Source organism: Pinus tabuliformis, chromosome 6 (genome assembly GCF_031772625.1).
Source record: "Pinus tabuliformis cultivar Carrire ecotype Pingquan chromosome 6, CPIR1, whole genome shotgun sequence".
Taxonomy (NCBI): Eukaryota; Viridiplantae; Streptophyta; class Pinopsida; order Pinales; family Pinaceae; genus Pinus; species Pinus tabuliformis.
This window is the reverse complement of record NC_142292.1, coordinates 5,180,493-5,252,581: the sequence shown is the minus strand read 5'-3', so window position 1 is coordinate 5,252,581 and position 72,089 is coordinate 5,180,493.

Here is a 72,089-nt window from a genome sequence, read left to right as displayed (position 1 = left end):
GCATCAACATATCCATGTAGAGCAATGTTTGAACCACCAAAGCATACTTCTTGATATGTGGTACCTCTCAAATACCCGAGAATCCACTTCACTACCATCTAATGTTCTTTTACTGGATTGTTCACGTATCTTCTTACAACTCCCATTGCATGTGCAATATGAGGTCTTGTGTTGACCATTGCATACATTAAGCTTCCAACTACTGATGTGTATGGAAATTTAGACATATAATCCATCTCTTCCTGAGTCTTGGGACACGTCTCCTTACTTAGTTTGAAATGTGGTACAATGCACAAATAATTAAAAACACCATATACTTTATTAAGAACCAAATCACTTCCAAAACATGGGAATTACAAACAATTACATGGCTATTTATTTAGATGAGAGAAGCCTCTCGTATCTCTTCTAGAGAAAATTCCTCTTAGATATTTGGAGGAAATTGAGAGCTAGCCTCTCAACTTTAGGATTTTATCCTAACTTCCCTATCTCCTAATTAATTCTACAGTGATTCACTAATTCTAGAAAACACTAGATTGTTTAATTAAATAATTACATAAAAATTAAACATGAGATGCTCCTGCACCATACTATCGGGGAAGAAAAAAAATACAATTCTATGTTTTGTTTCTGGAATTCCTCAATACTTGTACCATATTTTTAAATCTCTGTTGTTGTCATCCAAGTAGCATCTTCAACTAGTTTAGTTCTCCATTTAACCAAGTATTGAAAATACTCTTTCTTTCTGGTCCTTTTAGCTACTCTTTGATCGATGAAGGATTCAATCTACTTTGTTGGTGATGAAGGTAGATGCTTCTCCCACTGAACTTTGTCATGAACAAGTGCATTTGTAAAGTCATCCATTGGTTCCTTAAAGATGTGTATATATGAAAGATTAAATATTTGTGAAATACCAAAGTCTTTACATGGTCCAATCTTTTTCAGTTTTAATTTATTTCATTACCCTTTAGGAAATACTTCTTTCTGAAGGTGTGCCATAACTATATCTCCAACATTAAATTCCAGATGTCTTCTTTTGGAATCCGCCCTTTGTTTATACTTGTTGTTGCTTTCTTGTAGTTGATGCTTGACTCTGTCCTATATTTCCTACATATTGGTTGCAAAATATTCACCATCTGCGCTTTTGAATTGTTGTTTTCTAGATTCCTCAATTCATAAATCCCTCTTGGATGCATTCCATAAATAATATGGAATGGGCTTAATCCTGTGCTTTTGTTAGGTGAATCATTATATGCAAATTCTTCCTGAGCAAGTACTTGATCCCATTGTTTTGGATGTTCACTTACCAAATACCTTAAGATATTTCCAAGACTTCTATTTACCACCTCTGTCTGACCATCAGTCTGGGGATGATATGTTGAGCTAAAATTGAGATTGGTTCCCAATGTTTTCCATAGAGTTCTCCAAAAATGACCCACAAACTTGGTGTCTTTGTCAGAAACAATACTTGTAGGCAATCCATGCAATCTAACTATCTCTTTGAAGAATAAGTTTGATATGTTAGTTGCATCATTTGTTTTTTTACAAGCTATAAAATATTCAATCTTTGAGAATCTATCAACCACAACAAATATTGAATCATTTCCTTTTTGTGTTTTGGGTAGGCCTAATACAAAATCCATGTTGATGGAGTCCCATGGTCGATTTGGTATTGGTAGAGGTTGATATAATCCAGTGTTTTGACTTCTTCCTTTTGCATATTAACATATCCTACATCTTTCCACAAATTTTCTTACATATATTGACATGTGAGGCCAATAATAGAATGCTTGTAATTGTGCTAAAGTTTTATCTTGCCCAAAATGACCTCCTAATCCTTCGATATGTTTTTCTTTCAACAAATTTTCTCTCATGGAGCATCTATGAGTGCACAATTGCTTTCCTTTAAATAGAAGTCCATCCTGTATCATATAATCTAGCCATGGAGTTTTGTCTCTACTGACAGGATTTTGAAAAACTGCATAAGATTCCTTAAAATATGGATCATCTTGATACATATCTTTCAATTCATCAAGTCCCAAGACATTTACTTGAAATTCTTGCAAAATTAAATTGATCTTGCTTAATCCATCTGCCACTTTGTTTGATTTCCCACTTTTACGCTTGTTGACAAATGTGAAATTTTGTAAGAATTTGATCCATTTAACATGTCTTTGATTTAATTTAGTTTGATTTTTGATATACTGTAAAGCATGATTACCTGTGTATAGGATGAACTCTTTTGGCATAGGGTAGTGTCTCCATTTCATTAAAGTCTATATGATGGCATAAAATTATTTATCATAAGAATAATATTTTTTCTTGGCCTCATTAAGTTTTTCACTGAATAAGGCAACTCATTTTCCTTCTTGATTTAAGATAGCTCCTATTGCAGTTCCACTGGCATCAGTCTCAACCTCAAACAACTTATTAAAATAGGGAAGTGCTAAAATAGGTTGTTATGTGATATTTTTCTTTAATAATTGGAAACTTTTATCAGTTTCTTCAAGCCAATGGAATGGTTGATTTTTCTCTTTAATAGTTTCTACAATTGGAGCACATATTCCAGTGAAATTTTTGATCAATTTCGTGTAAAAACTTTCCAATCCATGAAAACTTCTTACTTTTGAAATGCTTCTTGGAGGTGGCCAATTGATTATAGCCTTCACTTTCTCCTAGTCCATCATTAGGCCTTCCGTTGAAATCACAAAGCCTAAGTACAATAGTTTTTTCTTCATGAAACTACACTTCTTTAGATTGATTAACAATTTCTCCTATTGTAGCTGCCTTAAAACCATCTTAAGATGTCTTAGATGCTCTTCTTTTGATTGATTGTAGTTTAAGATATCATCAAGGTAAACTATAACAAATTTTCCAATGAATTCTTTTAAGACTTCATTCATTAGCCTCATAAAAGTACTGGGAGCATTGGTAAGTATGAAGGGAATTACCAACCATTCATATAAACCATTATTAGTCTTAAATGTTGTTTTCCATTCATCACCTTTTGTGGTTCTGATTTGATGATATCCACTTTTTAAATCTATTTTAAAAAAATATGCAACACTACTTAGACAATCTATAATATCATCAATACGGGCTAATGGAAAACTGTACCTAATTGTGATTTTTTTGCTTGCTGAAGAATCTGTGCACATTTTCCATCCACCATCCTTCTTTGGAGTTAACACTATTGGAACAACACAGAGGCTTAGACTTTCTCTTATGAGTCCTTTATCCAACAAATCTTGCACTTTATTTTTAATCTCTTCATTCTCTTTTGGAGTTATTCTGTAAGTTTCTTCGTTCTGAAGGTTAGCATTGATTAAGGCAAAATTTATCTCCTCATGCTTGATTTCTTGAAGAAATTATTTCCCACCAAGTAACATTATCTTGGATTGGTCTTCTTCTGATGCTTTTTCATTCTTCAAAGGAAAAATTACATGCTTTTCACCATTCTTTTCAAAAGTGTAGGTGTTTCTCTTTCCATTGTGTATTACTTTCTTGTCATATTTCCATGGCCTTCTAAGCAAGATATGACATACATCCATAGGCATAACATCACAAAGAAATTTATCCTTATAACATCCTATTTGAAACTCCACTTCACATTGTTCATTAACTAGTATCTGATGTCCTTTTTGTAACCATGAAACTTTGTAGGGAGTAGGATGTTTAGTTTTCCTTAAATTTAACTTTTCTACCATTTCAGTAGATACTAAATTATCAGTATTCCCACTATCAATGATAATTTTACAACATTTTCCTCCTGACTTAGAGATAGTTCTGAACAATGTTTTTCTTTGTATAGGTTCCTTTACTTCTTCAACAGACTCTAATAAAGTTATTTTCATCATCAAATATTCACCAGTTTTAGGTGCATTTTCATGTGTGGAGGATTGTACACTTTTTGTATCAGTTTGTGTTATATGTGTACTTCCTCGATTGGAAAATATTTCTGGACACTCATTAGCTTTATGACCAACTTTCTTACATATATAACATCTTACCAAAAAATATTTGCCTCTACCTCTTTGATAAAGGCCAATCTAAGGTGTTGATCTAATTCTAGGGTTTCACTACTCCAAACAGGTCATCATGGCATTTTCGCTATAACTATTTTTCTGCGACATTTCCGAATCTACAAAAAATGAACAAAACATCTTAAGCAAGCTATTTATGAGAAGGAAATATTGGCAATACTACATGCACTTAAGAAATGGTGACCTTACCTAATGGGAAGACACTTCAACATAAAAATGGATCATGATAGTCTTAAATACTTTTTAGAACAAATATTATCTTTAGAAGAACATAAAAAATGGGTCACAAATATGTTGGGTTATGTTTGAAATCATCTACAAAAAGAGGAAGAAAAATGTTGTTGCATATGCACTCTCAAGAAAGGATGAGGAAATGGAAGCATTGTTTTGTGCTATTTCTATTATCCAACCAGATTGGATAAACGAAGCAAGGGATGAATGGAAGAAGGATGAAGAAGTGTGGCCACTCATTCAAAAGTTGTAGAAGATCCCAGTTCAAACAATATTGCTAGAACTTGACGAGGAAGAAAAAATCATATTGGAACCTGGAGCAGTCACAGGAACAAGAACCTGACAGCTACGAAATCGATCAATTTCAGAGTATCTCATCAAATGGAAGAACTTACCCACTGAAGATTCCACATGGGAGGACAAGAATTTTATACAGAAGCATCAAGAAATACTCAAGCGTTGAGGACAACACTTTTTCAAGGAGAGGGGCATGTTAGGTCCCTATACTACTAGTGTAACCTCTTATTTTTATTAGTACAAACCCCTTATTATATTGTTGTGCCCATGTAGTCCCCATATTGTTATTATTGTGCCCCATAGAAGCCCACTATTGTTATTATTATGCACTTACATTATTATTGTTATGTCGGCTCTGATTATATTATGACCCCTTAGACTCCTATATATAGAAATGAGGTCTTGTCATTTGTATCATCCAAGAATTGTTCATTTGTGTAAGGTAAAGGACGTTTCCCCCTCAAAGAGGCTTATTTCTAAGGTGTTGATCTATCTTTTTTGTCTTTTTGTGAGCTAGTTTCGTAATAGATATGGCCTTCATCCTCTGTAATCTCCTCTTAATGATTATTCTTGGTGTAGATAGATGATGGGCGTTGCAAGGCTAGACCAGTGACTAAGCTCTCATATGACCCCTTGTGTGGAAAGAAAATAACAAGTGGGAGAATGTTGTGTGTGTTTCATATTCTTTCCACAACTAGCCCCACATGTGATGTCACACAGTTAAAGGGGGCCCGGGGGGCAACCAACCCCCACTTCATTGCGCCAGGCATAGCAGGGAAGATGGTGGTCACCCTCTACGAGGTTTAGGGCAACACCTCGAGATATTTTTTTCTTTAGACCCTATATTAGGTGGGTAAACCTACCTATTGTATGTGCATGGGTTTTGCACATGGTTTTGGGCATGATGGTTTTCTACCCATGGTATCTTGTAGATATGGTATAGGGAACTATGATTATGTTCTAATCTAGGGTTCATGTATTGGGGTTTATGTATTCTTCAGCATGTATATATATGTATTGTAACATTGAAATGAATATAATGAAAAATCAATCTAGTAGTCCCAGTTTTGGGATCCAGGAGAAAATCCCTGTGTATTTTTGTTTTATGTTTTATGCTCTTGCCATTGTTTATTTTCTGTTTTACAATTTGGATGCAGGTAATTTTTGTACAAGGTTAAAAACTACAATTCTTTGCTATAAGGATTAGGTAGTAATATCCCTAACCTCCCCCTCAAAACTTGCATCTTGGAAAAGATATACTCCTCTCCGGTTGCAGGACAACTCAAGATTTTAGAAGAGTTATGCATAAGCATGTCGCTATTTATTTTGGACCAACATGAAGAACTACATTCTTAATTTTGTAGCTAAATGTTGTGTATGCCAGTACAACAAAGGGGAAATGATCAAGCTACTAGGAACCTTACAACCCTTACCACTCCCTGCTTCTATTTGCAAAAATTTCTCCATGCATTTCATTATAGGTTTCCCAAAGTCAGACAACAAATCATTCATCATGGTGGTTGTTCACAAAATTTCAAATATGCTCATTTTTTCTCTCTACCACACCCGTCCACCCAAAAATTTGTGGCTAAAGTTTTCATGGATAAAATATTCAAACTACATGGCATGCCGAATTCCATTGTGTCTAATAGAGACCCCACTTTCACCAGCAAATTTTGGCATGAAATTTTCAAGCTACAGGGCACTTAACTCCAACTGAGTATGTCTTATCATCCCCAAACTGATGGTCAAACATAAGTAGTGAACAAATTTTTGGAGAGTTATTTCTAGTGCTTCACTTCAAATAATCAACATCAATGGGTACAATGGTTTCCTTTAGTTAAATGGTGTCATAGTACCAACTATCATGAAGCCACCATGATGATGCCATATGAGGCAATGTATGGTCAACTCCCACCTTCACCAGCTTCTAATATTCTCAAATCTTCCAAAGTACATGCAATTGATTAGCTCCTGAAAAACCATGCCGCCATGATTTCTCATCTCAAAGATAATCTACATCAAGCTCAAAATAGAATGAAGAAACAAGTCGACCAACACCATTCAGAGACATCATTTTATGTAGGTGTACAGGCGTTTCTACAACTCCAACCTTATAAATATACTTATCTTAAAGCAAAGGGATGCGTGAAACTAGAACTAAAATTCTACGGGTCTTATAAGTTACTTCAACATATTGAAGCAGTTGCTTACAAATTCACTCTACTGACTACTTCAAAAATCCACCCAATATTACGTGTATCCTGCCTTAATAAAGTTTTTGGGATCAATTACAAGGTTCAAACAAGTCTACTAGAATTATATGAGGAAGGTTCACTTTGGATCCATCCCAAACAAGTCCTCACTACTTGTGAAATACATTTCCACGACTGCATGATCAAGGAATTCCTCATCAAATGGAAAGAAACCTCTGAAGAATATGTGACATGGGAACTAGCCACTATTCTAAGGATGTTTCCATAGATTCAGCCTTGAGGACAAGGATGATTTTTCTAGGGGAGGGTGTGTCAGGGTCCAACCATAACCCCTTTATTTATGTAATAAGCCTAAGGGACCTAGTTAGAGTCATAGTTAGTTAGTTGAATCAATAAATCCCGTAAGTAGTTATCCACATTAATAATAAATGTAAGTGGTTGACCTGCATTATAGAAAGGGACCATAGTTAGTTATAAATGGGCCATAGTTAATAAATAAAGTGGTTAATCCATATTATTCAAGGAACCACTAGTATTTAGGGTTTTGGATGTCATAAAGCTACAAATAGTCTTAGATAGCAAGGGAAAAATCATCCAGTGTAATTGTAACCGATCTCTTCTCTATTGCAAGTTGCCCCCTTGAAGAGGCAAGTGAAAATTTATGCTTATGAATAATAAAATACCTTTGGAGCTTGTGTCAATTCGTGTGATATTTCTATGTTTAATATATATTGTTTTTTACTTTTTGGTTGTAGAAATTATGCTATAGATTTTCAACTGCTCATGAAGTTTTAACCAAAATCACAAGACACAAACCTACTCTACTACTCTACAGATATTATTTCATAATTTAGAACAAAAGTTCTAGACATGCAATAAGAAATCACACATATGCAACAAATATTTTTATCTGGGGAAAGAATTTTGTTAAAAATATCAATGCTTCTTACGTTAACTGAAGAATAGAGATGTAATATAATTTCCTTGCTCAACTGAGCTCACCTTGCAAGCACACAACCTATATCTCTTCTCACTGAAGGCCTCTGACCCAAACTTAGTCAATTCCTGCCTTGGCTTGAGCTCATATTTCCTTGCGGTATTCCTAGAGGAATTAGCCCCTATTTTTAAGGAAATTCCCTCAATTAAATTGCGTAATTACTCTAGGTCTTTCCTCTGACTACATGAAACACCTGTACACTCAGAACTAGTCTACAACTGATGTTACACTACCTTGGAATCTCCATCTCAACTGGGTAAATCGAATTATCTGCATGACTAGTTATTTTTGGATGATTGATTAGTTAAATAGATGATCACTGAGTTTGACTGAAGTAAGTTAACTTGTGACACAGGTAAGTTCCCTCTGCGGACAAAGGCAACCCCTCTAGTTCTAGAGTGGGTCTAGTCACTACATAGACAATACCAAAGAAAGTTTCCTTAGAAAGTTGGTGTTATGAAGACGTACCTTCAATCTGATGTTCGATGAAGTCCTCGTCGTGTTGCTCCAACTCTTGTTCTTCTAATCACTCATACCTGAAAACAACATGTAGAGAAACACCACAAACACAATAGAAAACGACCAAACAATCTACTTGAAGAGTCAAGGAACCTCAAGCTATCGACATACAATTTAACGCATGATATAGGAAACAAGCTATTGATTTGTATTAATATAAATCAAAGTAAAACTTACAACCGAGCCTTGACATCGTAAGCCTCCTTGAAGGGTCCTGTCGGTATGTCTCTGTAAGCATTTACTTGTGAATCGTCTCCCAAGGGAACATATGACTCTCTCTTCTGTCCAAAAGGGTTGATACTAGAAAGCTCTCAAGCCAACTCTACTCAAACATCTCTCAAATCAAAATACAAATGAGGCTACTTCCACACTCCAATAACACTCTCTACCTCTACTCCTCTCTTAGAAACTTGAAACTATCAAATTACATCTAGCTATCATCCAGTTACATCCAAGCTAGCTGATGTTATTCATGGAGGAGATATTTATAGGAGGGAGAGGTCCCATAAGAGAAGGAAGGAAGAGCTTATCTCTTAGGGAGGTTGCACAAAAGGTGGAACAACTATCCCAGAGGAGAGAGGCAAGCTCAACTGACCCAACAACTAGCCCTAGGACTGCCCATGAAGCAATTTCATCTCGAAGTTTTGATGAGTTGTTGAAAAACTTTCCAAATCTGGCTCGTCGCAGGTGCAACATAGGGACAGAGCGAAGACTTCGCTAGGGTTAGTGTTAACTTGACCATCTTCACGAGGGGGATAAATTCTGACTCGGGATGACCCAAAAACTTGTGTAAAAGGGGGTCTTTTTCAGGGATAATGAATTGAGACACTCTTCCTGAGATTGCAAGGAAGGTACTGACACATAATTGGCAACATGACACAGCAAAGATGTCAGTAACATGGACCAGCAGTATCCAAGATCAGGGAATGCAGAGTCGGTGACAAATTACTGTGTAACAAATGCCCCCTAAAGCATGAAGGTCAGGAGAGTGCGAGGGGTGAAATTCTTTACGAAACCATAACTGAAACAGAACGTCCTCGTGGAGAACCTGCAAACGCAAGTACAACTGATATCTTTGATAGATGAATACATAGTGAAAGGAAATACATGTGCATAAGGCATGGGCACAACCATCTAGAAGATAAAAATAAATGGTTTGTGGTATGGATGCAACCATCCAATCAAAAAGACCATAAAAAAGACTCAGGTGTGGTCACAACCATCCAATCAAAAGAGTCATGTATGAATCAATCCATGCAACCTAGACTTGTGTAATCTGAACCGAGGGTCTTGAATCCCAACCTATCCGTTGTACAGTTTCTAATATGTGAATAGATGTGTTGAAGTCGAGCACACTAGAAAATCACTTGATTACCGGCCAATGATGTGAACCGTTAACAAGTGTGAGAGAGACCACCAGTAATGTCAATGGTTCTCAAGGTACTGCTAGTACAATCCACAAAGTGTGAAAAATGATCTGGAGTCGAACACTTGTGAAATCACTCGATCGAAGACCAATGATGCAAGCTTGTCGTTGAATGCGAAGAACTTTCCATTGAGGCATGCAAGCTCCAAGGTACCAGAAAGGAGTCTCTAGGTCAACTTCTCGGATAATGAGCTGAAGTCGACAGGAAGTGACCGGTCGAAGGAGGGCCATAATGTTTCCCACATCATCGATGCAAGACAAAGGAACAAGATGATTGTGAATGAGATAGAGAATCTGAGGAAGGTGTGTAAGGCTACAAACTATAGAAGGATTAAGCTCTTGAACATATCGGTGACACGACTCCGAAATTTGGCAGCATTTTGGTACCAAGGGATCAAAGGTCATGACGATGCAGCAGGGATTAGATGGGATGAGGCAAAATGAATAACCCAAAACCTGGAAGGCCAATGATAGAATGAGGATATCCCAACCTGACATGAAGCAGAAAGAGTGTCGATGTCCAAGAGCGACAAGTTGCCGTAATAACTAATATGATCAACATAATGTTTCCAAATTTTCCCCCACCATTTCTGGCAAGTACCCCAATTATTTTTGAAACACAAGCTTGAAGGGGATAACGTATGTTTGTAATGTAAGTTCATCCTTCGGACAAATCCGACCTAGTGATTTTTAACGAGCCTTAGGAAGGAGAAGCTCGATCTCATCATGATGACAAGTCCAATGTCATCAAGGTTTAACGAGTCTGATATAGGTAAGACTCAGAGTCTTTTTCATGTTTAGAGAGTTTGAAAAAGACACAGAAAAGAAAGTTCCAAAGGTCCCTTTTCATAAATTTGTCCCTTGAACCTGAAAAGGTAGAAAATAATATCCAAGGGAACTTATTAACCATGAAAGATCAACGCATACCTTTTTCGTAAATAATTTATCCCAGCTCGAAAAAGGGGTAAATGTATACTGGGTAGATGATGCTTCTTAGGAGTCGTGGAAGACTTTCGTGAAGATTGAGCAACGAAATCAATAACACCATCGACGGGAAGTGTCAATGGGGATTTATAACTTCTACGTCATGCAGCATCAGGTAAGACATCACAAAGCGTGCCAGATTGGGAATAAACCAAATCAACATACTCAACACACACAATAGCTTGCTCTTCAGTAACACATGCCCCCATAGAAATATCTCGGGCTATCGGACTGACAAAAGAGGTAGTAAACCAGTCAGTCAGAAGCTGATCAGGGATCCATAACTTAATCAAATGGCATTGCCTTCTCCATTCATGAATATGATCGGAGATGTGGGTAGTCGTGTCCTGTTTCAGAGAAGTAAGGATATGTGTTCCCATTTCATAATGAATTGGTAACTGAAAATAGGTAAGAAATGCCATCGCAAGAAAATTGAAGTCTTGGAAAGTTCCACAAGTGATTTCAATACACCATTTCATAGCGGAACCAGTAGGAGTCCTTTGAAAATGATGGAGGTGGATATAATCGTCAAGCCATGAGTTAGATGAGCACTAAAGGTGATAAGTCATAACATGCACTTGGGGATCCTCTCCAGTTTTACTGTTAAATTTAGGACAATCACCAGGAATCTTGGTTGGAACTGGTGGCCAATATGGATTATGAAGGCTAGGGTCATTCGTCAGCTTGGACACATCGAGTAGTTCCAAAGTCGCAAGTAAAGGTAATTGAGGGTTAAAGGACATCATGGGCCTTTGATAAGGGCTATAATTTGGGTTCCAACCGGAGCCTTGTTGCCCCCATGGATTTTTTCCATAAGGGTTATAGTTGGGCAGATTAATGCCATAACCTGGTTGTTGACCCAGATTTTGATCGCTAGCAAACCATTGGTTACCAGCTTGACCAACAGGGGAAACATATGGTTGCTAAAAATTCTAATAAGGATTAACCTGAGGTTGCTGATAGTTCTGATACAGAGCACCCTGAGGTTGCCCTTGGGGTTGTTGAGGTACTTGGAGACCGTATTGTGGTTGAGGTCCAAACTATACCTGGGGCCTAGGTTGCATTTGATAAATAGGTTGGGCTTGGAATACAACTTGAGTTTGGGGACTGGGTTGATGTTGGGTCCCTATAATACTAGTGATTACCCCATTAATATTGTAGTTATACCCCTTATTTTTATTGTTGTGCCCCTATTACCCCCATATTGTTATTTCTATGCCCCATAGAATCCCTCTATTGTTATTTTTGTGGCTTTATATTATTATTGTTAGGTCGGCTGGATTATATTGTGACTTCATAGACTCCTATATATAGAAAGGAGGTTTTGTCATTTGAATCATCCAAGAATTTTTCATTTATGTAATGTAAAGGAGTTTGCCCCCTCGAAGAGGCTGAATTCTAAGGTGTTGATCTATCTTTTCTATCTTTTCTTGAGCTGGTTTCATAACATTTGGTATCAGAGCTTTGGATTCTAGGGTTTCGCTGCTCCAAACAGGTCATCGTGGCATTTTCGCTATAACTTTTTTTCTGTGACGTTTCAGAAGTCACAAAAAAAAACCCATTTGAGAAGAAATTGCGCTGAACCCTGGGTCTAAATTTTAGAGCTTTTCGCACGATATTTGTGGAGATATGATCTGAGGAAGTTGGTCTCTTTGCAGACTCCTGAATTACATTCAAAACATGTGACCTAGGGAAAATCGTCATAACTTTCTCTCTGGGGATCGGATTGAAATTTCGTAAGAAGCTACAGAAAGAGGACGGACTGTAGTTTCTTGTATGTGTGTTTCAGATCTAAAGGTTGAAACAGTGACTCGTAGCATGTCGTACAAGTTCGCTATACTGAACTAGTCTAAAAGCGAGTCACTGTGGGAGATTTCACATAACTCTTCCTTGGAGAATCCAATTTGGGTCAGACTTGTGGCATTGGAAAGAGGACACAGAGGGCTACTACAGCTCACAAATTCAGAACTAGATGATTGGAAAGTACAGAGATACATCAGAGGAAATATCGAGCTCCTACAAAGTGAAAAAAGGTGTGTAGATTTTCTTAAATTTTTGCTTAAGCTTGGTTTGAAAATTTATTTTGAAGGAATTCAAAGGGCATAGTAGAGAATTATTATCGGTAACTGATGCCCCGAGGAAAGAAAATGCAAACACATAGTAAGGAACCTGAAAGCTCTAGCATGACTCATGAAGAAGAGGAAGAAATGCAACACGATATATCAAAATTACAAGACCAAGTGCAACAACTGTCCCTTGCACAAAAAGGAACAGAATCTAAGATGGATGGTTTAAAGAAAGATGTAGAAGCTAAGATGGATGGTTTAAAGAAAGGTGTAGAAGCTAAGATGGACTATTTAAAGAAAGGCGTAGAAGCCAAGATGATTGACGTGGAAGCTAAGATGGATGATTTGAAGATAGATTTGAAGACAGACATGGACGAATTGAAGATAAATATGAATAAGTTTCTACAAGAAATGGTCCCTAAGGGTGAAAGGGTACTAAAGGAAACTCATGATGAGAACAAAAGAAATGTTAATCATGATTCCATAGACACTAATGTTGGATTGAAGAATCACCATATTCCAAAAATTGATATGAGGAAGTTTGATGGCAAGGATCCCGCCACATGGATATTACAGATGGAGCAATTCTTCGATCTCAATAATGTGCAAAACGCACAAAAGGTACGTATGGAAACTGTATAATTGGAACCAAATCAGTTTGTATGGTATCAATGGCTTTGTTCTCGTAAACAATTTATCACTTGGGCAATTTTTACGAAAGAATTGATAGCACATTATGAGGATACAAAAAGCAACACTTTTTTTAGCCAATTGATAAGTCTCAAACAAAAGGGTTCAATAATGGAGCACATTGAGGAGTTCCAAAAATTGAACATAAGGGTAAAAGATATTCCAGAGGAGCATAGGATTGAGAAGGGTTTAAATACTGCTAACTAAATAACTTAATTACATGAATTTCGGATACGGTTCAAAATGACCGCCCTTTATCTAAGTAAACTTATTTCTAAAAATTGAATCTAATTTCTAACTCTTTCTTCATTTGCTCCTTAGTGCTGTGAGTATGCAACATTTGCCTGGGAAGAGTCGGCTAGTCGTCTTCTGCTTTTGTTTGAGCTACGAAAATAGAAATGACAAGCGCTGGCACCTCTTTTTAGTAAATTGGAAGATATCTTTTAGAATTATCTCCTGGCTGAGCGAATTTACTGTGTGTATGCTTGGTAACAAACCAGATTCCTCTTAGCTGCCTCTGCTTTTGCTATTTAGGCTTTCCGGACTCGTGGATGACTAAGCAAGTTAGGGACTTTGCTTTCTGAACAATTTTCTTAGCGATGCGCGATTAGCGCTAGGTGCTAATCGCGCATCAAAAACTACCTCCGTTCTTTGATCCGAGCTTTTCTGGTGCGTTTTCCGACTTTAGCGCTTTTTCCTTTACCGGGCATGAGCTTCATAATTTTGTAAACATGATGCTTTTGTGAGTTTCTTGACCTTGAGTGTCGAATCACCTATTAATATCAGTATCTGTTCAGTAACACTCTAAAATCTGCATTTCTGTTGTATGCGGCATCCGTGTATGAGAGCATCTCTTCTCTGTTCTCTGAGCATTGGCGCTTTCCCCTTTTTCCTTAGATTTTTCCTGCAGTTCACGCAAAGGAAAAAGTATTGATAATAAATTTTGACATGAAAGCTTCAAGTTCTACGAATGTGTAAAATTATGACACCCACAGTGAACTGACTCTTTGAAAAACACAAAACTGTCCTCCATGAATACCTTGGCATACATTCATTAATTTTCTTTAAGCCGTGCGCTCAATTTTTGGTTTAGGGACAGCTTTTCTTAGGTGCTAAGCCGAGGAAATTTTCAATGGGTGATTTCTGCGACTCGCAGATCGCATTGATCGCAGATCACATTGATCGCATTGATCGCAGTTATCGCAGTGTCGTGGCATCGCAGATTGCAGATCGCAGATTGCTGCAATTTGTCAAGTTATTCGTGTGCTGCTTATGCGACGCTGCGATATGTGATATCGCATATCGGCCATCAGAGATTTTCTTAAGATTAGTCATTTATGGGTGCTTCTCAATGTATGCGATGTGATGAATTTCATGCCGCTTTTTCGCAGTTGCTTTAATGTGCTCATCAAGGAATGCTTGACTCTTCTCCGTGTGATGTATCTTTGAGGAGTATAATACAAAAAAAAATTATAAAATCTTTTTTGGATTTTTTATTACTAAGGGTCCCCACTTCTTTAGCGTTATTGCTAATACTGAAAAGAAGTAGGGGGGTTGTTGGTGGCCACAACAGTTTCAAAATAGAACATCATTACTTCTGAATCCAACAATCGCAAAGAACACAACTTTCAGATGAATTCCATAACATGAATGTACGACACAAAAGCTCTGTAACAAAATAGTAACAATATTCGGTCAAGACTAATAACATTCAATCAACTCTGAAAGGATCAGTAATATAATACAAAGTCAATACAACAGTTATGTCTGTAAAAACCTTAATGAATTAATCTTAACAGAGCATGTGATGTAAACTTATAAAGCATATCAGATTACCAAATAGCGATGAGAAACAAATCACGCAGAAATCAAATCGTAGTAATACAGAAGCAAGTGTTCTCCGGGGCCGGGCCCTTATCCTCCAAGGGTACACCACTTTAGGTTAATCCAGATGCAGAGATAAGATAATCACCAAGTTTGTATTAATGCATGAAACAAAAGTACAATGAACTAGTTCTTATCGAGACTTGATGATCAAAGTTTTGATCTTAACAGAAATTACATAAAAGCATAATCCCCCCAAGGCTAACAGTGTTGTCCCTTTATCTAAGGGTGACGGCGGAGATGTCTAAGTAACGAGATAGATAAAGCATCGATCTCTCAGGATCAAGGATCCTGAGGGATTCGCCAAACCGTTAATTCTTAATCATCTCTTTTCTCCTGCGCCGAGTTGGTGTCTTCTCCTCCTTTTCAGGGACGATTTTCTTTGATCTGCTTAGCCTTGTTTGCACTCGGTCTCCCGTCAAAGGGATAGCAGTTACCTTGTCCTTGTCTTTTTCTTTTGAACAACAACTCCTCGTTTTCACTCTTTCCTGCATGGGAGAATGACAATTATTAGCAGTTAAGTCTTGCATATTAATCTCACATGTTTTTTTATAATTCTTTATTGTTTTCCAAGTTCATGATGCAAAAAGGTTTACAAGTTCTACTGAAAAGCCACTGAAATGATCATAAAAAACATACCTTTTTAGTACTCCACATCAAGCTTCCCATGACATGGGAAGACCTCCAACTAATGCGATAAATAAAGTTGATACAAATGATATCGCCTTAATTGGAGGAAGATCGAGATCTCATACTCCCCCATTTCTCCTTACTTATGAAATTTTTAATAAAAACGTGCATAATTGCTTAGTGGATTCTGGAGCTTCATCGAATATTTTACCAAGATCAATATGTGCAAAATTGAACGTTCAACCACAGAAATCTACTGTGCGCATAGTCCAATTAGATCGATCGCAAGTCGAAGTGATTGGCGAATTAAATCAGGTTACCATAAGGATATCATCCAACCCAAAGGTATGCCAAGTTATTGACATTTTAGTTGCTGATATTCCGAAATTTTATGGCTTAATTCTTAGCAGAGATTGGTCAGAAAAACTTCATGGATACTTTGCAACTGACTGGTCCCACATGTGGCTCCCTTACAATGGTAAACCAAATCAGATAAAAGTTGAGCGGGAAAGACATCAGAAATACATAGTAACAGAGCTAGAGGGAGAAAATGAACCAGTAGCGTATAATTCTAACATCATTGGCAACTATTCAGTAGATTCTTTCCTAGAAAATTTTAATGCTCATACTTCACCTTACTTAGAACATTTTGTTTTATCTCAAGTAGACAATTTCTCTCAAACAGATAGTTCTAAATGTATTAATTTTATAGATAGTCCTGTAAATAAATGTTTGTTTTGGAAACTAATTTTTGATGGTTCTAAGTCTAACGAAGGAGCAGGAGCAGGATGCGTGTTAGTAAGTCTAGAGGGAGATAAAACTATGCTAACTTGCAGACTCGAATTTGATTGCACCAACAATACCGCAGAATACAAGGCTTTAATCGAAGGACTATACAAAGCAATTAGATTAGACGTCAAATACATTCAAGTTTTCAGAGATTTTGAAATTGTAATCAGACAGGTACGTAATACTATACACTGTTTATCAGGTCATTTAAAGCATTACCAATGTTTAGTTCAAGATCTAACTGAACACTTTATAGCATTTAATACTTCATCAATTCCCAGACTCGAGAATGCTAGCACAGACCTCTTAGCCAACGTAGCTTCCAAGCTCATTCCTTCAGAAGATTTTAGCCCTAACCAATTTTCAATTGAGTTAATTTTTAGACCATCTATTCCTGATAACATTACCAATTGGAGGATTTTCAATGATGATCCTGATATCGTGAGTTTTCTCACATCTGAAGGATCCTACACCAATCAAATAATTGACGAAGACCAACATGACCAACAATTGCAACAGGAGAGTACTAACAATGCTATACCTAAATCAGTAGTTAAATTAGAAGACCTTTATGATTTGAAAGATTAATTCAAAAGATCTACCAATTCAAAACTCCAAATCTCAACTTTGAATTATGAATTAGTAAATCTAGGAACTAATGCCAAACCATAGAATATCAACCTAGGTCTTGGCCTAGCTCCTGAAGATAATTAGCGTATATTTGTCTCTTAAGACGATACAAAAGTGTTTTTTCTTGGAATTATGACGAACTCAAAACATACGACACCTCCATCATCCAACATACTATCCAAATGATCGATAATGAAAAACCTATCCAACAAAAGTTGAGAAAAATCCATCCCAATTTAGAAAACCAGATCAAAACTGAACTCAATAAGTTATTGAAAGCCAAAATAATTTTTCTCGTTAGAAATTCTAAATGGGTCTCCAATATGGTACCTGTTAGAAATAAAAACGGATATATTAGAATCTGCATTGACTTTTGAAACCTTAAAAAGGCCTGCCAAAAGGATCATTTTCCTTTGCCCCCTATGGAACAAATACTACAGGCAGTCGCAGGCTCAAAATTAATGTCATTCTTGGATGGATTCTCAGGATACAATCAAGTGTTGGTACATCCCGATGATCAATTAAAAACTACATTTAGAACTAAATGGGGCACATACGCATATCAAAAGATGCCATTTGGATTGATTAACGCAGGTGCCACATTTCAGAGAGCCATGGACATTGCATTCAAGGGGTTAGTTAATAAATCAGTGGTAATCTATTTGGATGATATAACTATTTATTCCAAGAAACGAAACAACCATATCAGATATTTAAAACAAATCTTCCAACATTGTTTAAGGTATGGGATTTCACATAACCCAAAAAAAATCCTTTTTCGCATTAAGTGAAGGAAAACTCCTCGGATTCATAGTGTCAAAATCTAGAATTCACATTGATCCTGACAAAATCAAGGAAATTTCCGCAGTACCCCTACCTCACAACAAGAAAGCCATGCAATATTTCCTTGGCTAGATTAACTTTGTAAAGAGATTTGTTTCAGACTTTTTAAGAATCGTGTCTCCTTTACAAGCCATGATTAAAAATAACACAAACTTTAAATGGGGCCAAGATGAACATGAGGCATTCAATCTGATCAAACAAGCAATTATTAATGCTCCATCTTTAGCAACTCCAAATTTCTCCGATCCTTTTATTTTGTATACATTTGTGTCCAATAGATCATATGCTACAATAATCACTCAAGCAAATCAAGAAAAGGCGGAAGCCCCAATTTCTTTTCTCAGTTCTAATTTACAAGGAGCTGAGTCGAATTATTCAAATGTGGAGAAACAAGCTTATGCTGTTTTTAAAGCAATTAAATATTTCAGACCTTTTTTACTCAAAACACATACCAAAATCATAGTACCATTTCTAGTGGTAAGAAATCTTCTAGTACAAAAGGATGTGGGTGAGAAAAGGGCCAATTGGGTTACTTCCTTACAGGAATATGATGTAGAAATCAAACCAGCAAGTATTGTAAAAGGTCAAGGTTTTTGCAAAATGCTGGCAGGAGCATCGCTAATGTCTGAAAATCCACCTGCAGAGGTACAAGTGTACGACGTAAGCCTAAACGATGTTGAGTCATTATACACTGATATTATTTATTATCTAAAGAATGGATATGCTCCTTCAAACCTCGATCATATCAAGAAAAGAGCTCTAAGGTTAAAAGCCAAACAATATCAGCTCGTGAATGATGTTCTTTTTAGAATAAATTATGATTATGTTCTCCTTAGATGTATTGAGAAATCTGAAGCTGAAAAAGTCTTGCAGGAACTCCACGATGGGCCAGCAGGCGGACACTATGCGAGAGATGTAACTGCTCACAAAATTTTATGCGCAGGATATTACTGGCCCACATTATTCGAAGATGCACATAACTACATAAGGAAATGTCAAGTCTGTCAAACTGCTGCTGGGAGGCAAAAGAAACCATCCTTGCCACTGCAAACAGTTACCATTGAACAACCTTTCGATTAGTGGGGATTGGACGTAATAGGTGAGATCGTTCCTCACTCTTCTAAACATCATAGATATATCCTTAAAGCAACATATTACTTTACTAAATGGGTAGAAGCAGTTCCACTCAAGACGGCTAACGCTGAAAATATCATCGAGTTCATAGATCAGTTCATAATCACCAGGTTTGGGTTGCCTTCCGCTTTAATGTTTGATAATGCATCATATTTTTCTGGTAATGCAATGAATGAATTTGCACTCAAAATGGGTTTCAAGATTAAATACTCTGCCAATTATTACCCACAAGGGAACGGGTTAGCTGAGTCTACAAATAAGAATTTAATCAGAATCGTTAAGCGAACCATTGACCAAAATCATAAAAATTGGCATAAGTCTTTAATATACGCTTTATGGGCAGATCGAATAACGCAGAAAGCCTCTATCGACACTTCTCCCTTTAATTTAGTTTATGGGAAAGAAGTGGTTCTTCCAACACATCTGGCAATTCCCTCTTTAGCCTTGGTTCAATATATTGATGAAGCACCAACTTCTTCCTTACAACTAAGGCAGTTGGAATTAATTAAGTTAGAAGAACAACGAGAATGGGCTAAGATAACTCATGCTCATCATCAAGCATTAGTGAAAGCCTCTTTTGATTCCAATATGATATCCAGAAAATATTTTCAAATGGGAGATCTAGTTTTAAAATGGGATAAGGCTCATGAGGGAAAAGGGAAACATACAAAATTTCAAAGAATGTGGCTGGGTCCTTTTCAAATCATAGAAGTCATAGGTCCATCTACCTTCATGTTACAAGATTTAACAGGGAAAAGAGAATCTTTACCTGTTAATGGTCAGATCCTCAGAAAATATTTTCCATAGAAGATCATTCTTCTATTTTTGTAGAAGTAGTTGTTTTTCTTTTCATAATAAAACCGGTTGTAAAGGGTTACATTTGAGATTCACGAAAAAGAAACAAATTCTCTTTTAGATTTTGTTTTTTCACTTTTATAAATAGAATTCTTTCTAAAAGATTGATCATTACTATTGAAAGATACAGTTAAAGACTTTAGACCTAGAATGATATTAGTTTCGACTTCGTAAATTTTGATGAAAAGCCACCTTTAGTTAGAAATTGTTTTATTTCAATCAAATGAAAGATATCAATAACAAAAATGAAGGTTCTCTGTAGAAAAGCTCTTTCCAAAAAACTCTATCATTGTCGTCCAGAGCTGTCTTAAGGAAATAATGACTTCCTCCCCACCTAGGAAACTAAAACATTTGGAGAATGATCCAAAGATACAATTCAACTTAAAGAGTAAAAGGTCTCATCACGAGCCGACTTATCATGATCATAGATATTATAGCTTGCTGACTTTGCCAATACTGCATACCACAACAGGGAAATGACTCAAGATTGTTATAATCAAAAGACAAGGGGTCTCATCACGAGCCAGCTTGTTCATCAAAGTTAATAAATCAGTGAATGACTGTGTCATGAATTGGCTACCAAAACAAGACATTGTTCTTTAAGGATAAAAAAGAAAATGAAAGCAAAAGTGTGGAAATGAATTTTTCTTTCAAAATTGTAAATTTCTCTAAGTAGGATATAGGATCATTGCTGGGTAACAGGTAGCCTTGTTGAAGCTATAAACGCTTGCTGGAAGCAGAGGCTCTACCTACGACAAATGAGAATATTTAAAACTGATCTACAGAGAAGATTTTGTTTTTATCTTTATAAACCAACTAATGACTGATGTAGATACAAGGACTAGCTTGAGGGAGTAAATAATCAAAGTTGAGAAAAGAAGAAACGAAATATCATTGATAGGTAAAAGCATAATGTACTTAATCTTTCTATAGTAAAGTTTAATTTTCTGGAAAAAATTTCTGTTTTGGAAGTTTTGAAAATTCAAAAGAATAGCAGAGATAACTGGTTCTTCCAAGTGAATCACCAATTGTTGTGGCCAGCAACAACCCCCCTTCTTATTTAGTATTATTCCTAATGCTAAATAAGTGGGGACCCTTAGTTAAAAAATTCAAAAATCAATTAGTGCTTAAATTTCCTTTTCGAATAAAACTTACCATCATAAACTTAGGAAATCCCCTTGAAAAATCTAAAAATCTAAGTTTTATGATAAGGTAAGACATAATCTTTCCTTAGGAAATATCGCATCGCAAAAGGATGACAGGATACCACCTTACAAACCCAAGTTCTATCATTGCGAGATCGCGATACGCGATAATAAAATATCGCATCACATACATTAAGCACAACTTATATTGAAACATCTTAAACTGCCGATATGCGATGATGCATATCGCAAATTGCATTTCGCAGAAAATAGGTTAACGAATATTTTCATATATTACATTCCTGCAATAATGCGATATGGCGATATTATAGTATTGCGATAATGCAATAATGTGATTTCACGATAAAGCGGCAATGCGATAGCGCGATTATGCGATAATGCGATATTGAAAGTCTGCGATATAGCAAGCAAGCAATGTCATGATTCTGCGATGTTGCGATCTGCGATATTGCGAAGCGAATCACAAAATCGCTTCATCACAGATATTTCGGGCGTGTGGTTGAAAAAATTATTTTCCATAAACTGACACCTATTTATGCGCTTTAATGCTAATAAATGAGTTAGTTGCTAGTTATTAATGGAATATGGTTTCGTGCTTATCAAAAAATCATCTCACATAAGGTGGTATATTTGATGCATCCTCAACATTTAAAACTTTCCCATCACCTTCCTTATCATTATTCTCACTTCACTTGTAAATTGCAGGAACGAAGAACGGAGATCGATACAAAGTAATACGCAGGATAAAATGGGAAAGAAAAGCAAAGCTCTGAGCTCTGAAGAGAAAGAAATGGTGCCCTTGTATACAGACACAGCTTGTAACAGAGACATTGGTATTGCTACGTGGGAAGGCATGTATAATCTGCTTGAGGAGGAGAATCCCATAGTAATGGAAGTTACTTCTACTGTGCGCTCACATAGTTATCCTGAAGCATCGATCACAGAGCTAGCCTGCTCATTCTTTCACCAGATAGCAGCAAGGCCCAAAATTCCCCCATACATGGACATGGTTAAGTGGATACTGGACAATACTGATATCAAAAATAGATAGTTTAAAAATCAGGGTCAAGAGCTTACGAAATCATTATTTTCACAAAATTTGAACTTTATATCACCTAAAAGGAAAAAGCACAAAAGGCGAAAAACGCATCAAGGAAACCCGGATCAAGAAACGGAGGCAGTTTCAGCCTAGCGCTAATCGCACATCGCTGAAAAAATTTTCTCGAAAAGGAAAGCTTCTAATTGCTCAGTCACCTGCAAACCCCGAAAATTGCAAGAAAGAAACGATAGAGACAGACTGGAAACAGAAGGCTCAAGAAAGGGCAGAAGCAATCCAAAGGTTAACCAGGTTGAACTACGATTATTACTGGGCATACATGGTAAAGCCACATAGCTAGTGGATGACTCTCAAGTGTATCATCAATTCAGTCGAAAAGATGGCGCCAGCTCTTGCCAATTCTGTTTTCTCAGCTCAACTAAGATTGGAAGTCGGTCAGCTGACTCTTCTCAAACAGATGCTGAATGCATGCGATTTCAAGGAGAAGATACAGAAGTAGTTTTAATTTAAGATTTAATTTTAGTTTTAATTTTGTTTTATTTTGCTTGAAATGAAGACGGTCATTTAAACCACATCCTACATTTTTGTAATAAGTTATTTTTAGATTTAGTTAGTAGTATTTAAACCCTTCTCATGCATTTAGAGAAGGGTTCTGAAATTTGTCAAAAACTTATCCCAAGAACATGCACTTCTGTACCCTCTGAGGAGGTTTCGATGAATGAATGGAACAGGATTTATTGATATTTTCATTTGATATCTACTATTGATGTTGCACTTTTGTACTCTTAGTGGATGTTAGATCAAGAAGAGATAAATCATTATCGCTTGAAGCTCATGAGTAGGACTAGTTATAAATGGTACTTCTATCTCTTAACTATTTATGCCTTTGTGTTAAAGTGATATTCATGTTCAGTTATTTATATATTGTTGCATGAATGCCTAAGTTATCATTTGGCACTTTTGTACGATGATAGCTATTTATTTATGCTTGATGTATGAGTAGCTTATTATGCAATATGTTTTTCACAACTGTTTCGTCTAACTTTTTATATGAAGTAGTTCATCTTTATTGAATTCTTTTCTCATAACAGCTGAATGATCTTTATTACTAGTTGTTATTTGAAATCATTTTAGATCGCATAAAAGAAAGATTACACCCCAGGTTAGTGTAGACTTAGATATTTCTGCTTATTAGAATACAATTTCTATATTATTAGATTAGAGTTAGAGTAAAAGTATTCCATTTAGAAACTGTTAGAAAGAGAAATATCAGTCTGTCACACACACATACACAAATTGGGAAACTAGTCCCATATCCCCAGTCGGACCCACTATACCAAACGGAAAAAGAGTTGCTAACCAAGGTCTGGACCGGGTGGGTATCCCCCTTGTTGTAGACCCGATTTTCGAGGCTTCAATAGGATCACAACACGTGGCATTATGGCAGTTTCAGAAACTGCCCTTCATCGAAAGTTAAAGTTCGGTCATGTAAGGCAGCACCAAATGGCTCCTAGTCATTGGATCCGGCATATCAAATGGATGGTTGGGATCGTTTGCACTGTTTAGTGGGGCCCGATGGTCCATTTCCCCATTCCCTGATGGGGCGTCTTGTCCTTTTCTGTCCTTTGGGTTCTTTGGGTGTTTGGGGGAGACCGTGGTCATTGTTCGGCCATGGGGGTATGGTTTGTCTAGTTTGGCCTTTTGGTAAGGTTTCTTGCAACCCTTCAGGGGTTTTCCCATGGGTTTTGGGTTTTCTAGTGTGAGATGGAGGGTCTTAGACTTGGATAGGATTTTCTGTTTTCCTGTGCTTGTACAAACGAAGAGGTTTCTGTATACTATGTAACTTATCTTTTGATTTAATGAAATAGAAGGTTCGGCTCTTGCTTCAGCAAAAAAAGAATGTACAGACTTGTTCACACAGTCGATTGTCACACTCACGACCCTTCAAGAGAACCCAACCCTTCAGCACTTGGAAACCAAAGCTCGGGAGCTTCAGGAAGCTTATGATAAGATCAAGGGAATTGTGTCGACTGTCATTATCATGCAGCGCCTGGCTAAGATACGAGAGGCCTAGGACCTAAAGATCCAAGTTGACGCGGCACGGCAGAAGGAAGCCGTGATTAAATCTCGTTTCCAGCCATGGTTAGACGAGGCATTTGCAGTTTCAACCACCATCGAGCGCAAGGTAGCTCAGATGCAAACCAAGTATGCCACCATTGAGACATCACCGCCTGAGACTGAGTTGATGACCACCCACATGGAAATGATGCAATGGATGACAGAAGAATTTGCTGCTGGAACAAGTGAGGCACAAAGGATGCTAACCGCCCTATGCAAAAAGATTACTGCGCCAGCCCAGTGACTCGGGATGAGTCACGATGATTGTGTTGGGGGACTGTTGGGTAGTAGAAGCCCCGCGCAATGGTTAGGAGGCGCGAAGCCGGACATTTTGGGTAAAGTCAGGATAAAGACTCCGCTAAAAGCATGGAGCGCGAAGTATAATAGGTTGAATCAAAGGGTAGTCCGCCTGAAAATAATGTAAAGAAATGTAAATAAGGTTGGCCCACGTAGGGGGCGCGGGCCAAGGAAGGGTATAAATAGAGCGAGGCTCTATGGGTAGAAGGGAGGAGAGTTTTTGACAAGGAATCTGAAATATGAAATGTAATGGGTACTTGAAGAAGATAGATTGAAAGCATCTGTAAGTTCAAGTCGAGGGATAAGGGTAGTAGGTAGAGGCTCTGCAGCTGTGTGCACAGAGGCCTGGAAAGTCCACAGCTGTGTGCGTGGACCCCTACAGCTAAGTGTGTAGGGCAGATCTGGATGTATTAAAGATAAAGTGGAAATAAAGATAAGTTTCTTCTGAAATTCTGTGTTTCTTCTGAGCTGTCATAATATCTGTTTAATTTAATCTACTTATGGTTTAAATGAATGTAAATCTGGGTTCATTTTAATGCGCAAATCAGTTGTGTTGGTTAAATGTTTGCTTAAAGACCTTGGTAATTGGTAACTACTTCATCTAATAGAAAAACACACTAATAAGAAAGATATAATCAAGATGGATCTGTGTGAAGACCGAGCAACGTGGAGCTGTAAAACAGTGCGTGAAACCTCTAGACCACACTAAGACATCCCTAGGGTGTGGAACCCTGGTTCCAGCACCCTCCCTTGCCACCTTGGGTGAGACCTCAGTCCGCGCTCCATGGGTTGTTGCCGAAAGGGCATGTAGCTGCGGGATTTGTTTGGCTAAATAACTCTTCCGACCCTGGGTCAGGCCCATATAAACCAACATTAACTAAATACAACTAGAAATAACTGAAGTGGTTTGCTACAAATGAGCAATCGTACATGCTTAACTGAACTCCAAGCCCTCTAGCTCGAATCTACTAAGATAAGTGACAAGAGCCATGTCACCTCGGCTAACTGCCTCCGAGTTTATTGCTAATATGGAAATTTCGAATTTTCTCATTTTCACCAAGGCTAAATTCAAATTGAGACTTTCTTGCTACACTTCTCAACAGGAACCTTTAAAGAGTTCCACCCCTGCGTCCAATCAATGAAATTCTTAGAGTCTCTTGAAATCCTGATGGAATATATTGCAAGCCAAACATTGCTCTGAAATAATCCCCACAGAGCCACGATCTTCACCTAACAATGTGTTCCACCACCACCATGCCAATAGAAGTGAAATTCTTGAGTCAGACAAAGCTTTATTAGTGCTCCATAGCCATAGAGGCCATTGGTAGAGGCTCCATCGAAGAAAACAAAAGGAAAGAAGTCCCCCAGATCTTGGAAGCGGACATCACACTAGGGAGACCTAGGATACTAGTGACCAATTTCAAGAAAATAGCCAACAATTTTAATGCTAGTGGAAGAGAAGTGTGGGATCATGTTCTCAAAGATAGTGGAATTTATGGAACACCAAATCCCCAATATTTGATTGATTGACCAATACATGAGGTATTCGAAGATAGTAGACCATTCCTTTTCAATCTTGATTTTCCACAAATTGCCACATAGTCCCAAATAGCTTTGGCAAAAAGGAAATATAAGAACAAGTGAACAATGTCTTCGAAAGTAGATCAACATAATTGGAATCTACCAAGACCCTAAAACCCCATTTTCATTAAGTTTTCCCACATAACAATGTGGTTGAAAAGGGCTAGTTAGGTTGTTATGCTCTTAACCTATAAGATGATACTAGAATACCAAATATGCGAAGAAATATACCTAGAACATAGAACAGTGAGAAATAACAGAAAGTATTTTATTATTCAAAAAGTAATGTTCACTTGCCTCTTCGAGGGGGCAACATTCAATAGAGCAGAGCTTGATTACAAAATAAGACACGATGCTCCTCGCTGGGAGTCTCTATCCTTTATATAGGATTCATACATGCAATACCATGGGGCAATACCATGGTTCTTATTAATACCATCTATCTAATACCATGGCCCATTTGCAACTAACTGTGGTCCCATAATTAAACGCGGGTTAACCACTTACAATTATTAATATGGGCTTTATTGGCTCTTTACTAACTATAACTATGACTCGATCCTGTTACATAAATAAGGGGGTTAGGGTGGGACCCTAACATGCCGTCCCCCATAAGAATAGCCTTGTCCTCAAGGCTGAAGCTGCGGAAATTGCTGAAGAATAGTGGTTGGTTCCCAGGTTGCATCTTCCGGAGAGGTGTCTTTCCACTTGAAGAGGACTTCCTTGATCATGTGGCCATGCAGATGCCATTCTCGTGTGTCCAAGACCTGTTTAGGTTGGAGCCAGATTGACCCTTCTTCATCCAGTTCAAGTAGACTGGTTTGAATTCTGCAATTATTCCCAATCACTTTCTTGAGGCATGAGACATGGAAAACTGGATGGATTTTTGCAGTGGGTGGCAAAGCTAGCTTGTAGGCCACTTCTCCAATGCGCTGAAGTACTTGATACAATCCGTAGAAATTTGGAGAGAGTTTTTGACAACCCTTGTCTTTGAGTGATGTTTGCTTATATGGTTGTAGCCTCAAAAATACCTGATCCCCTTCTCGAAATTGGCGTTTTGAGTGATGTTGATCTACCTGTTGCTTCATGCGGTTTTGAGCTTGATGAAGATTCTCTCTAAGATGGGCCAGCATGGTTGTGCAGTTCTGTAGGAGTTGATCCACTGCTTGTACCTTCAAGCACCCCTTGATATAAGAAGTAGGGGAAGGAGGGAGTTGACCATAAACTACTTCATATGGAGTTATTTTGGTGGTGGCATGATAGTTGGTGTTATACCACCATTCAGCTAGAGGTAACCACTTTACCCAAAGATGTTGCTTTTCTGAAGTGAAACACCTAAGGTAGGTTTCTAGACATTTGTTGATTGTTTTAGTTTGACCATCAGTTTATGGATGATAGGAAGTACTGAGTTGTATTTGGGTACCTTGTAGCCGGAATATTTCCTGCCAAAAGTTACTAGTGAAGACCAGGTCACGATCAAACACAATGGAAGTGGGCATGCCATGCAATTTGAAGATCTGATCCAGGAAAGATTTAGCGACCAAAGTCGGTGTAAAAGGGTGGGGTAGGGCACAAAAATGAGCATACTTAGAAAGTATGTCCACAACCACCATGGTGACTGACTTATTTCCTGACTTTGGAAGCCCTGTAATGAAATCCATAGAAACCTCCATCCATATTGATGCTGGGATGGGAAATGGTTGTAATGTGCCTACTGCTTTGACTGTTTCTCCTTTGTGGCACTGAGAGACGTCACATTCAGCTACAAAAGTAAGAATGTCCATTTTCATGCCTGTCTGAAAAAATGATCTTCGAGTGCGAGCATACGTCTTTTGAAAGCCTGAATGTCCTACAGTGGGAGATGAGTGCAACTCCACCAAAATGCGGCTTTTGAGGGTGGATGTTGGTGATATTATGACTCTGTCCTTGTAGTGAAGAATCTCATCCTGCCACGAGTAGCCCTCTGTGGAATTCGGATCCGCCTGCAATTGAGTAATGAGTTGGGAGAGCCAAGGATGTGAAAGCCATTCCTTGTGAGCCTCTTCAATCCATTCTGGAATGGGAAGGGAAATTGAGAGAAGGGTACTTTCCTCCTCAAATTGGCGAGATAATGCATCTGCTACAATATTTTCATGCCCTTTCCTGTAAATTATCTCATAATCATATCCCAGCATTTTGGCGAGCCATTTATTTTGTTGTGGTGAGGATATGCGTTGCTCCAAAAAATATTTAAGGCTTTCATGGTCTGTGTAGATTTGGAAGCGTTGTCCCAATAAGTATGGTCGCCAGGTATCTACTGCATGTAAGATGGCCATCATCTCATTCTCATAGGTAGATTGTCCCAGAGTCTTCCCACTGAGTTGTTGGCTTGTGAAGGCTAAGGGTTGACCTTCCCACATTAAGACCGCCCCAATACCTGTACCTGAAGCATCACATTCAATGACAAAAGATTTTGTGAAGTCGAGTAGTGCTAAGACTGGAGTGGAACACATGGCATTTTTGAGAGTTGTAAAGGTCTGTTGTGCTTCATCATTCCTGAGGAATGAATTTTTCTTGACGAGTTGAGTGAGGGGCCTCGCAATGCGACCATAATTGCGGACAAATTTGCGATAGTAGCCCATGAGACCCAAAAATCCTCTCAGGCTCTTCAAGGTCTTAGGTTGAGGCCAATCCTGCATTGCCTGGATCTTTTTAGGGTCCACCCTGACACCTTCATGCCCCACAATGTGGCACAAATACTCAACTTCTTCCATGCCAAAAGAACACTTGGACATCTTAACAAATAATTTATGCTCACAGAGCAGTTGCAAGAGCATATCTACATGCTGAAGATGTGCAGCCCAAGTGCGACTGAAAAGTGTATGGGGCATTACAAAGTCCGAATGGCATGACCAGGAACTCATAATGGCCTTCATGAGTTCGGAAAGCAATCTTTGGAATGTCGACTTCTTTCATGCGAATTTGGTGGTAGCCTGAGCGAAGATCAAGCTTAGTGAACAATTGAACCCCATTTAGTTCATCTAGCAAATCATCAACAACTGGGATGGGAAATTTGTCTTTGACTGTCAACTTATTAAGGGCTCTAAATTCTAGACACATACGCCATTCCCCATATTTCTTGAGCACCATGACCACCGATGATGAATAAGGACTAATGCTGGAACGAATGACGCCTGCTTCCAAAAGTTCCTTGATTATTTTTTCTATTTCATTCTTTTGGGCGAACGGATATCTATACGGGTTCACATTTGGTGGTTGGGCCCTTGGGACCAAAGTGATGCTATGATCATGTTCCCCTCTCGAGGGTGGAAGCTCATGAGGCTTGTCAAAGACTGGCAGATGGTTATTTAAGATCTATTGCATCTCAGGATGAATCTGAAGAGAATTGGGTTCGAAGGCTTGGATGGCATTAAATTGAGCTATAACTCCATGATGGCCCTTTTTTAACAATTTTTCCATCCGATGTGAGCTGATGATAGAGGGAGCTCCCGCCTGGAGTCCGCGGAGGGTATGTGTGTGGTTGTTCTGCTTAAAGCTCATATATAATTCCTGGAAATCCATTGTGATTGGGCCAAGTGTGCGAAGCCATTTAGCACCTAGGACAATGTCGCACCCGCCCATGTGTATGGCAAACATGTGGGTCTTTAACTGATAATCCCCCATTTGAAGTTTGACATTTTCACAATGGCCTTCATATTTCATTGTTCCCCCATCAACAATTTGGACTTGGAAGTTAGAAACTGCTCGTACAAAACAATGCACTGCTTCCATGACTCTTTGATGGATAAAATTATGTGTACTTCCACTATCAATCAAGACTACTATGGGGCGATGCTTAATAAAACCTCTGATTTTGAGAGTTTGAGGCGAAGAAATCCCTGCCAAGGCATGCAGCAAAATAACTGGTTCTTCAGGTACATTGTCCTTCTGGTTGTCCTCTTCTTCCTCCTTTGGTTCCTCAAGTGGTGGGGCTTCCTCCAATGAACTGTGATCAGTAGCATCAATCTGAAAGAATTTGGGCTCCTTGAATTTATGCCCTGGGGAGTATTTTTCATCACAGTAGTAACATAATCCTTTCTTTCTTATTTCTGCCATTTCTGCAGGTGACACCTTTTGGACCTTGACTGTTTGGGTAGTGTTGTGAGCCTGTGGGGGCCGACCCTTGGAAGTGAAATTTAGGTGATTGAACTGGGCTGCTAATGCATGTTCTACTTCACGAGCTATCCTGCAACCCTCCAGCCATGAGGGAGGGTGGTGTAGTCGGTCGTGGGCTTGTATGGCTTCTTTAAGACCATTGATAAAAAATTTCGTGTAGAACTCATCTTGTAGACCTCCAGTGCGGAAAGCTAAGGCTTCAAAGGCTATAATATATTCATCCACTGTTCCTGTTTGTCGGAGCTTAGTGAGACGACCCGAAATGGCAAAGTCATGGTCAAAGCGATCCATAAGAGCTTTTTTGAATGTGTCCCAAGTCAATGGCCTTCCATAGCAACGTTGATGCCATTGCCACCATTGCCATTTTTCATTGTCCAAGTACATGATACCCACACTATGTTAAGTGGCATTATCCAGGATGTAATTTAGATTGAAATATTGCTCCATTTGTGCTATCCATGCTGTCAGGTGAGATCCATCAAATTTATACATGTCCAGCTTGGGTGGTCGCAGGGTGCCAAAGAGGTGAAGAGACTGGCTAAACTCACCCTCACTGTGTTCAGTGCCAATATATGCCTCCTCGCGGGCTTCCACCTTGCCCTTAGAGAGTGCTATAGTTATTTCCTGCAGCTGCACTTGGATGTCTTTCAAGGATGCTTCAAGGTTGTCCATCCTCTCATTCACCATAGCTTGATTTCTAGTTTGTACCATGCACCAAGCCGATTTACTTAAAATTTGGGATCGCTCGAATTTTTTTTGCACTAATAATTGAATGGTACCACCTTGCTCAGCTCGTCGTCCTGTTTCTTATGGGCTAAGTCACCAATAAGCACCCCAGGGGGTACTCCTTGCTTAGGAATACTGCAGTTGCCGAATCCCGGAAATGTCAATGCTACCAAAAGTCCTGCGAAAATCGTGCCTAGGTATAGGAACCCACACAACTACTCAGATCTGGATGGCGGATCTGAGGGATCTGAGAAATCTGAATGGCTGATTTGATAGATCTGAATGGCAGAACTAATTGTTGCTGCGGATCTGATGGATCTAATAGATCTGAATGGCTGTTCTGATAAATTTGAACGACAGAACTGATTGTTGTTGCTGCTGCAAAACCCCACTTGCGAGATCTGATCTGGCAGAGATTATGCGTGATCCCGAGATAGAGAAGGGAACTATGGTCTCCAAGAGTTTCAGGTGCTACAGATCGCAATATACGTAAGGTTGTGACAGTAGTACTCGGCCCAATTTTTCAGGGCACTAACCAAGGAGGATCAACCATACCCTTAGCTGTACAACTCGACTACCCTATCGTATGAACAAGTAATCTCTCTGAGTGCTATTCTCTATGTATTGTAGCAGCAAGATGGCCGACAGTTTATCTATGGTGAGGTTTCAAGGGAGCTAGGGGACTTTCGATATACCCAGAAGGTACTTGGAAGACAGGCCATACGCGCTTCTATCTAATTCACTACTACTTGAAGGGGTACCCACAGGGGTTACAAGGGAGTCCAACAAGCATGACCACCTCTTGTATTTCCTGCGTGCATGCCTCCCCAAATCCACAGGTTTATGCGCTCAACGACAGATCTCGTGGTTTAAAGATGCCGGAACACGTCTCTAGCCAAAAAAACAATTACCAAAAAATGGAGATCCCACCGGCCCTAGAAAGCGCTCTGATACCACTTGTTATGCTCTTAACCTGCAAGACGATACCAGAATACGAAATATGCAAAGAAATATACCCAGAACATAGAACAATGAGAAATAATAGCAAGTATTTTATTATTTAGAAAGCAATGTTCACTTGCCTCTTTGAGAGGGAAACCTCCAATAGAGTAGAGCTTGATTACAAAATAAGACATGATGCTCCTCGCAGGGAGTCTCTATCCTTTATATAGGATTCATACATACAATACCATGGGGCAATACCATAGTTCTTATTAATACCATCCATCTAATACCATGGCCCATTTGCAACTAACTGTGGTCCCATCATTAAATGCGGGTTAACCACTTACAATTATTAATATGGGCTTTATTGACTCTTTACTAACTATAACTATGACTCGATCCTATTACATAAATAAGGGGGTTAGGGTGGGACCCTAACATAGGTGAAACATTTAAGCTTTAAGTGGGCTTCCCACTTCCAAATAGGCACATTCCATGCGTCAAAGGCACTAGGGTGGATAGATCCAAAAATGTAGAAGTATATTTCTTTGACTACTATGTTACCATCTGCAACTTGACCTCCTGTTGGTTTAGTGGGTCTTGACCCAGGTTCAGAGCTAATTTTTCCAAACAAATCCCTACACTACTAGCCCTTTCGACATCAGTCTGTGGAGCGCAAGCCGAAGTCTCAATCGAAGCAATATGGGGGGATGCTGGAACCAAGTTTCCGCACCCAGAGATGGTTATGATGTCGTTTTATGCCTTAAACCTTCCTCCACGTAGATTGATAATCCCTTGAGGCTTATCGATGTAACTCCCTCTTACCAGCCTCTAAGTCTTCGTGAAGGTCTACGACTGTTTTTTACAAACCCAAAATAGGTGAATCAACCACTAATGCGCCTCTATAATCACTCCTAAGTCTGTTATTACCCAAATCGTTTTAAGTGTCTGATATCTTTAGCATGCATTAATATATTATTCACGTAAACAGATATTATTACTTGCGTTCATATAATAATGTAAACCATGTAGAATCGTGCATCAATACAGTATTAAATCATAAACCCAATATTCTTCATAACATAAACGCGTTCATTCATAACACAAGTAAATGGGAACAACACGGATATTTCCAAAATAATTTCTTTATTGATGCTTCATATTTAGTTATAGACTCAAGACTACCCTGTGCGCTCAGCTGCAGGGGTCCACGCACTCAGCTGTGGACTCTACTCTAGACCTCGGCACACACAGCTGCAAAGCCTCTCTTATACTCTAAGACACTTCGCTCTTCAATTCTAATGAACCATTATATTCATTCTTCTCTTATCACTCTACTCCCTTAGACTCTCTAAGACTCTCTTTTTTATACAATCCCATGGTCTGCGGACCATGGAAAGGTCTATACAAGCCGACATGACTTACATAAAAGAAGAGAAAATTCCTTTATGACACTTACTATGTATGCACTCAGCTACCATAACTTGCGGAGACTTTTCACTTTACATGATAAAAGCTTGGGCTTTCTGCCCCAAAACTTGGGCTTTTTGCCCCAAAATTGATTGTAGGGGACCTTGTTGTTGAGTCCCAAACTTGCATCTTTGCTATACACCTTTCTAGCCTTTTTCCATTTACCTAGACCTCCTAAGCTATCAAATCATTGCATATTAGTTTAAAAAGAGCATATAAAATGGTTTCCTAACTATGTCTTGTGTCTGCTGTTTGATCTAGATTTTTGCTCATTCAGCTGCGAAATCTTGTCACTTTCCATAGCTAGTTCAACTCTCTGCAGCCTTTTTGTTGAAGTCTATGTTACAGGTGTCTTCAGGCGAATCCGGCCACATGGGCAAGTTGCAAATGATGTGGACATGGACCGTGTCCTCTTGGTTCAGCCGAATCCCTCACAGAAGGTCGTGGTCAAAGATAGTCAAGCGGTGGTCAACCTAAGAGTCTTACGGTGGCAGAACTCTGTTTTTCACCACGTGAAGACTTGCGTGGCCATTCCTAAATCTCAGGAGATGTGTTAACACCTGTGGACTACTCCATGAAACGAATCTAAAAGCCACCCTCCTTGGATTTAATCTTCATGGCTACCATAATGCTAGATTTCTGGACGTGGTTATTCACGTGTCTTTTTATCAGCACAGATTTTAGGAAAGTAGTTGTGTCATCCTCTGTTATAAATAAAGCATTATCATACGCATATTAGCTAGCTTTTTGAATGTAATTTTGACTGTTTACGAGCCCACTGTGTCGTGACTTTATCTTTATGTTATGACTTGTTACACTAAAAAATGTCACCATGGCTATTTACAGTTAGTATGGCCCTATCAACAGTCATGCTACCCTCTTAGGCAAGTCTTATGCCTCTGCTCTCCATGTCAAACTCCAAAAAGAGAGAAAGTCTTTACAAATGTATTTATCTCTGGGTACGCAGGTTCTCTCAACCTTACCTGCGGGTACGCACCCAATGTTCACAAAAGCTGCGTCTTTGGACGCTCTGTATGTAAAGGGGCAGGTGCGTCCCCCTGTAAAGGTCAAAATGCGCAAGTTTCATCTTTAAAAAGTTACTTGTGGTCATTTCTAGAGCATTCTAGAAGGTTGTTCGACGTGTATTGAGCGCCTCCAGATGGTTCATGCACCCCTACCAAAGAGGAACTTATCCCATCAATAAGGGAGCTATCCCATCCAAAGAGGGGATTATCCCATTGATGGTGGACCTGATTAACTTCCTCTTGAGCACTATAAATACAGGCATTGGGCCAGAAGGAGGAGAGGTTGGAAGCTATACATTTCTATGGGTAGATGCTGCTGGAATTAGGACTCCCATTTAGAAGCTTGTGAGGAGAGATTGCCATCTTTGCTTGTTCTATTTGGAAGTGGGTGAGCTTTGTCAAAGTAAAGGAGAACTCTTGATGGACCCTGGGAGGGACTTGCACAACACCAAGGCTCAGGTTGTATTTGTTCCTTTTGTTACCTATTAATGCAAATGAGTCCATTCTTCTCAATAACTTGTTATTTATGAGTTGTTTCATGTACTCCTTGGTCTATGTGTTAAATATGTTTTATTCTATGAGATTTTCAAGTGCTATTTAATCGTTTGATTGTTAGTGGATGCAGGTTTCAAAGTGAAGGAGGAGCTCATCCGGATCAGCGAAGCTGGACTGCTACAACAGCGCTAGACTACAGGTAGGATCTAAACACTTGATTTCCCATATAGTAAATGCATGTTTAGAGAAGGATTGCTCTTGTTTGTCTTGTTTGTCACTAGAGAGTCTTAGGCTCCTAGGGAGGTTGGTTGTGTCCGCACAATCGACTCTTTCCGCCTGACAAATTGGCGACCATACTGGGGACTCCATTGATGTGAAAGTCTTTTCCTTTGTATGAACTTTGCTCTGAGAAAATTGGTTTATTTTTCTGGTTTTTGGCTCTGTGACTTTGTTTTTGGGCAGGTTAGCTTAGGGTTAGTTTCATTTTAGTTTTCCTTGAATTTTCCAGTAGGATGCACCCTCTGAGTATTGCACAGTGCGTCCCTGGACGCACTGTCGCTGTGTGCACAGAGCGGGCCCGCACCTGTCTTAACGGGTTGCCTGCGTCCCCTGCTAAAATTTGAGAAAATTCCATTTTTTGCATTTTTGCTCTTAGATTTTGCTTTTTCTTAGTTTTTACTGCCCAGATCCATTAGTCTCTTGTCAAAGATCTTCACCTGAACTTGTTTCGATAGCATTGAGTGTTTTAGTGGATTTCATAGAAGTTTAAGTCCTAGGGTTTGATTTTTGAGTAGGTCTTGTAGTGACTTTGACGGTAGAAGTTGTCAAGCCTTAGATCTCTCTGGTTTTGTCAGCATTCTTAGAAGTCGGACCTGTCATAAAGTCTACCTGTGAGAGCAACTTACCTTTGATTGGTCTCTTGGGCAAATTTCGAAGTGCTTGTTGATTAAGTCTTGAATTCCATTTTACAAAAAGAACAAAAAGATTTGAGTTTTGTTTTGACTAGTCTTTTGATTCTGCATTAGCTGGTCCTTGATTTGATTTTGGTCAAGTAAAACAACCTAGAATCATCCTTGTAGGCTTTTGCCTCGTTAGGTTTGCTTAGAGTAAATTTCTTTTGATTTGCTTGTGAGTGAAGTTTTCATAGATTTGATAGCTTTTGAGATTGATTTTTGTTAAAATAGATTTATATGCTTTATTAAAAAGAGAAAATACAAAAACATCTCCTTTGAAAAGTTTTGTTTCAAGTAGCTTTGAAGAATTTTGAAAGAAAAAGAGTTTTTCGTGCACGTAAGGAGTGGTCATGTTTGTATGCTTGGAAAGATAAAGAGAATTGTTTCTTTGATTGTCTTTACTAAGAAAGTTGTTTTCTATAAAATTTGCATCTCTCAACTCTCTTAGTTAGGAATTTCATTGAAAAAGGAAAGTAGCGTAAATCATCTTAGGTGCATCTTTGTAGTGGTTTGAGTCGAGTCTACACACCATTGGTTTCACTTCCGCTACCTTTTGTCTTTAAGAAAAACAATAAAATTAACGCTTAAAGTAAAATCGACGTAGTAACTTTTATTTACTAGGGCTCTGAAACACCAATTTAGATCAGGCTAGTGTCTTGGAGTAGGTGAGTAATTAACTCTCCAAGACAACAAAACCAAACAAGTAGCTTATCTTGTGATAGAATAAATCCAATTTTCTCATTTGTACTCTGGGAAAGCTCCTCTTAAAGGAGAAGCACGAGCTCGTGTCCGAACCAGTGAGGGGATCAATCCCCCCTCGTTGGGAACGACGCCAGACACGCACGTATTACAAACGGTAAACCTCGGATTAACCATTGTTGAGGAGCCAGGGGTCACTTGTCGGTAAACCTTGGATTATTGTCAAGGATCCGGCAAGGGGATTGAGCTTGATACTCTGCCCTTGCGTGCTGTCGGAGTGTAGACTGTTCCCCCAGGTGCATTTGTTGCAGTTGGTAACCTTAGTGACCATTATCTTTAGGATTCTACCGAGGTGACGGTGGAGGGAAGATCCCACTGTACCTGGAGCAGACGTCGGCTAGACTCACTTGGATTTTACGGGGGGTTCACTTCACTCGAGACGGTTAAAGTGGAGGAACTTGTGCCGGTCTATTCATTAAGCAGGTTGCCGGGGTAACTGTTCCACCCGCCACTTCTGTACTGAATCCGGCGATGTTGGGCTTCATCACCAACTAGTGCTTTCGGTCTGGAAGGCTACTGTTTGTGCTTGGTTTGACGCTCTAGATTCTTTAGGCGTGTGATTAAAATTTGTTTGGTTCTTTAGAGACTTTAGGTGGTTTGATTTGAAATTTTACTTTGTTTTCTTGTGTAGTAGTTAAAAGTTTTTAACTGCGGCGGAATTACCGAGACAGTCCCGTAGACTTCGGGACCAGTCTCCTGAAGTTGTTTCTGTGGCCGAATTGTTGAGAAGATCCCGTAGACTTAGGGGATCACCTCCTCGAGACGACCCCGGTAATCTAGAAGGTTTAAAGGTCCTTGTAACTCCTCCTAGTGGCAGTAGAGTAGGTTCACCTGAAGAAGGAGAATCTTCCTTGGTAGTCCATTCAGATTACCAAGGCTTAGAGACAGGTTATAATCTCGAAGTTGTTACAGTTTCTGAACTTGTTGGTAGTTTTTCGTCTGCTAGTGATACAGGCGAAGAACCTGAAATATCTGAACCTGTAACTCCGACTTCTAGTGTTCCAGATTCACCGAGAATAGAACAAGTTATCACCGAAAATCTTCCTACTGGTTTGATTGCTATTGAAGAACTTGCTCCAGAGGAAGAAGTAGGCATCTCTAACCTTGAAGATCAACTTACTATTGATCTAAGGGAGCGTGAATCCATCTTTTACAGTCCTCCTAGAAGTACTACTTGGTACCTTTCGTTAACAAATTTGTTAGACAACTCAGGGGTAGGTTTTTCTACACCTCGTACTCCTTTTCCACCTGGAGGTATTTATACTCCTGTAAATATGTCTGGTCAGTCGTCCGTGTTTACTCAAAGTCCTGAATCTTTCTTACATGGCGGTCCTTCTGTTCCCACCGGGTATCAATCACTTTCTGGTACCTTTGCGGGGGCATCTCCTCAACCCATTGATCATGGGTTATTAACTGGAAACAGTGGTAATGTACCATTGGGTGTAGGAGACATTTACATGATGTCAGGTTCAGTTCCCGTTTCCCAACCTCAAGGTGGCCAATTACCGCCTGGGGGGCAGCCTCAGTTAATGCCTGGGGGGCAACCTCAAGGTACACAAATCGTGTCTGGGGGGCAACCTCAAGGTCAGTATGTACCTATGGTGCAATACATGCCTCAAGGTCAACCCCAGCCTCAATATGTACCCCAGGGTCAACCTCAGTATCAATATCAACCTCAAGGATGGCAACCTCAAGGATGGCAACCCCAAGGGTATCAACCCCAAGGGTATCAACCTCAAGGCTATCAACCTCAAGGTCAAGGTCAACCCCAGTATCCGTATTTACCTCAAGGTTATCAACCTCAAGGTCAATACTCGAGTCAAGGTTATCAACCGCCTCAAGGTCAGTCATATGTTCCAAGTATGGGAACTGCACCTTACAATTATCAATCCTATCCTCAATCCGGTTATGGATCTCAGTATCCTCAACCTGTTACGGGTCAATACCCCGGAATGTTAGTGTGGGATCCATCACAAGGTCAACAGGTGTTGCAGCCAAGTTTACAGTTGGTTCCTCAAGCTGGACAACCTGTAGTTTCTGGTCCACCCCAGCAACCGCAACCTGTCCAGTCAAATGTTCAAACTTCTGTAACTTCGGTAGTTACTCAGCCGCCAATTGCACCTAGTACTCCATCTCAAACGGCTGCTGCAACTACCGCCACATCTACCATACTTACTTCTGGAGTATCGACGGCTCCGGTTTCTACTGTCTCTGTAACCACTCCTCAGACATCTTTACCGTTGTCTGGATCTACGATTCAAACCACGGTCCAGATGCCTACAGGTCAGCCTGGTATAAGTACGGTTGTCACTACTCAACCTCAATTTGTTCACCAACCGTACCAGGGACAGTACCAACATGGGCAAGCTGTCCAACAACCGGTTTACCAGTATCAACCGTATCCTGGGTACACTTATCAACAACCTCAACAACCCCAGTACGGTCCGGTTAATCCTGGTTTTCCAGGAGGATATAATATCCCAAATGCGACTCCTGTTCCTAGTTATCCTGGATATCCTCCTCCTGGGACTGGTCTTGTGACCCAGAGTTTTAGAGATCCTAACCGGCAGTTACCGTTTATCGCAACTTTGGATTTACCAGACTTGACGCGCCTAACGAACGATCCAATTCAATATCTTCAGTTCTGGCCGCCAATGCCAAATAAGTTGCCCAGTGATATACCCAAGTTCGAAGGTAAGTCTGGAGAGGATCCGTCCAATCATGTGATGACTTACCACCTCTGGTGTGCTTCAAATTCTATCTCGGATGATTCGATCCGCTTACGTCTTTTCCAGCGTACACTCATTGGTCTCGCGGCCAAGTGGTACATTGAGTTACCACGGGCCTCTTTTTACAATTTTAGCCAGTTAGCTACCTCGTTCTTAACTCACTTTCAGTTGCCGGTCAGATACGATAACGGCACGGAGTTATTAACTTCACTAAAACAATCGACGTCCACGTATATTTCTGATCACATTCATGAGTGGAGACGTCGAAGAAGGTTAGTGAAAGTTTTTATCCCGGACCAAATCTTAGCTGAATGGTTTGTTAAATCATTATTACCGAAGATTACTGAAGATGTAGCTAAGGCCGGAGTAGTTACTGAGGAGCAAGTCATTGCTCAGGCGCAATACCTTGACTTAGTTTACACTCAGTCGGGTACGTTACACGAGAAGATTCCGGATCTTCCAAAATCGAATCAAATCGCTGCTGCTCCTTCGGGATCTCATGCCGCTGATGGTATGATTGGTATCGTGAATACAAAGAGCAAGAAGAAGTCTTCCAAGGCTTCAACTACTCCTATTATCACTTTGCCTGATTCCCCGACAGGAGAGTCTTCTCCTGAACTTACCGCCGATATTCACGCTGTAGAGTCATCTACGGCCAAATCAAAAAACGGTGGAAAGAAGAAAGGAAAGAAGAAGGCTAAAGCAGACAAGGCTCCGAAGGAGAAAACGGAAAAGTCGGAAACCAATGACGAAAAGCGCAAACCTCGATATCCTTGTCTTATTTGTGAAGAGGATCATTTTACGAGAGATTGCCCTCATCGGGCCGAGGTTGTGAAAATAGTCAAAGGTTCTCCCACTCCTGCTGTGTTAAAAAATCCATTTCCAGAGCAGGAGAATAAGATGATAGGTTCTTCCTCGAATGCCAGTGAAGAACCCATTTTGATGATGTCTCATGTGAGGATTGCGACTCGATCGCAAGATTATGGTAGTAAGGCTCCTGTTGATGGTAAGGAAGCAGAATCTTCTCATTCTATTCCATCAACCTCAGCTCCTGGTTCCGATCCACTACAGATCGAGAAACCTAACCCGGACTTAGTAATTAAACCGCCCGCCAAGGGTGTACTTCGAAGGTCTGCTTTCAATCCACATGCGAGAGCGGCCCAGAATTACAACATTGTTGAGGACTTAGCTGTTTCACCCTCAGCAATGTCGGCTTTAGAAGTGCTGCAATCATGCCCAGCACAACGAAAATTACTTTTGTCGGCTATCGGAGCTGTTGATGTTCAGGACCCGAATCTAATAATCTTCGATCTAGAAAATAGTACACCGCGTCTCCCCCATCAAATGGCTTTCCAAATTCCAGTGATAGTAAAAAACAGGCCTATTCATCGGACTGTGATTGATGAGGGAGCTTCTACGTGTATTATGTCGATTCAATGTTGGAGATCGCTTGGTTCTCCTTCGTTGAACCAATCCCCGACCATCCTTAAGGCCTTTGATGGCCGTGGGTTCCGTCCGTTTGGTATTCTACAGGAATTGCCTATAGGGGTAGAAGGTAAAACCGTTAGTCTGGATGTGGAAGTGGTTGATGCCCCTCTAGACTACAACCTTCTTTTGGGTCGAAGTTGGTCATATGCTATGACAGCGGTCGTTTCATCGGTCTTCAGAGTAATTAAGTTTCCATATAACGGTAAGATCGTGACTATTGATCAGCTGACATACTTTTCATCCGACCCAGCCTCTTCAGAGAGTATCCAGCATGTCGGTAAGACGACAATCCCTTATAGGGACGTTGGCGTAGGTTTAGTTAAAGATTCCGGTTTACTGGGAACTTTTCCTTTCCCTCCAATCAACGCAGACCCTTCATTTGCATCAATTCATATGATTACATCAGAAAACATTATTTATGATGATCCTTGGATGTCCCATCTGAATCTGAGATAGACTCATTCGGTGATGCTATGCCTTTGAGTCCATATGAAATTGCTTATGAAGCTGTCATGTCTTTTACCGACTCGCGTTCAACCGAAATCGACCAAATGAATGTGGTCAGTGAAGAATCACTTTTCACCTCAACCTTAGAACGGATAGCGTTTCCCGAAGTCGTGTCATCTGACGAACAACTTCGCGAAATCCTAAGTGTAGACGATCTACCATGGGAAGATCTCCATCACAGATCTTCGTTTTTACCTAAGGATGATGCTTTTGAAAATGATTTTTCATCTATCTTTACCGCTGAATATGTCAAAGACGCTCAGAATCCAACGAAACATTCTGATTCAGAGTTGAATTTAGGGAATATTTCTCGTACTATTCCCATTGATATTTCAGTGAAGCCCGGAATTGAGGAGAACATTCATATAGGTGCCGCATGTACAGAAGATGAAATCCAAACTTACAAGGCCCTATTCCAAGAATTCCGCGATGTGTTTGCCTGGTCTTACGAGGAAATGCCGGGAATCGATCCTGCCATTGTTGTTCATGAAATCAAGACCTACCCGGATGCTAAACCCGTCCGGCAACGGTTGCGTCAGATTCACCCTCGGAAAGCGGCTGCGATTAAAGCAGAAGTCGAGAAGCTGTTGAAAGCAGGTTTCATTTATCCGATCCCGTTAACGGATTGGGTATCGAATATTGTTCCGGTCAACAAGAAACAAGGAACAATAAGAATCTGTATCGACTATAGGGATAAATCGAGCTTGTCCAAAAGACAACTATCCTACGCCTTATATCGATCAAATTATTGATGATTGTGCCGGAAGTGAAATGTTTTCCTTTATGGATGGTTTTTCGGGCTATAATCAAATCAATATTCTACCTGCCGACCAACCAAAAACGGCATTCATTTGTCCATGGGGGACATTTGCTTATTGCAAATTACCTTTTGGACTTAAGAATGCCGGGGCCACTTTTCAACGGGCGATGTCTTATGCATTTCATGACATCAAGCACATTGTGCAACCGTACCTCGATGATTTGCCTGCTCATTCTTTACATCGAGCTGATCACCTTGTCCACTTACGAGCAATCTTTATGAGGTGTAGGCATTATCGAATTCGGTTGAATCCCCACAAGTGTGTTTTCTGTATAGAAACAGGTCGATTGCTGGGATTTGTTGTTTCAAAAGCCGGCATTCGCGTCGATCCCTCGAAGGTCGAAGCTATCATCAAATTGCCTCCTCCTTCGAGTTTGCGCCAACTCCAAAGTTTGCAAGGGAAAGCGAACTTTTTACGCCGATTCATTCCAAACTACGCCGAGGTCACTAAAGGTTTTACACGGTTGTTGAAACAGAACGCTCAATTCTTTTGGGACGAGATTGCCCAACAATCTTTTGATGCACTTAAACACGCGTTGACCCATGCACCGTTGTTGCATCCTCCCAACTACAACCAGGACTACTTCTTATACCTCGCAGCTTCGCATTCCACTATTGGAATGGTGTTAGTTCAAGAAGATGAATTCGGAGCGGAACATGTGATATATTATCTTAGTAGGACCTTAAATCCCACTGAGCTAAAATATTCGCATGTGGAGAAATTGGCCCTGGCAGCCGTTCAAGCTGTCCAGCGTTTTCGTCACTACATTCTTCTCCGTAAAACTACAGTTATTTCGGATTGCAACCCTATGATTTATATTTTGACAAAACAACTGCTAGGGGGCAAGTACTCTAAATGGATCGTTATCCTGCAAGAGTTCGACTTGGAGTTCGAGAAGTCCAAGTCTAAGAAATCCTTAGTTTTTGCGGAATTGATGTGTGATTTCCCTAGTGCTGACACAGAGACTGTGGCAGAGGAGTCCATTGCGGACGAATCTTTGTTTCTTATCAGTACTGTAGATCCGTGGTACGGGGATATAATCATCTATCTCCAAACCCAAACCTTTCGGCCTGAAGCTTCAAAGTCGGAACGTCGAAAAATTCGGTTTCAATCCCAGCAATACAAAATTATTGGAGATACACTTTATCGCCGGGGGGCAGACTTAGTTTTTCGACGTTGTTTAACTCACGAAGAGGCTGAGAGGGTTTTGAATGATTGTCACTTTGGAGCATGTGGCGGTCATATGTCTGGGTATGCCACAGCTCAGAAGGTGTTGCGCGCTGGCTACTTCTGGCCATCTATGTTTAAAGATTGTATCATTGCAGTCCGGAAGTGCCACAACTGTCAAGTGTTTGATCGCAAGATGCGCGCACCACCTGCTCCTCTCCACCCTATAATTGTCGTTGGTCCATTCGCCAAATGGGGTATCGATTTTATTACTTGTAACCCTCACTCGGCCGGGGGGCATGCATATATCATCCTCGCGGTTGATTATTTTACTAAATGGGCCGAGGCGATGCCTACATTCGACGCAAGCGGCAAAACAGCTGCAGTTTTCGTATTCAATCATATTATAACTAGGTTTGGTGTCCCACAAGCAATCATTACTGACCATGGGAGCCATTTTCGAAACATCATGATGACTGAGCTTACAAGCCAGCTTGGTTTGCGCCACGATAGCTCTACTCCTTATTATCCGCAAGCCAACGGTTTGGTTGAGTCTATCAACAAAGTTCTGGTTATCATGATCCGACGAACCATTGGTATTCATCGGTCGAATTGGCACAACATGTTATTTTCAGCGCTATGGGCATACCGAACCTCAGTGAAAACTTCAACAGGGTTCACTCCTTTCCAGCTAGTTTATGGCTTGGAAGCTGTGTTACCCATTGAATGCGAAATCCCATCACTTCAAATGGCTGTCGAATTACTTCCAGCTACTTCCGAAGAGGAGAAACGTTTATTGTACTTAGCTAAATTAGATGAGACTCGACGTGACGCTGCATTGGCAATCGAGACTCACGCGAAGCGAATGAAAGCTCAGTATGATAGAAATGTGACCCCTCGAAGTTTTTCAGAGGGAGACCTAGTGCTTTTATATGATCAAGCACACGATAAGCTAGGTGCTGGAAAATTCGTTCCTATGTGGCATGGACCCTACATTGTAAAGCGAAAGCTAGCAAAAGGGGCTTATGAGCTGGTAGATTTTGATGGGGACTCTTTGGGTAAACCCAGAAATGGACTTTACCTAAAGAGGTATTATGCTTAAATGGTGGGTATGGAGAATTTTTAGTTAGGTTAGGTTTTCTTTCTAGCTAGTGTGTTTGTTAGCTTAGTTAGTGTGCTTAGCTTAGAGAGTGTGTTTTTCGTCGTTATTCTGGCTTATCTTGGTTTTACTCTTGATATTGCAGATGTCGATGCCTCTCCAAACATACATTGGATTTGCTGATGGTGCTTGTCGTAGTACACGGAATATCTCTTCCGCAGCTTGGGTTATCTATTCACCCTCTGACGAGTTAGTTTCTATGCATGGGGTAAGCCTCTGTCAAACAACGAACAACATTGCAGAATACAGTGCAGTGGTTGAATTATTATCCGAATCTATTTCATTTGGAATTCGACGTTTGATAGTGAGGTTAGATTCTGAACTTGTTGTATTACAGCTTAATAGAGTATATGCCATTAGAAATCTTGTGTTATTAAGGTTGTTTTTGAGAGTGCGTCTCTTGGAACGTGAATTTGATTACATTGAATATCAGCATATTCCGAGGTCTTTAAATACATTAGCAGATGCAATTGCTTCTCGAATGTTGGACAGACATTTACAATAATCATGCAAGTAAACTTAAAAACATTTCATCACATATGTTAAACAAGATAAGCCGGTAATAGTGATATATATATAGATAGGAGTGTGTCAAAAAATATACATCGTCTTCGATCATAGGTTGAAAAACACCTTATGATCGGCAAAATGATAAGTACAAAAAGTCCAAAATGTCACATGTGTCTACAAAAGTGACTAGTCAATCACTGGTGGTGCTCCCTATACGACACCACTGCACGGGCTACCTTACACAAAAATCTCCTAAACGGCCCAGGGACTGTGACTACATAGCGCTGAAGTCTGATAGGAATATCATCTATGGTAGTCTCAGGTATATCCACCGTCAGACGCTCTAGATCCTGCTCCAACTCAGCTAGTGACTCTACAGCCGCATCCTGTGGGGCCGGTACCGGTGCAACTGGATGTCTCCTCTCAAAAGGCCGGAGGTTGGTTGGGCGCTGTGGACCAACATCTGCATTTTGAAAATTTTTACTGTCAGTTTTGAGACGATATATATAAAAAACAAAAAAATATATAATTTGAAAACTTGTGAAAAATAAAGTACCTCTGTCATCCCATTATTCTCCCTGTGGAAGAACCATGTCCGGATCACCTCGAAAATCTACTCCGGCATACGGAAAGTCCTGGATCGAAAAAACCTGGTCCTCTAACCAGTGAAAATAACTATCAGAGAATCGAACAACCGCCGTGCCCTCGTCAGGATGCCGGGCCATCACCGTAACCCATCGTATCAGCTTTGGCTCCCGAGGACCCAAGTTTTCAACAGTGAGTTGCTGAGGGATCAGCATCGGAACTCTCTCTAAGGCAAAGCTCACAACTAGAGGCCCATATCCAAAGGTCTTCAGTTGTCCGTTCTTTGCCCGAGTCAGTTGGCTCTTCATATTAGCTGACACAGCTTCACACCAGTTGAAAATGGTGCCTTGGAAACAGTCAATCGCCATCCGCATTTGGGACCCGGTGGCAATATGTAAAGCGGCTGCACCGCAAATTCTGGTAACCGTGAAAGTGATAACTTTGAGTTCACGCAGAGAGATGTGTTTGATTTCTACGCCTTTTGCATGGTGTGCATTGGGTGTGCACCAATCTGCCCGGAGACTAGCAAGGGATTGGCCACCCGGCCTAGTCCCGGCTAGATTGAGTTGCTCGCCTCTATTTGGCAAGCCAGTGAGAAAGTATATGTCAGAGGGCTCTATCTCGAGCTGGTGCCCTCCGATGTAAAAGCATTGCTCATGAATGTTCCATCTCTCAACCAGCCACTCCAAGAATCTCACCTGAGCCCTCATGCCAGGTATGGCCCAGTATTTATATAGTCCGCATGCTTTTAGGGCATCAATATTGTCTAATTACATCAGACAATATTATTTATGATGATCCTTGGATCGTCCCATCTGAATCTGAGATAGACTCATTCGGTGATGCTATGCCTTTGAGTCCATATGAAATTGCTTATGAAGCTGTCATGTCTTTTACCGACTCGCGTTCAACCGAAATCGACCAAATGAATGTGGTCAGTGAAGAATCACTTTTCACCTCAACCTTAGAACGGATAGCGTTTCCCGAAGTCGTGTCATCTGACGAACAACTTCGCGAAATCCTAAGTGTAGACGATCTACCATGGGAAGATCTCCATCACAGATCTTCGTTTTTACCTAAGGATGATGCTTTTGAAAATGATTTTTCATCTATCTTTACCGCTGAATATGTCAAAGACGCTCAGAATCCAATGAAACATTCTGATTCAGAGTTGAATTTAGGGAATATTTCTCGTACTATTCCTATTGATATTTCAGTGTAGCACGGAATTGAGGAGAACATTCATATAGGTGCCGCGTGTACAGAAGATGAAATCCAAACTTACAAGGCCCTATTCCAAGAATTCCGTGATGTGTTTGCCTGGTCTTACGAGGAAATGTCGGGAATCAACCCTGCCATTGTTGTTCATGAAATCAAGACCTACCCGGATGCTAAACCCGTCTAGCAACGGTTGCGTCAGATTCACCCTCGGAAAGCGGCTGCGATTAAAGCAGAAGTCGAGAAGCTGTTGAAAGCAGGTTTCATTTATCCGATCCCGTTAATGGATTGGGTATCGAATATTGTTCCGGTCAACAAGAAACAAGGAACAATAAGAATCTGTATCGATTATAGGGATATAAATCGAGCTTGTCCAAAAGACAACTATCCTACGCCTTATATCGATCAAATTATTGATGATTGTGCCGGAAGTGAAATACTTTCCTTTATGGATGGTTTTTCGGGCTATAATCAAATCAATATTCTACCTGCCGACCAACCAAAAACGACATTCATTTGTCCATGGGGGACATTTGCTTATTGTAAATTACCTTTTGGACTTAAGAATGCCGGGGCCACTTTTCAACGGGCGATGTCTTATGCATTTCATGACATCAAGCACATTGTGCAACCGTACCTCGATGATTTTCCTGCTCATTCTTTACATCGAGCTGATCACCTTGTCCACTTACGAGCAATCTTTATGAGGTGTAGGCATTATCGAATTCGGTTGAATCCCCACAAGTGTGTTTTCTGTATAGAAACAGGTCGATTGCTGGGATTTGTTGTTTCAAAAGCCGGCATTCGCGTCGATCCCTCGAAGGTCGAAGCTATCATCAAATTGCCTCCTCCTTCGAGTTTGCGCCAACTCCAAAGTTTGCAAGGGAAAGCGAACTTTTTACGCCGATTCATTCCAAACTACGCCGAGGTCACTAAAGGTTTTACACGGTTGTTGAAACAGAACGCTCAATTCTTTTGGGACGAGATTGCCCAACAATCTTTTGATGCACTTAAACACGCGTTGACCCATGCACCATTGTTGCATCCTCCCAACTACAACCAAGACTACTTCTTATACCTCGCAGCTTCACATTCCACTATTGGAATGGTGTTAGTTCAAGAAGATGAATTCGGAGCGGAACATGTGATATATTATCTTAGTAGGACCTTAAATCCCATCGAGCTAAAATATTCGCATATGGAGAAATTGGCCCTGGCAGCCGTTCAAGTTGTCCAGCGTTTTCGTCACTACATTCTTCTCCGTAAAACTACAGTTATTTCGGATTGCAACCCTATGATTTATATTTTGACAAAACAATTGCTAGGGGGCAAGTACTCTAAATGGATCGTTATCCTGCAAGAGTTCGACTTGGAGTTCGAGAAGTCCAAGTCTAAGAAATCCTTGGTTTTTGCGGAATTGATGTGTGATTTCCCTAGTGCTGACACAGAGACTGTGGCAGAGGAGTCCATTGCGGACGAATCTTTGTTTCTTATCAGTACTGTAGATCCGTGGTACGGGGATATAATCATCTATCTCCAAACCCAAACCTTTCGGCCTGAAGCTTCAAAGTCGGAACGTCGAAAAATTCGGTTTCAATCCCAGCAATACAAAATTATTGGAGATACACTTTATCGCCGGGGGGCAGACTTAGTTTTTCGACGTTGTTTAACTCATGAAGAGGCTGAGAGGGTTTTGAATGATTGTCACTCTGGAGCATGTGGCGGTCATATGTCTGGGTATGCCACAGCTCAGAAGGTGTTGCGCGCTGGCTACTTCTGGCCATCTATGTTTAAAGATTGTATCATTGCAGTCCGGAAGTGCCACAACTGTCAAGTGTTTGATCGCAAGATGCGCGCACCACCTGCTCCTCTCCACCCTATAATTGCCGTTGGTCCATTCGCCAAATGGGGTATCGATTTTATTACTTGTAACCCTCACTCGGCCGGGGGGCATGCGTATATCATCCTCGCGGTTGATTATTTTACTAAATGGGCCGAGGCGATGCCTACATTCGACGCAAGCGGCAAAACAACTGTAGTTTTCGTATTCAATCATATTATAACTAGGTTTGGTGTCCCACAAGCAATCATTACTGACCATGGGAGCCATTTTCGAAACATCATGATGACTGAGCTTACAAGCCAGCTTGGTTTGCGCCACGATAGCTCTACTCCTTATTATCCGCAAGCCAACGGTTTGGTTGAGTCTATCAACAAAGTTCTGGTTATCATGATCCGACGAACCATTGGTATTCATCGATTGAATTGGCACAACATGTTATTTTCAGCGCTATGGGCATACCGAACCTCAGTGAAAACTTCAACAGGGTTCACTCCTTTCCAGCTAGTTTATGGCTTGGAAGCTGTGTTACCCATTGAATGCGAAATCCCATCACTTCAAATGGCTGTCGAATTACTTCCAGCTACTTCCGAAGAGGAGAAACGTTTATTGTACTTAGCTAAATTAGATGAGACTCGACGTGACGCTGCATTGGCAATCGAGACTCACGCGAAGCGAATGAAAGCTCAGTATGATAGAAATGTGACCCCTCGAAGTTTTTCAGAGGGAGACCTAGTGCTTTTATATGATCAAGCTAATGATAAGCTAGGTGCTGGAAAATTCGTTCCTATGTGGCATGGACCCTACATTGTAAAGCGAAAGCTAGCAAAAGGGGCTTATGAGCTGGTAGATTTTGATGGGGACTCTTTGGGTAAACCCAGAAATGGACTTTACCTAAAGAGGTATTATGCTTAAATGGTGGGTATGGAGAATTTTTAGTTAGGTTAGGTTTTCTTTCTAGCTAGTGTGTTTGTTAGTTTAGTTAGTGTGCTTAGCTTAGAGAGTGTGTTTTTCGTCGTTATTCTGGCTTATCTTGGTTTTACTCTTGATATTGCAGATGTCGACGCCTCTCCAAACATACATTGGATTTGCTGATGGTGCTTGTCGTAGTACACGGAATATCTCTTCCGCAGCTTGGGTTATCTATTCGCCCTCTGACGAGTTAGTTTCTATGCATGGGGTAAGCCTCGGTCAAACAACGAACAACATTGCAGAATACAGTGCAGTGGTTGAATTATTATCCGAATCTATTTCATTTGGAATTCGACGTTTGATAGTGAGGTTAGATTCTGAACTTGTTGTATTACAGCTTAATAGAGTATATGCCATTAGAAATCCTGTGTTATTAAGGTTTTTTTTGAGAGTGCGTCTCTTGGAACGTGAATTTGATTACATTGAATATCAGCATATTCCGAGGTCTTTAAATACATTAGCAGATGCAATTGCTTCTCGAATGTTGGACAGACATTTACAATAATCATGCAAGTAAATTTAAAAACATTTCATCACATATGTTAAACAAGATAAGCCGGTAATAGTGATATATATATAGATAGGAGTGTGTCAAAAAATATACATCGTCTTCGATCATAGGTTGAAAAACACCTTATGATCGGCAAAATGATAAGTACAAAAAGTCCAAAATGTCACATGTGTCTACAAAAGTGACTAGTCAATCACTGGTGGTGCTCCCTATACGACACCACTGCACGGGCTACCTTACACAAAAATCTCCTAAACGGCCCAGGGACTGCGACTACATAGCGCTGAAGTCTGATAGGAATATCATCTATGGTAGTCTCAGGTATATCCACCGTCAGACGCTCTAGATCCTGCTCCAACTCAGCTAGTGACTCTGCAGCCGCGTCCTGTGGGGTCGGTACCGGTGCAACTGGATGTCTCCTCTCAAAAGGCCGGAGGTTGGCTGGGCGCTGTGGACCAACATCTGCATTTTGAAAATTTTTACTGTCAGTTTTGAGACGATATATATAAAAAACAAAAAAATATATAATTTGAAAACTTGTGAAAAATAAAGTACCTCTGTCATCCCATTGTTCTCCCTGTGGAAGAACCATGTCCGGATCACCTCGAAAATCTACTCCGGCATACGGAAAGTCCTGGATCGAAAAAACCTGGTTCTCTAACCAGTGAAAATAACTATCAGAGAATCGAACAACCGCCGCGCCCTCGTCAGGATGCCGGGCCATCACCGTAACCCATCGTATCAGCTTTGGCTCCCGAGGACCCAAGTTTTCAACAGTGAGTTGCTGAGGGATCAGCATCGGAACTCTCTCTAAGGCAAAGCTCACAACTAGAGGCCCATATCCAAAGGTCTTTAGTTGTCCGTTCTTTGCCCGAGTCAGTGGGCTCTTCATATTAGCCGACACAGCTTCACACCAGTTGAAAATGGTGCCTTGGAAACAATCAATCTCCATCCGCATTTGGGACCCGGTGGCAATATGTAAAGCGGCTGCACCGCAAATTCTGGTAACCGTGAAAGTGATAACTTTGAGTTCACGCAGAGAGATGTGTTTGATTTCTACGCCTTTCGCATGGTGTGCATTGGGTGTGCACCAATCTGCCCGGAGACTAGCAAGGGATTGGCCACCCGGCCTAGTCCCGGCTAGATTGAGTTGCTCGCCTCTATTTGGCAAGCCAGTGAGAAAGTATATGTTAGAGGGCTCTATCTCGAGCTGGTGCCCTCCGATGTAAAAGCATTGCTCATGAATGTTCCATCTCTCAACCAGCCACTCCAAGAATCTCACCTGAGCCCTCATGCCAGGTATGGCCCAGTATTTATATAGTCCGCATGCTTTTAGGGCATCAATGGAAGGTTGATGATTAATTGCGGCTAAATCAACGTCCTCGTGTTCTCTTTCTCTCCAATCCAACATGGTGAGTGCCCTACACACCAAGAAACAATGATTAGAATTGATTTCGGAAAATTTTAATGGTTATTGGTGGAGTTTGGGGTTTCAAATTCCGCCTTTCGCGGGGGACGCACCCCGCTTTTAAGACACAGAGCGTCGGGACGCAGCTGGCCTGAAGGTGGGCTGCGTCCCATGACCTTTTTCCTGTACAAGAAAAAGTCGGGGGACGCAGGTCACCCTAAGGACACCTGCGTACCCCGCAGAGCGAACTTTGAAACCCAAAACCCCCCAAAAATCAAAACTAAAACCTAAAACACAAATTTAATCGGATGAAATTGAAGAGTAGGATGTTGTGAAATACTTGGAAGAGACGGTGTTTGATTCTGACGGTCGGATTCTCCGTAACGACCACGGGAAGTTTCTTGCCAAAAGCCCTTTTTTCAACCTCAACAGTAAAATGGTAAAAATGACATGGTAAAAAGTCTTTTTATAGGTTTTTTGGATGAATGAATGCTAGGTTTGTTCATTTTTTACCATGGAAGGATATTTTTCAATGTATTTTCGCCTATCTTAAACAGGTATGAGTAATGTGTCGTTTTTGTGCAGGACAAAGGGATTTAGAGTGAAAATTGTCATTTTTCACAAACCAAAATATCAGAGTCATCTTTTAAGCCCTTTTCTGACTCCTAAAATATGAAAAGATTGCCGAGCGTTTCTTTTACACTCGTTAAAACGGAATTAAAAGACGGTCCCCTTAGCTCTTTTCTGACCGTAAAATCAGGAAAAGATTGCCGGGTTTTTGTCGTTTCAAACTCGATACGGAAATAAAACGACGTGTCTTTGATCGCTTTTTACTTTTCAGGTCAGTGACACTAATTATGAAAGTACTCCTTGGTCGCAAGATCAAGCGGTTCCCCCAGGTATTATTTTATACTTTTTCGGGCTTGAGGGACACAAATCTACGAAAAAGTTCAACTTGGAGTCTTCTTAAGTTTTTCAGACTCTCTAAAATTGAAAAACACCGAGTTTCTCCTATACTGGGCTCGTTAAACATTTCACAGTAAAGGACCTGTTCAATTACAAACAGGAACGAACCACTCCTTCCTAGGGTTCGAATCAAAACTAGGTTGGACTCATCCGAAGGATGAGCTTAGAATCAAGCATATGTTATCCTCCTCAAGCTTGTTAAAAATAAAGAGGTACTTGCCAGAAATGGTGGGGGAAAAGAGAGAAGAATGAGCCTATTTGTTATCCTTTGTCTCAGAAGAAACTTTATTACCACTCTTGGACACGACACTTTTCATCCACCTAGGTTGGGAAATCCTTTACCTCACAGTTGATCAAACCACTTTGAAAGTCTTCAGCCGGGTTCCGGGGATTAACTTTGAGTCATTCATCACCAAACCATCTGTCGTGTCGTTATGTGTTCAAGAGGTTTGCAAGCAAAACTTTCATCTGCAAAATACTTGTCATCCATTTAACCATCCCTGAGTCAGTCCTTACAGCAACATTTCTTCAACTTGAACAATGATTTCGTGCTGTGGGCTTGCCTGCAACGGGTCGCTTTCTATCGACATCAGCACATTATCTAGAGAGATGACTTAGAAATCGTCAGTACCTTGAAGTCTGCATGCATCAATGGCAGGTTTCTCGTCTTTGACGTCAGTTTACATCATTGACTTTCGATCGAAGGATTCCGTGAAATGTTCGACATCAACTCATTCATTCACATCTCATGGATTGTACTGGGTACTTTGAGAACCATTGACATTATTGGTGGTTTCTCTCACACTTGTTAACAGTTTACATCATCGACTGGTAATCAAGTGGTTTCTACCATGTTCGACATCAGCTCATTTATTCGCATGGCTAGAATCGTACCAATTCGGGAAGTAAAAATGAAGACCCTGGATCTAGTTTCCACCATCCAGGCTGCGAGGAGTTTTGTATTCATTATCTAAGTAGACTAATCATAAACAGATGGCTGCGCCCATACTGTTTCTACAAAAGTCTATAATTATGATGTACTACAAGATCATTCCTGTATCAGAGTAGTTAGTCTGTTAGTTAAAGTTTTGATCTGAGTATGGGAATGCCTACCTCAGTGATGATATAATCTTATACATGTATTTTGTGTTGAAAATTGCAGGTTCTGACCAGGTTCTCCACGAGATAATCCTTGAAATGATAAAGCGCTTCACCCTTCCTAGATGATACAAAACCCTAATCTATTACAGGCTTCACACTTTAGGGGGCAATCTGTTACACTAAAAAATGTCACCATGGCTATTTACAGTTAGTATGGCCCTATCAACAGTCATGCTACCCTCTTAGGCAAGTCTTATGCCTCTGCTCTCCATGTCAAACTCCAAAAAGAGAGAAAGTGTTTACAAATGTATTTATCTCTGGGTACGCAGGTTCTCTCAACCTTACCTGCGGGTACGCACCCAATGTTCACAAAAGCTGCGTCTTTGGACGCTCTGTATGTAAAGGGGCAGGTGCGTCCCCCTGTAAAGGTCAAAATGCGCAAGTTTCATCTTTAAAAAGTTACTTGTGGTCATTTCTAGAGCATTCTAGAAGGTTGTTCGACGTGTATTGAGCGCCTCCAGATGGTTCATGCACCCCTACCAAAGAGGAACTTATCCCATCAATAAGGGAGCTATCCCATCCAAAGAGGGGATTATCCCATTGATGGTGGACCTGATTAACTTCCTCTTGAGCACTATAAATACAGGCATTGGGCCAGAAGGAGGAGAGGTTGGAAGCTATACATTTCTATGGGTAGATGCTGCTGGAATTAGGACTCCCATTTAGAAGCTTGTGAGGAGAGATTGCCATCTTTGCTTGTTCTATTTGGAAGTGGGTGAGCTTTGTCAAAGTAAAGGAGAACTCTTGATGGACCCTGGGAGGGACTTGCACAACACCAAGGCTCAGGTTGTATTTGTTCCTTTTGTTACCTATTAATGCAAATGAGTCCATTCTTCTCAATAACTTGTTATTTATGAGTTGTTTCATGTACTCCTTGGTCTATGTGTTAAATATGTTTTATTCTATGAGATTTTCAAGTGCTATTTAATCGTTTGATTGTTAGTGGATGCAGGTTTCAAAGTGAAGGAGGAGCTCATCCGGATCAGCGAAGCTGGACTGCTACAACAACGCTGGACTACAGGTAGGATCTAAACACTTGATTTCCCATATAGTAAATGCATGTTTAGAGAAGGATTGCTCTTGTTTGTCTTGTTTGTCACTAGATAGTCTTAGGCTCCTAGGGAGGTTGGTTGTGTCCGCACAAACGACTCTTTCCGCCTGACATGACTGCATTTTAATACATGAGAAGACACTGTTTATAAGCTCAATTCGTGGTTGATTGTTGATTGGCCGAGGTTGTGCAGAGGGCCCCTGTACATACCAAGGTTTTGTTAATTGTTGTATAGTTTCATGCTTTATTTCTTTACGTTCCTGATGCCATAATTGTTTACTTGTATATATTGCACTGCTTATGGTATTCATGTTTATTGTTTTCCATAGTTTTTATGCTTTCTAATGCTGTTAACTGATCAATGTCTTTGTTTCAGATTCTAATAGGCAGCCCGGGCAATTGCACATAGCTTTATAATGACTAATGACATGGAATTATCTTGTCCTTTTGCTGATTTATTTTCTTATTCTAATTCCAGCACTATTTATTTCTTTCAGTTTTGTTCATTTACTTTTTTGCAAGATAGATATTAGATTACTCATGTCATTTTCAGTTACATCCTAAAGCCAGAGTGAGTCAAATGGTGAGGGATTGAAGTATGAATGCGTAGTTTGATATTAGTTTATTTTTTCTGCAAGTTAGTTATTGAATTGCTCATGTCATTTTCAGTTACTTCCTAAAGCCAGAGCGAGTCAAATGGTGAGGGATTGAAGTATGAATGTGTAGTTTGATATTAGTTTATTTTTCTGCAAGTTAGTTATTGAATTTCTCATGTCATTTTCAGTTACCTCCTAAAGCTAGAGCGAGTCAAATGGTTTGGGATTGAAGTATGAATGCGTAGTTTGATATTAGTTTCATTTTTTGCAAATTAGATATCGGATTGCTCAATTTGTCTATGATTACCTCCTAAAACCAGAGAGAGACAAATGGTGAGGGGTCAGAATATGAGTTGATGTAGTTTGATCTTAGCCTTGCTTTGCTTGCAACTTTTGGATTTCTTTGAGTTCAGTTTCTTTTTATACAGCAGCAAGGATACTGGGTTTCATAGTCACTAGCTCACTGTTTGGTTTAATTAGAATATTGGTACATTTTTATTTTCTCTTAGGAATTGATTTCATCATTGCAAGTTTTAAAACCTTTTTGGAAATTTTGAAGTTTGGAAATCATTTTAAAGGTCACCATTGCTTTGAACACTTCTATCCATACTTGACTTTTAGAATTGCCATCTCACATTAGGAAATCAACAAAAGATAAACCCAAAAACAAACCAAAAATCAAAAATGACAAAAAAGTAAGAAATCGGTTATCTTGCATATATAGTGCACCTCACTTCAGCAGTTTATGACTCCCGAATTGACAATTAATATAGCAATTTAGGACACTATAAATTGACCAAACACTTGTCCCAACACCTCCCCATGCACGGACATCGGGCCTATCAGTTAAGACAATCCCAACCTCAATAAGTTTGTGCATGTAAGCCTCGCATCCAAATTGAACATCAACAAAGAGATCCAATTCCCAAGAATGTGGCCAAGAGGGGAAGAGGCGAGCATGAGGGATCCATTTTTGCGGGTTAGCTAAATTGCATACACCCGTCTAATGTAATGAAAAAATGATTTGGGTAGAAAGGTTGTGATCTTCGGTCAGACCCTTGATCACATCCAATCTGATGAGGATATTAGCTCCATTTCCAACTTGTCATCTGATATTTCCACAAAGTCAATGCTTGGTTGACATCAATCTATTCCAAATAAAAGACTTCCTATAATTGGAGGGGGCTCCAATGGCTACCCATTTCTCCAAACATTGATTTTGGAGGTATTTCTCCTGGATAACTGCACTCCAGATACCCTATACATTAAAAACCCTCCAAAGATTTCATGAGAGGAGTGTCAGGTTAAATCCCTTTGTATCCTTCATACCCAGGCCACCTAAATCTTGTGGATGAGTGAGGGAATCAAGATTGATCAAGTGGATTTTTCTAGAAATTCAAACACCTGACCACAGGAATTTGGCAACGATGGTGTTGATTTTGAGGATGATTGCCAAAGTCAAAAGAAATAAGTGCATCCAAAAGATTGAAATTCATTGTAGAACAGATTTGATCATGATAACTCTACCTCCAAGAGCCATCCATCTATGGCCCCACAGAGATAATGTTTTCTGAATTTTTAAGACTAGCCAATCACAATCGAGGATTCAATAGTTGCTAGGTTTTAGGAAGCATCTGAAATACTTGAAACTTGAAGACATAGGGATATATTTAATCCCATAAAGGGAAGTTATTTATTGGATGGTCTCAAAGTCCTTCTCATCAATGATTGACTCAATTTTGTCTTTATTGAGTATGAGATCAAAGGCTCTTCCAAATTTAGATGGAATCAGATAAAAGGCTTCCAATTTAGAAAACTTGGCAACACGAAAGCATAAGACATCATCCATGAATAGTATATGGGTGGTTGAAGTTGTGGAAGAGACCCTGCAACCTGTAATGGCAACAAATATTTTCATTGCTCTGACACCTCTGTTGAGAGAATCCATAACCAGAATGAAAAGAAGCGGGCATAGAGCACATCCTTGTCTCAATCCCCTAGAGATTTTGAAGGATATGTGGGATACCCATTGATGAAGATCGCCATAGAAGTCGAGGTCACACAAGCCATTATCCATCTGACATGGTGTTATAGACATTTTTGTGCCCTACAACTCCAAGCATGAAATGTCCATAAACCAAGGGCTCCTAAGTCCCTAAAAGTGTTGTTCTGACCCCTAAAGGAACAAGGTCAACAGATTACAGCTTCTCCCAAAAGTTCTCCATGAAAAACTACTCAAAATTGGTCAAAACAGGATCATTGCAGCTGCTCCACTGGCTAGGTGCATTGCATCTCACCCAAATGCACTGTGAGGGTGCGTTGTGTTATCACTCAGGTTGTCCTTAAGCTCTGGAAAAGGATACGGCTGAGGTAACCACAGACCAACTTTGGAATATAGGTTCTAGCCAACCTGCAATCAGAGAGGGCTCTCTCTTTTAGGTTTAGCTTTGTTTGGAAAGGATTTTAGGCTAGGTCTTGAGTTCAAAGGGTTTTTGTTTTGTGACGTCAGCGATGACATGGCAGGATGACGTCAACATGACGTCCTTATGTATGGACGGTGACGTGGCATGACATGTGGCAAGGGGCCATGCAGGCAGATGACTCGACATGTGACTGGGCAGAGGGGGGTGACGTAGGGGGTGACTGTGCAGGGGGGTGACGTAAGCAGCGACGTCACTGGGTAGGAGGCGGTAAGTGGTTTTGTGGCGCACCACCTTTGGGGGGGGAGCGGTTTTGTCAGAGGGGGCTCCGCCACTGCCCAGCACTTGATGCGTGGCGGGAGGTACGACGGTAATACCGCCCATCTCCCGGACGCTAAAGCTCGGGCGCTTTGGAGATGGGACGGCCCGCCAACCGTCGATCTGGGCGCAGGACGATCGGACGGCTGGCGGCGAATGTGAAGCGGCAGGAAGTTAGGGCGGGGAATATTCAAGGAATATTCTGAAGTTTAATATGCGCGCGGCAGGGTTTTAGACTTAGGGAATGGGGGTTATGGGGTTGAAAATGCGCGGGGTTTTGAGGGTTTTTAGGGCTAGGGAAGAGGCTGTTAGCATGACCAGGTGTCATCTAACCCCTGTGATGACTCGGATGGGTTAAAAACAGCCCCGGATGGACCGTTTTTTCCCGGACTTAAAAAAATATGGCTACATTGCCAGGGGGGAATATTTATATAGGGGATTTTTATATACAAAGTTTTAATAGGGGAAAGGGGAAAACTGATAGGGAGTTATATAATACTGTTAGTAGTTAATATGAAGGTGATAAGCAGGCGCCAAGGTCAGGGGCCTTAGGCTAATTCTGGGGAAAAGAACTTGTAAAGAGCTGAGATCCTTGAGTGAAGCAGATCTTCACCAAGGCAACTGATATGGATGATGATGAATCTAAGAGGAATCAAGCAGATCTTGACCTCTTTGGGAAGTTAGTAAGGGACTTGGGGAATTAGAAGAAGGGGAAAGTTAGTTATGTCCAGCTTTGAGCTCTCTTGAATGAAAACTGCCTGCACTGTGATCTGTAAAGATAAAGCACTTCGAAACACAAAATTGATTATCAATCATCATTCTGCAACCACAACTACCTACCCAGCCTACTCACCTAACATTTTCTTTTTCTTTTTCTTTGGGTGCACTTAGACTTGCAGACCCAGATTTAAAATTTTCTTTTGAATTCCTCCTATCTAGATCTACGCTTATTTCTGCCAGGGCCTAGATTAAACGGTTGGGTCCCTTTGATTTTCTACCTATCTACAAATCTGCCAAGATTAAACTGTTTGGACAGATACATTCTCTATTTTCTAAAACAGGAAATTGAAACTTAGGGAGACCAAGATTAAGCTGTTTGGCCTTCCCTTAACTGAAAAGCTTATCAAAAAATGGAATACAGCAGTGGCATTTGGACCAGCACACTTCATGGCTCTTGTGGAAATATGGAACACTGTAGCTTGCAAAGTATGACATATTTGGCATGTGAAAATGTCAATCATGAAAAATGAATACCTGCTGCAGCAGGAGGCTAACAGTGGCTCCACTTGGGGATGGCTTTTCCTTGTGAAAAGCCAAGAACAGCAGGTCAGACTGCCTTGTATTCAATTGCTGTTGTATTCTGAAAAATTTTTGCTTGGTCGAATGCCTTATTAATCCTACCTACCTACCCGAACCAGCACTTACTTTGCCGTTAGGTAAAATGAAACAGCCAATGTAGCCATTTAAGCATTACAAACATGAATGGCCTCTCCTGCTTGTGCTTGTTGTTACCTGAAATGGAGATCTTGCAATCTGAATTGGCTTTGTTAATTTTTTAGAAGATCAGGTAACTGCTGACCTTCTTTGCTGAAATAAGAAACTGTACAAAAGGGTCCTGTAGCATATATACATTATTGTTGGACTGAACTAAAGAACTGTACAAAAGTTTGGGATAGCTATCATGCTTTAGAATTGGGGGATCATCAACCACTTGATATTGTGCTTCGCAGCCTGCTAGCAGAGAAGAGCAGTGATTTACCTCATCACACAGCTTGCCATCAGATGAATTCTGCAAAACATGGGATAGTACCTGTGATTCTTTGAAAGCTGGCTCAGATGGCACTTGACAGATTTGTGCTGACTGTTCTTTTTCTTCTTCAAATATCCGAGATGGCTGAAAATCAACAGGCAGGGAATCCAATTGAATTTTTTGGTCACATGCTGCCGCTTCTGAGTCTTCCTCAATCTGACATTCACTGGCACTTTGGGGCTGCAAATCTAGTGTTAATGCTTTAGGAGCAGGGCCTGGACTTTCCTCTAGCTGATCAGTAACAGAACATGGTGACACTTGATTATTAACGGCATGATATTTTTCCCTAATAAACTGAAAAGACTTGAAACAAAATGGTAAAGCTCCTTCACTGAAATCAACACATTCTGCATTTTCTTCCTTTTCTTCATAGCTGAGATGGGCATGCTGATCATTGTTTTCAGGCAGCTGATCCTGAACTGTGCTCTCTGCAAAAATAAGATGTAACTCTTCTGCAAGACTGATTTGGTCGTTAGGCTCACAGTCATCATCATACTGATCATATTTGGGCAGACAGTTGAAAGAAGAGAAGCTATTATATTCATACATTATATCAGGAGACTGCTCCATCATGTATGGCGGTATGAATATGTCATCTGTTTTGTAGCTAGTTTGTTTATGAATATCATTACCTTCCTTTTGCAAAACAGATCTATTCTGGTGCTCTAAACATTCAACTTCCATTGTGCACATGTGCTTCAATTCCTCTGCTTTCTCTAAAAAGATGTCAAGTTCATCCTCTTTTTCTGCTTTCAACTTCTCCTCCCTAACTTTCAGATTAACCTCTACATCTACTGCCATGTTCTGCATCTGTTGCATAGTAGAGGGGCTCCTTTCTCTCAGATGAAATTCCATTTCTGGATCAAATGCTGCTGGATAATGTAATAGGGCCAAATCAGGGGGAGGTCTTATATTCAATGGTATAGAATGATAAACTTGATTGAATCGGTCAGAAAATTGCTGAACAGATTCATTTGGAATTCTTTTTAACTGATTGTATTCTTCTATGAGCACGAGGAAATTTACTTTGATCATCCATCTATCCAGGAAAAGTTTGAATAACTGCTGGAGATTCGAGATGCTTGCCTCAGGCAATGCTTTAAACCAAGTCCTAACTTCACTTTGCAAAGAAAGGGAAAACAGCCTAACACTAACATCCTCATCCTCCACTTCAAAAATGTTCAAATAATCTTCAAAAGCCTGAATATGCTTTTGGGCAGTAACCCCATTCTCTCCATCAAATCTTGGGAGATGCATGGGATGATTTTTGGGCAAAGGATTAAGCACGGGAGGCAGAATGAGTGGCTTATATCTGTCAAGAACCTTACGAGGTGCGTGATTGTGTACAGGGACTAAATGACTGGGTTCGGTATGAACAGGGATAGGATGATTTGCTTTGACAGTAGTGTCCTCCTTGACTATAAGGTGAGCATTAGCAGCATTTAAAGGATGTTGTTCGGGTGTGCAAGGAGGGCTTTCTTCAACATTTTCTACGGGAAAAACATAAAAGTGAAGTTCAAACAATATGTACAGTAAGATTTCATGGAGGAGAAAGAACATGACCTCTTGGATAATAATCCCGGTCAAAAGCCTGATCTGCTCATAAATTTCTTTTGGGTTCATTTCTCCAGTGGAGTCTTTATTATGAGGATGATGTGGAGTCGCCAGGTGAATATATTAACTTTGAGTGTCTGATCTCTGTTCACCATCAAAGATCAGAACTAGTCTTGAAAAAAGTAGTACTGAAGGTCTGGTTCTCTCAGTGGAGCTTTCTTACCTTCTTTGTGAAACTATCTGAGGAAGTCTCCCCAGTGGAGTCGCCATTATGTTATCACTCAGGTTGTCCTTAAGCTCTGGAAAAGGATACGGCCGAGGTAACCACAAACCAACTTTGGACTGCAGGTTCTAGCCAACCTGCAATCAGAGAGGGCTCTCTCTTTTAGGTTTAGCTTTGTTTGGAAAGGATTTTAGGCTAGGTCTTGAGTTCAGAGGGTTTTTGTTTTGTTTTTGGTGGGAAGGAAGATGTCTCAAGTAAAGAGGCAAAACATAGTCTGGTAAGTTTCAAACCATTGGGCGTGGAGTCAAGGAGTGGGACTGCTGGTGCGTTTTCTTGGTCACAAGAGAAATAAGGAGCAAGGTAGCTGCTCATGAAACAACACTTAAAGCTTAAAAGGATGGAATGAGGGATAAGGAATGAGAGGCAACAAAGAATCTCTCACTCGGCTTAAAAGGGGGAAGGTGAATGAGCTCTGTCTAGGAGCAATTAAGAATTCCTAGACAACTGTCAAAGATGAATGGATTAGGGGGAAACATGAGCCATAGGGAATTCATATTCATTTCTAACCCAGATGAAAACATAAAGAAATAGCAGAAAATGAGCATAGAGGGCAGTTAAACCAATTCTAGACTATTCTTTCTTTCTACTATTTTAGACGGTGTATCAAATGGAAAAACAGAGGTAGGAAAACTTATTGAGTCATGTTGCAGCACAAGAATTCCAAATTCACTTCTTCAGAACCATTAGACACAGAGCAGACAGTCTTTCCTCCAAGCCTTTCAGCAGTCTTTGATTACAGAAAACATATCAGGTATACAGTGCGAGTCTCTACTGAAGACTATCAACCAACCGACCCTTTAACAATACAGAGGGCCTAGCAGCCCGACTGTAGTGTGCTTCCCAAATCATCTTGGCACGCTCACTTGAAGGAACACAAAGGTGACCCAGGTGGCATAACAGGGCATCTTGGAGGTGAAAATTTGAAACATGCCGACCCTCTAAGAGTGTTTGGTATGTGTGGCCAAATTCTGGGTCGCTTTTGTAGAGAAGTGGCCAATCAGAAGTCTCGTGCCCACAAGAGTTGAGCACGGTGTTTAACGCCATGATCGGTGGTCAACTGAGGTAATCTGCAACATTATTGGTGTTGCCCTTCTTATACTTGATATTCAAATGGAATTGTTGCAGGTATGTAGACCACTTCTGATGGCGATCATTCTATAATTTCCCTTGGGTCTGTATGAACTGCAGGGGTCGGTGGTCTGTGTGGATCACCGTTTCCTTCCCCAAAATGTAATGCTTCCATTGTCGGCAGGCCTGCACAATGGAATACAAATCTTTATCATAAGTGGGATACTTCTGAACCGTGTCTGAAAGTGTTTCACTGTGATATGCCATTGGATGCCTGTGTTGAGTAAGGACTGCCCCAATAGCATAGTCAGAGGCATCTGTCTCGACCTCAAATGGTTGTTGTAAATCTGGTAACACGAGCACTGGTGCCATGCAGAGGCGATATTTCAACTCTATGAATGCCTTCTATTGAGATTCAGACCAAAATAATTTTGCTTTCGCTCCTCCCTTGGTGACTTGACTCAAGGGCCAAGTGATATGAGAAAACCCCAACACGAACCTGTGGTAGAAGTTGGGAAGACCTAGAAAGCTGTGGAGCTCTGTCAGAGTGGTTGGAGATGGCCAATCCTAAATGACTTGGATCTTGGCTAGATCCACATGCACCCCTATTCATCAATAATGTATCCCAAATACTGAATTTGGGTCATGCCAAAAGTGCATTTCTCCAAATTGGAACATAGCTTGTGTTGCTGCAGTGTTTGGAGAACCTGTTGGATGTGGTGGAGGTGCTCTTCCCAACTCTGGCTAAAGATCATAATGTCATCCAAGTATACCACTACAAATGAGTTGGTGAATGGCCGCAAGATGTCATCCATTAGTCTCATGAAGGTTGCAGGAGCATTCGTCAATCCGAAAGGCATAACCAACCATTTGAAGAGGCCCTCCTTGGCTTTGAAGGCAGTCTTCCACACATCAGAGGGTTCAATTGGTACCTAGTGATATCTTGACTTCAAATCGACCTTGCTGAAATATTTTGCCCCCTTTAGTTGGTCCAAGAGGTCATCAATTTGCGGGATCGGGTACCTATTACAGACAGTGATCTTGTTTAGCGCCTGATAGTCAATACAGAGTCTCCAAGTCCCATCCTTCTTCTGTACCAACATGATCGAGCTCCCACAAGGTGATGAACTCGGACGGATGTGACCTTTCTGCAGCAGCTCCTGAATCTGCCTCTTGATTTCATCGTTCTCCAGAATGGAGCACTGATAAATTGGTCCATCTGGTAGCGGCCCACCTGGGTCAGATTGATGGAGTGCTTGACCTGACAGTGCAGAGGAACCCCTGTGGGGGAGGTGAAGATGTCCTCGTACTCCTTCATGACCTTATCCATCTATAGTTGTCGTGCGGAGGGGCCCTATCCGGAGGTCGTGGCCACTGTCCTCTTCTTTCCTTGAGGGCGTATCATCAGGAAAACAAATTTCCCAGTCTTGGAAATGAACTTACTGCATTGTTTTGCAGTAATAAAAGAGATGACGATAGGCGATGCTACCTTTGGTATCCTGTACAACTTATTCCCCAATGTAATAATAACAGCATGGGGCCTTGATTCATACACAGCATGTTGCTTCCACAAGTATGGTTGTCCTAACAATACATCACAAAATTCAAGGGGAGCAATGTCACACAGTACCTCATCCATGAAGGGCTTGATGTTGTATGGAAGGCGACACTGCTGGCTCACGCGAAGATCTCATCCTTGGTGAAGCCACCTAATGGTGTACGGTTGTGGATGTGCTGTGGTTGGTAAGCCCAACCGCTTCATGACCTCTGTCGAAATGAGGTTCTTTTGGCTCCCGCTATCGACAATGAACTGTAGCGGGGAGCCCTTTTCCCACATCTGGGAGTGGAAGAGACGCTCCTCCTCCTCTTGATCTTCGGGTTCATTTTTCTGGATCTTGGCAGTAGCAACAGTGGTGTTGGGATCTGCATCAATGATCTGCTTACCTTTGTCATTCCCCTTGTCGAGTTCTGACTCAGAGTCGGAAGATGCATCTAATTCTAGAACCTTTAGATTAGCCACCAGTGACTGCTTGGCCCGACACTCACTGGTGTTGTGAGTGGAGCTCTTATGGAACTGACACCATTTTCCCGTATCCTTTTTCGTCTTCGCGACGCTGTTCTTTGCCTGTAGCTTTGGCGGGTTGTCTTGGGCTGCCCTGCCTTGGTTTTGTCCTTTGTTCTGTGTTTTAGGGGCACCTTTTCCTTGCTTCAGATTCGTAGATCCAAAGTCTCGCTCCTTTTGTTTAAACTTCTGCTCAACCTTGACAGCATATCGGTATGTTGTGCCGAGCGAGGAGATGTTCAGGGATTGTATTTCTTCTTGGATGTACTTGTGCAGGCAGCTGCGGTATTTGAGTATCAAATGTTGCTCCGTATCCTAGATACCCAACTTTGTGCGAAGGGTATGGAAAAGATTGGTGAACTCCGGCACATCTTGGTCCCTTCCCTGCCGCAGCGTGGTCCACTTTATGTATTCATCCTCATAGCTTCCGACAGGGTAGTACTGCTCCTTGATGGCATCCCGGAATGAATTCCAGGTGGGTGCGGCTGAAAATAGTGAGCCGGTATTTTCATCCTTCTGCTCGCAGTAGGTTTCCCACCAGTCCTTGACGTGGGGGGCTGCTTTGAGAAGAGCAAAAACAATCTTTTCCCAACTCGAAAATTCATGAACAGAAAAATAACCCTCTAGCAGATTTAACCATTTATCTACGGCATCTGCGTCTATCTGACCCTGAAATATAGGGATTTCAAAATTAACTTGTACCTTAAAGGGCGTGGCGTTTCCAGAGTAGCTGCTGGAAGCCGATGTGTCACTTCTGGGTAGCTACTGAAGGAATTGGGCAAAGTTGTCCATCATCGCGTTCCATTGTCGCTCGAGGGCTTCTTCAAGAAATATTTTGATAGGATCTCCTACCCCCTCGTCTTTCTTCTCATCCGCCATAGGAGGCCATCGGGATTTGCGAGGCTGGTCTCGCAAATGTTTGACCAGTTCAAGCCCTAACTCCTTATATCCCGACCTCGTTGGGGACATGCAAAGAAAAACAGAGAAAAAGCAGACTGCTCTGATACCACTGATCTAGACTTAAATAGGAACACAACAAATTATAGAGATAACCATAAACACAGATATGCAGCGGAAATAATACTTCACTTCATTAATGTAAAATACTGAAATATGCTTACAAACAGTGATGGAAATAAACCAGCTAGGGCAATGGTAGCTTATCTCTGAGAAGAGATGTGGTGGCTACATGCCTCTGAACTATCTTACAATGAGGCTTGAAGACCTATTTATTGTTGAGAAACATTGGAAAAACCTTAACATTCCGAAACCTAAACCCTAGAAGATGAATCGCTAAATTGTGGGCCCCATTTGGGTAAATTGGTAAATCAACTTCCCGGGGTCGTAACTTTGGCATACGATCTCCGTTTGACGCGTACAATAGCTCATTAGAAAGATCTATCCGAGCCCTACCACTTTGGGAAGGGCAACATCAGTCCATGGACCCATGTTGCCCCCAAATTTTCTAAAAAATGTCGTTTAGGGCCTCAAAACGGCTCCGGAAGTTCAGGACCCGAAAATTGCTAAAAATAGTAAGTTGTGCTACAATTAAGGAAACTGAAAATGCTGAGAGAAACAATGGTGTTATGCTCTTAACCTGCAAATCAATACCCAAGTGAAGAAAATATACCGAGAACACAAAATATTCGAAGAAAATATACCCAGAACACAGAATAGCAATGATTTTATTATTCAGAGAGAAATGTTCACAGGCCTCTTCGAGGGGGCAACCTCCAATAGAGCAGAGCTCGATTACAAAACAAGACACAATGCTCCTCGCAGGGAGTCTCTATCCTTTATATATGACTCATACATGCAATACCACGAGCCAATATCGTGGGTTTTATTAATACCATCTATCTAATACTACCGCCTATTTACCATCTATCTAATACTTTCGCCCATTTGCAACTAACTGTGGTCCCGTCATTAATTGCGGGTTATCCACTTACAAATATTAATATGGGCTTTATTGACTCTTGACTATGACGTGATCCCAAGACATAAATAAGGGGGTTAGGGTGGGACCCTAACATGCCCTCCCCCTTAAGACTAGCCTTGTCCTCAAGGCTGAAGCTGCGGAAACTGCTGAAGAATAGTGGCTAGTTCCCAAGTTGCATCTTCCGGAGAGGTGTCTTTCCATTTGACGAGGACCTCCTTAATCATGCGGCCGCGCAGGTTCTTGTCTCGTGTGTCTAGAACCTGTTCAGGTTGAAGCCAGATTGACCCTTCTTCGTCCAATTCAGGTAGACTGGTTTGAACTCGGCAATTGTTCCCAATCACTTTCTTGAGGCACGATACATGGAAAACTGGGTGGATTTTTGCTGTTGGTGGCAAAGCCAACTTGTAAGCCACTTCTCCAATGCGCTGAAGTACTTGGTATGGTCCATAGAATTTTGGGGAGAGCTTTTGACAACCCTTGTCTTTGAGTGATGTTTGCTTATATGGTTGCAGCCTCAAAAAGACCTGATCCCCTTCTTGAAATTGGGGCTCTGAGTGATGTTGGTCAGCCTGTTGCTTCATACGGTTCTGAGCTTGATGAAGATTCTCGCGCAGATGGGCAAGCATGGTTGCGCGGTGTTGTAGGAGTTGATCCACGGCTTGTACTTTGGAGCACCCCGTGAGATAAGAAGTAGGGGAAGGCGGAAGTTGTCCATAGACTGCTTCATAGGGAGTCATTTTGGTGGTGGCATGATAGTTGGTGTTATACCACCACTCCGCCAGAGGTAACCACTTTACCCAAAGGTGTTGCTTTTCTGAAGTGAAACACCTAAGGTAGGTTTCTAGACATTTGTTGACGGCTTCGGTTTGACCATCTGTTTGCGGATGATATGAAGTACTGAGTTTGAGTTGAGTGCCTTGTATTCTGAAGAGCTCCTGCCAAAAATTACTAGTGAAGATTGGGTCACGGTCGGATACAATAGAAGTGGGCATGCCATGCAATTTGAAGATCTGATCCATGAAAGTTTGAGCAACCAAGGTTGGTGTAAATGGGTGGGGTAGGGCACATAAATGAGCATACTTCGATAGTCGGTCCACAACCACCATGATGACTGACTTGTTCCCAGACTTTGGAAGACCTGTAATGAAATCCATGGAAACCTCTGTCCAAATTGACGCCGGAATGGGCAATGGTTGTAATGTGCCTGGTGTGTTGACGGTTTCCCCTTTGTGGCGTTGACAGACGTCACATTCTGCTACGAAAGAAAGGATGTCCTGTTTCATGCCGGTCCAAAAAAATGATCTTCTGGTGCGAACATACGTCTTCTGAAAGCCCGAATGTCCTGCAATGGGAGATGAGTGCAATTCTGCCAAAATGTGACTTTTGAGGGTGGATGTTGGTGATATTACGACTCTGTCCTTGTAGCAAAGAATATCATTCTGCCACGACTAGCCCTTGCTGGAATTAGGATCTACCTGCAATTGAGAAATGAGTTGGGAGAGCCCTGGATGTGAAAACCATTCCCTGCGAGCCTCTTCAATCCAGTCTGGAATGGGGAGGGAAATTACGAGCAGAGTACTTTCCTCCTCAAATTGGCGCAACAATGCATCTGCTACCCTGTTGTCTTTCCCTTTCTTGTAAATGATCTCATAATCATATCCCAGCATTTTGGCTAACCATTTATTTTGTTGAGGGGAAGATAGGCGTTGCTCCAAAAAATATTTAAGACTGTGATGATCTGTGCGGATTTGGAAACGTCGCCCCAACAAGTAAGGTCTCCAGGTCTCGACTGCATGTAAGATGGCCATCATTTCCTTCTCGTAGGTAGATTGGCCCAGATTCTTCCCACTTAGTTGTTGGCTGGTGAAGGCCAATGGTCGCCCTTCCTGCATTAAGACCGCTCCAATACCTGTTCCCGAAGCATCACATTCAATGACAAATGATTTGGTGAAGTCCGGTAGTGCTAAGACAGGAGTGGAACACATGGCAGTTTTTAGAGCGGTAAATGCCTGTTGTGCTTCCTCATTCCAGAAGAAGGAATTTTTCTTTAGGAGTTGCGTTAGGGGCTTCGCTATGCGGCCATAGTTGCGGACAAATTTACGATAATAGCCTGTGAGACCCAAAAATCCTCTCAAGCTTTTCAAGGTCTTAGGTTGAGGCCATTCTTGCATGGCCTGGATATTTTTGGGGTCCACATTGACACCTTCGCGCCCCACAATGTGGCCCAAATACTCAACTTCTTCCATGCCAAACGAACACTTAGACATCTTGACAAATAATTTATGTGTTCGGAGCAGTTGCAAGAGTAGATCTACATGCTGAAGATGTGCCGCCCAAGTGCCACTATAGATGAGGATGTCATCGAAGAAGACAAGGACAAATTTTCTGAGATATGGTTTGAGGAGGTGATTCATAAGGCTCTGAAAAGTAGAGGGGGCATTACAGAGACCAAATGGCATGACGAGGAACTCGTAATGGCCTTCATGAGTTCTGAAAGCTGTCTTGGGAATGTCGACTTCCTTCATGCGAATTTGGTGATAGCCTGAGCGAAGATCCAACTTAGTGAAGAATTGAGCCCCATTGAGTTCGTCCAGCAAATCGTCAACCACTGGGATGGGAAATTTATCTTTGACTGTTAACTTATTCAGGGCCCTGAAGTCGAGACACATCCGCCACTCCCCATCTTTCTTGAGGACCATGACCACTGGGGATGAATAAGGACTAATGCTGGGACGAATGACACCTGCTTCCAACAATTCCTTGACGATTTTTTCTATTTCATTCTTTTGGGTGAACGGATATCTGTATGGCCGCACATTTGGGGGTTGGGCCCCTGGAACCAATGTGATGCTATGATCATGTTCCCCTCGTGAGGGTGGAAGCTCATGAGGCTTGTCAAAGACCGTCCGATGTTTATTTAAAATCTGTTGCATCTCAGGATGAACTGGCGGAGACATGGTGTCTACTACCTGGATGGCATTAAATTGAGCTACCACTCCATGATGGCCCTTTTTTAACAATTTTTCCATTCTATGCGTGCTGATGATAGAGGGGGCTCCTGCCTGAAGTCCACGGAGGGTATGTGTGGAGTTGTTCTGCTTAAAACTCATATATAACTCCTGGAAATCCATTGTGATTGGCCCAAGGGTGCGGAGCCATTCAGCACCTAGGACAATGTCGCATCCCCCCATGTGTATGGCAAACATGTGGGTTTTCAACTGATAATCCCCCATTTGAAGTTTGACATTTTCACAGCGGCCTTCACATTTCATTGTGCCCCCATCTGCAATTTGGACCTGGAAGTTAGAGACTGCCCGTACATAACAATGCGCTGCTTCGGCGATTTTTTGATGGATGAAATTATGGGTACTTCCACTATCAATCAAGACTATTACTGGGCGATGTTTAAGAAAACCCCTGATTTTGAGAGTTTGAGGGGAAGAGATTCCTGCCAACGCATTGAGCGAAATAACTGGGTCATCAGATACAATCTCCTTTTGGTTGTCTTCTTCGATCGCCTCCGGTTCCTCAAGAGGTGGATCTTCCTCGGTGGAGCTGTAGTCAGTGGCATCTATTTGAAAAAACTTGGGCTCCTTGCATTTATGCCCAGGGGAATATTTTTCATCATAGTAGTAACATAGTCCTTGCTTTCTTCTCTCGGCCATTTCCTGAGGTGACACCTTTTGGACCTTAAGTGTCTGAGTCGTGGTATGAGCTTGTGGGGGACGACCTTTAGTGGGGAAATTTGGGCGGCTGTATTGGGTTGTTATGGCACGCTCCACCTTACGGGCTACCTGGCAAGCCTCCGTCCATGTGGGAGGGTGGTGGAGTAGAACTTGAGCTTTGATGGCTTCTTTAAGACCACTGATAAAACATTCCGTGTAGAACTCATATGAGAGATGGTCAGTGCGGAAGGCCAAGGCTTCAAAAGCGGTGATATATTCATCCACTGTACCCGTTTGTCGAAGCTTAGTGAGACAGCCCAAAAAGGAGTCTCCCTGTTCAAATCGATCTCGAAGAGCTTTAGAAAATTGGGCCCAACTCGAAAAAGGTGCATTGCGACGTTGATGCCATTCTACCCATTGCCATCGTTCATTGTCCAAGTACATGGTCCCCACTCCAATATTTGTCCAATCATCTTGGAGATGATTCAATTTGAAATACTGTTCCATTTGTGCTAGCCATGCGGACGGGTTAGAACCATCAAATTTCTGTATATCCAACTTGGGAGGTCGCTGACTATCCAACTTAGGAGGTGGTGGATGGGTGTGCCAGACGTGAGGAGAGTGGCTAGACTCACCCTCAAGGTGTATATGGTCATTATATGGTACCTCAAGAGCTGGCTCCTTGCCCTTAGCGAGTGCTTGCCGTACCATGCTCGATAGGTCTTTAAGCGAATCTTTGAGCTCGTTCATATCTGTTTCAAGTTTGTCTAGTCTTTCATTGGCCATTGCTTGAGCTCTAGTTTCTACCATACACCAACTTGATGAAAATTTGGGACCGCCAATTTTTTTTTTTCTAAGAAATTGAATGGTACCACCGTGCTCAGCTCGTTGTCCTAATGCTGATGGGCTAGGTCACAAATAAGCACTTCGGAATACTGCAGTCGCCAAATCCTCAAACTGTCAATGCCGCCAAAAGTCCTGCGAAAATCATATCAAGGTACAGGAACCCTTCGCAACTACTCCGATCTGGTGGATCTGAGATATCTGAATGGTGGAACAACTGCTGCTGCTGATCTGGAATATCCGATCTGGTGGATCTGAGAGATCTGAATGGTGGAACAACTGCTGCTGCTGATCTGGAATATCCGATCTGGTGGATCTGAGAGATCTGAATGGTGGAACAACTGCTGCTGCTGATCTGGAATAGATGATGTGTGATCCCCCGATAGAAAGGGAACTATGGTCTTGGGGAGTGTCAGGTGCTACAGATCGCAATATACATAAGGGTCTGACAGTA